The sequence below is a fragment of the Pinus tabuliformis genome, chromosome 4_2 (genome assembly GCF_031772625.1).
Source record: "Pinus tabuliformis cultivar Carrire ecotype Pingquan chromosome 4_2, CPIR1, whole genome shotgun sequence".
Lineage (NCBI taxonomy): Eukaryota > Viridiplantae > Streptophyta > Pinopsida > Pinales > Pinaceae > Pinus > Pinus tabuliformis.
In genome coordinates, this window is record NC_142304.1 from 912,473,480 (window position 1) to 912,545,568 (window position 72,089).

Below are 72,089 nucleotides of genomic sequence, written 5' to 3' on the forward strand. Positions count from 1 at the left end.
AGATTATACAAAGCAGAGATCCAACCATACAAGCTTGCTTCTTCTGTGCCCATGAGAATATTTGATTTGGAATGTATTAGACAAACCTTGAATGTAGGTCAAATACACTTTGTCCCAACTAGGAAAGAATTTTTGTTTAAATAATGCAAGAATGTTGCCCCTTTATTCTAAATAAAAAACATGCTACATATAAGACTCAGAAAAGGCTGCAAGCAGTAAACTTTTAGTTGGGGGAGAAGTCACACTAGGTCATTTCAAAGAGGATATTGGAAATATCTTGAGCCCCTTATATCCAAGAACCAAAGCCAAAACTTAAGAAATTGGGAAATTGTGACTTGATGGAGACACGAGAGAGTATAGAGGTAGAAACGCCTCTTCCCACTCAAAAGGGGCTGAAATTAAGTTTTTTATGTCAGGGACCTTGATGGATAAAGTTCTTAGGGTAGTAAGAAAGAAAGAATGATAGTTGGTGAGACATAATTTTAACAATTCACTGAAATACCTTCAAGTGAGTTTGGTTTTTAGTCGCAACTGGGAGGGATGAAGTGTCCACCATCATCTCCAATTTCAAATGAATAAGAATTTAGTTCCTTGAATGTTTTAAAATATACCTGTTATAAAATTCAGGAGAGGAGCATGAATATATAGTATAATTTTATGGCTCAACTAGAAGCTCAATCCATTTCTAGTTATCAAACTAGAATTGTTTCAATTATGGATTTGGAAAGAAACCAGTTGACATTTTGTTTCACTCACCTTGTGGCCCAGTTAATTTCCATTTCTGTAGAATTTAGAAAAAATAATTTATTTGTGAAAACTAAATACATTCCATTTCCATATAAAATAAGCCTACAGAGGCAAACATGTGAGTTAATATATAATGATCTCAACAAAACATCATCAACAACAAGAAAGACAAAGGATTTATTGTGAAGGGTGATAGATCAATTAAAGCTAGAAAGGGCTAATTCTCGAGCTCTTCATACTGAAAATGAAGAGTATTAAGAAGTTGATAATCAAGCTTTGGGTAAATATATAAGATAAAGTAGCAGTTAATTCCTTGATCCAAAGTACAGAGTCTGAAATATAGTATTTAATGAGGAAACTGAAGCTACCTGCAACGGAGCATGTTCAAGCTCTGGAAGTGGCCCAGGTTGGAAAAGAAAAAGAAATCTTGACTCATGAGTTACTTGAAAGAAATAAGTAAATAATAATTCTTAAGGAGCTCAATGTGGATCTACAGCAAAAGATAGACAAGGATGTCTGCATAATTGTAGTATAGCCTAATTTTAAAGACCCAACTAAAAAGCTTACTGGTGTTATGACATAGCTAATGATCTCAGAAGATGAATTGAAGAAACTTCAAAAAATATGGGTGATGTAAAAGAAGAATTGAAGCATACGGAGAGACAGTTGAATATGTCTAGAGAGAATGCAACTAAGCATCACAATAATACAAGTCAACATGTGATGAAATCAAAGAACTAAAATAAAATCTAAAGCGTAACATCTCTTATTCAAGCGAGGGAGATCATTTGGAATGGTATCATTCAAAAAATCAAATTAGTCTGGGATCATATAGTGGTCATAGTTGAAGAAAAGGAAATGCTCAGGGCCTCTGAAGAAATTGTTCACACCAATAAAACTCAATCACAGGAAAGTGCATAGTTGGCTAAAAGAATCATTGGTTATCTAAATGCTAAGTCTTGTTGGGAATTAAGGAAAGTAGACATTGTAGACTAAACAACTGTGGTGTTAGAAATAAGCAAGATGTTGCAGAAGAACATGTACATGAAACAAGAAGAAACTATATTGTTAGAAGTTAGGGAATCTGTGGCAACTTTTAATTCCAATTTTGACAAGAGAGTCAAAGTGGAGTTACCTTCATGTTGGGATCAACAAGGTAGCCTCATTTCTTGGGAACGATATGAAATATTTATGGTGGTAGTAAAAGTAAGATCAATTCATCTCATAATATTAAAACAAAATTTTTGAAAGGATCTACGATCATGAACTATTGCAGAGGAACTTTGAGCTGTTAGGGTTAGTTAAAAATGTATTCACTGAGAAGCCCACATACACTAAGGTAACCAACTTAAAATGGCATTGAACATAATGTTATAGTGTCAAGTTCCCAACTTACCCTATGGAGTAAGTGTCAGAGCTCGATTTCACCATTGAATGTTTGAGCTGTGTAACTTGAAGCTTCATCAAGTGAGCTTGATGTTGCACAAGAGTCACAAGTTATCAAATGCTTATTTTTAAATATTTACAATTTTTGGAAAATATCTCATTTTGGTTATTCTAAGAGTTATAAATTTCAAATATTTTAGTCTTTAAATTTTCATGAGGACCAAATCGTTAAGAAGTAATTGTGATAGTTGACAGATTTGATAATTGTTTTCAATGCAAAAGTTCCTTTAAAAAAAAATCAAGGAAATATATTTTGGGTTTCGACTTTGGCCTAGAGACAAAAGAATTATGCAATGTACAAGATTTTATTGGAGAAGTATTGAAATTTAAAAGATGATTCGAAATGTCTATTGATTATGCCATGTTTCTTGTTTTATGTAAGTCAATTGTGTATTGTTCTTCATTTGTGTACTTATTTTAATTATTTAATTCCACTTAGTTTACTAAATACATATATAAGATTTATGTTTAATTGTTCTTGTTCCACTTTCAAAGTTTCACACTTAGTTTAATTAAATTTTTATTTATCATTTAGTATGTGACATGTCATGCCAACCATGCTTATTAAATTCAAAACCTTCCATCAATCAGATGAAATTGAAAACATTTATGATAATGCGCAATTTCCATCCACTTTGGCAATGCTTCAAGTTCTATAGTTAGTCTAGTTCTATATTTGGGAAAGTGGCAACATTATTTTCAGATACATTGTCATGTATATCTATAAATCAAGATTAGTTGGGGGAGGTTCTTTTATTCAAGTTAATCATAAAAGGTAACTTTTTAGCTCTAACACTTTAGTATATGCCAACATAGGCATTGGGCTATATTCTTCATTCCATATGCTACATTAAGGATTCATCGAGGGTATCCCATCCTTGAACCCACTGATAGTTAGATGGCAAATGGCTATTTGGTAGTTGACTCCTTTTTTTCCATTCTAGAAGAATAATAGTAACATAATGGGCTATATTGAAAATTTTAATGATGTCTCAAGCTCCACGTTGCAAATGATACCTCCAAATTCTTGTTTCGCATATATATTTATTAAGAAAATAAACTTGAGAGAGGGCGAGTACCAACAGTTGATATTGGGTTGTCAAATAAAAAATAGAGTTGTCTAGGAGGTTTTGGAACCACCAATGGTAGATACGTGTTTTAGTTAGCAACTTGTTACTTCACCAGATTGTCCACTACTCTATGAGAAGAATAGTGACCTAGTCAGAAAAAACACATGACGAAAGACTAATTTTTAATGACAAATAATGTCTTCCTTTTGATATTAAAACAACAAATTAGAATTTTTATATTGATATAATTAACATATATAGATAATAATAGTCAAGCCTACAACTACTATAAAAAATACATCATATAAAGACAAGAAATGCATATGTTGATCACTTCCATGTTAAAGTATGATAATGTGGAGGAATTTCCATCCACTTTGAATGAAAGTTTATGCTTAAGGAATTCATCTTTTGATGCTCTTTATCATGCATTCAAATATCACCAATTCTAACTAAAGTTAAGCAAAAAATTCATCTAACTTATGCTATGTCTTAATTGGTAGTTGAATGTTTGTCCCCTTTCTACTATCATCTCACAACAATTGAAATTAGAAGAGTATTATATATCTTTCCTATGAAATTTGTCTGTAGAATTTTGTTGGTGATAAGAAGTGGTAACAAAAGACTTATATCAATAGGTAAAAAGTAGGTTCGAGGTATGAGTTGGACTGACTTATGTTATATAATCACTTAATGGTCTTAAGGACATGTGGGGACCCTAACAACTTAGTACCCGAAATACTTGAAAGCATGATCGACAGATGAGTAATCGGTGACAAGACTCTATACAAAGGAATGTCAGTCTCATCCCAATAGGTCTGCTATGATGAATGTGTAGGAACTTAGTACATAGACCATTTTTCAAGCAACTTAACTACACATGGCTCATTTCCCTTTCCAAATATCAATAACTATTTTCCAAGAAAATATAAAATAAAAATAGTAGTCTACTACATTCTAAAAGTGAAGATACTAAAGTCATGCCACAAAGTGAAAGGAAATACAAAAAACTTTCTTGAAACCAAAAAATATATAAAGAAAACAATAATAATGATAAAAATAGATGGATATCTATGAATATTAGCATTAAATAAGAAATAAAAGCATTCAAGTGACTAACATAATCTTTGAACAAAAAAAATCCAAAACCCAAAACTCAACAAAATTCCCCAAATACAAGCAACATATAAACCATTAGAATTTTCCAAGATATCGGAGCTAGACATCAAGGTAGTTTCATGTACTTGAATGATCCCATTGTTGATTTTCATTAGTATTTTTAAATTAGTTATTTATCATTTAATGCAAGCTAGACACTATCTATGTGAAAGGAAATAGGTTGTAGCTTCATCAAATCTAGCTTCATTTCCTATGACAGATAATAAACATACAATGTAATGAATAAATATGAAACATCAATATTAAAATAACATGGACCAAAAAAATGTAGCTACAAAGTTACAATGAAAAATACAAAATATAGAACTTACTTTTACTTGAAATTGAACATGTATAACAAAATAAGAGTCCCCTCCTATATATCGAATTAGTTTACGTCTTAGGGTATATCAATGTCCCAGTTCTCATATTGGTCCTCATTTTATGCATTGTGAGCATGATCTTCTCCAGATGAACTATCATTATAAGCCTCCAAAACATTATGTTCTGTATCAAGCTCATTAGATAAATTTGTTATATTATTTTCTCCCCTTCTATCACAATCTGACTGCTAAAGAGCTAATGCTCTTTCATATGAAAAATTGTTAATGTCATCCTTTGTTACATATAATACTAAACATGTATCCACATGTTTATAAAGGTTGTTCCTCAAATTTAACTTCAAGAATGATAATGCACTAAACATTCACTCATCCTCCTCTAATCCCAAAATCATGGTTTCACACAAATTTGCTAATTTGAAATATTCTGAAATGTTTTCTTGTAGGTATTGGATAACAATTAAAGTAGTCCGTAATCTTGTTATAGCACAATTTTCATTACGATTCTCCAAAAAAGGATACTTCTTCCAAATTTTTTCAGCAAAGCATCCACCTTGTTGATACAATTTTGATGAACATAAAATACCTTCAATATGTTCTCCATGTATTGATGCTTTCTTGCAAAGTGGTCTACTAAACATTTTAATCTCTTTTGAAAATTGGTTTTTAAAGTTCTTGGACTTCGACAATTGTTCCAATATTGACAATATACCACACACATGACCTGCACCAATTCATCTCGAGGAAATCATTCTCTTATCGTTGATCATAGTTATCTTGTAATTTCTATCAAATTTTGTCTTACTAAAATCAAAATAGCAACGAATTGGTCTTTTGAAATGGGGAAATATTTAGTGATTCATCCCATCTTGATAATATAATGATAGAGAACCATATACCCACACACTACGATACATAGCATCCCTTTTTCTATCAAACATGAAAAAAAAATCAATATTTTCTATATTGATGATCTTAGTCCAACTTGGAAACTCTGAACTAGTAAATGTGTCTGCCATCATATACAAATTATCCAATGCAAGGCACGTTGACTTTCTCGCATTTGTGTATTCTGTAATATACACATGCGATTTTGAACATTTTCATGAGGAAATTCATTTTATATAGCATAGGAATAATTTCAACCAATGTCAGTAATCTCTCTATATCAGTTAGTCGAGAGAGAAGATCTTGATCTTTGCCTACATTACAACGATTTTCATACAACAACCCTATCAAATATTTCAGCTCACTAAATAGTCTTTGAGTTGGTCCATTCAATGAGATCCATCTTGTATCAACATCTTTCAATACTTTTTTTTCCATCTATAGCAACATATGCAAAATGTTGAAACTCTAAAAATCCTTTGGGACCATAAGAAAAGCATACATGAGTCTCACGTATAATATCTTCAACTTTTGAAACTGATGGAAATGTGCAAGATTCATCCTATGAGAAAAACAATGAATAGTAAGCATATATTGTGAGGTTGATAGTTGTAGTTTAACACAAAGGCCACTCCTTTTTCCTGGCATTACTGATGCTCCACCTACTGCAACACATACCAACTTTTTTGCAATCATTAAATGATCCATACCACTTTATTTCAAACTATTAAGTACAAGTTCATTAATATTTTTAGTTGTAGAATTCTCTCTCATCTATTTAATCCCAAGTATATAGGAATACCTAATATGGTCATTAACCATACAAATTTTCATGCATATCCATGAAGTATTATCTATAGCCATAACCTCATCCAAAGACAATGCCAAAAGCCTAGCATTTGCAATCTTCTCTTTCAAATCATCCTTTTCTACTTGAGCTAGATATATTGCTCATTACCAACCACTACTTATAGACCAATGAGAAGATGGAAAGTTTGACAGTTGAAGAAAATATAGGTATTTCATGCGATTTGGATAATATGTCATAGGACAACCTCTAGTGAAGATGTGAAATACAATGCTTAATTGTATCGCCTTGGATAGCAAAATTATTTCCATCATATTTCTGAATAGGGACATGATGGTTCCTCCAATTGCCTCAAGTTTCCTCTTACTTATTAAATATTTCTTGTATTCTTCTACATATTGGATATGTTGAAATTCCTCAAAAAATTTCAATCTGAGAATAGATTTCTTTTCACGATTTACAATTTCTTTTCATATGCCTTTCATGTATACTTCTGTATTGTATCTAGCTTCATTTGGAATTTCACTACCTTGTTAGTTTTCCAACTACATGCACTAAATCCAACTTCTTAGGAAACCTCGTCCTCATTTGTAGGAGGTATTACTTAAATAAATGGAAAAATTGAGAGTCAATATTCTTGGAATAATCTCCTTTTGGTCCACTAACCTTTTTTTCTTTTTCATGAATGGTTTGTGTCACCTTCCAAGGAAAAATATTAAACGTTTTTATCTCCAATTTCTGTTGAAACTGAATTTATCTCACCCTAATCACTTGAGGAACCTATTCTTTCATCCGTCATATGGATATCAGATTCATTTTCACAAGAGTTAGCTTCTCTCTTAGTAGAAAATTGATCAAAGGAGCTTGAAGCATAAAGAGAATGTATATTCTTGGATGGAGACTTTTGAAAGTATGATAATACATCTATTGGCCTTAATGGTTTCTTCCCATGATTAGATTTTGACATCTCACTAAGTATTCCACAAGTAAAATTTCAAATTGATCTAGAAACTTGCATCAATAGTTTTCACAAGTTGAGAATTACTATATTTGTGGGTAGTATTCAAAGTATACTATATGGTATAGTTCAAAAGTACATTTGAATAAAAAAGGATTTCATCATACACCATAAAATTAGACATAAATTAAAGAGACAATATAGATTCTATGCCCCATTTTCTTTTTTCGCTTGAACTCAATTAGGGTACAATAATTTTTTATTGTTTCAAAGATTTTAGAGAAAAATATTTACATTTTCCTTTCATCATTATATGAACCCATTTGTGTCCAAATTTATTCAATGAGATATGATTCATATAAATTCACTTGTTCATAGAAAATAAAATTTTACTTTGCAAAAGAATGTCTGAGTAAAGATTGAAAGAACATATATCAAAAATTGAATTTTGAGGCAAAATGTGATTTCACAAAAAAAAAAATGTTTAAATATGGTAATGGGAATATATTGATGCATAAAATATAATAATTCATTTTTAAAACATTGAAACAACATCATCCCTTGGGAAAACATTGAAACAACATATATTGGAACTTTCTTCCACTGGGTAGTCCTGCCATTTACTAGCACAAGGCAAAGAATTGAATAAGATCCACATCAAAGAAATTGAGAGATTCCCAAATTCAGACACACACTCAGGGAAGTCCAAGTGTTTATGTGAACAAGACAAATGGTTTAAAAAATGGAAATAACAGACATATTGCCACTCAAGTAGAAGGAAATGAGAAAATAGATATTAAGGGGATCAATACTTTGAGTGAGATGCAGGAAGTAATTGCAGGGATGTTGGATATGAATGAATCTAGAGGAATAATAAGCAATACAAACTCAGGGGTTTATACAAAAACAGATAACTCAAACATCAATATTGAAATTTAAAAAAATCTAAAGGATAAAGGTTGAAATTTCAAAAAATATAAACTTTATTATAGTGCTTTTGTATTTAATAAATGTTGCTTCATATATTTTGGTGGGTCCATCATCTGATTTTTGGATATTGAGGCTGGCTAGATTAATGGTCCACAACCATTGTGCATTTCCAACTAGTCTAGTCATTAATGCCTCTTCCAAAGCCCACATTCACCAGCAGTCACCACGTGGCTCTGGGAGATTCCAGGTTGGATAATCCTGAGGATTAACAGTCATGCACTTTACGTGGCCCACACTAATACCAAACGTTAGATCGATTCATCCATCAATATTCTCAGAAGGCTGGCATGGAGTTAAATGCCAATTGGGCCCACTAACTCATTGCCACATCATCACTAACAATGATGTCACCTCTAAATCCTGATAGGATCACATTGCTAATAGATATTCTTAAACAACCAAGATTAGAGGCACATGTAACACAACACGAAACAACTAAACCAAAACAATGCATGGAGCTCATGTGATGTGCTCCTCCCTTAACTATGTGTCGGTGAACAAAACAACTGAACAAAAACAATCCATCTTGTATTTTAAAAGAAAAATAAGGGTTGTACCCTTTATTTGATTTGCAAATAAATGACCAAACTGAGACTAAATCATCCAAAATTTTCCAACCATCTAGGACACCAATCGACGAATCATACCAAGACTACAACCCAATGCCCAATGCCCAGTGTGAAGACTCAATTGATCACATAGTTGCTACACTTTGTCTGCTATTGAAGTGTCCTCATGTGAAGTAGTCCTCCCTTAACTATGTGATGGTGATTTGGATGGATCCATTCTGAGTGTAGATATTATACACATTTGTATTGGGGAATTAGAATACAAATTTAAGAAAACCCTTAAAATATGGGATGAATTCAACCATAGCTGATCAAGTGCTCAAAAATCAAAGTATCAGAGTCTTGATAAGTTTAGCTTCAGATCGAAGAGCTCATCGTTTTGAATCCAACGGTGCAAATGACACTCACGTTCAAGTTCGTATGTAGAAGTTATAGCATATCAGAGTTCAAGTTTGACTTGTCTACATGGCAGAATTGGATGACATGGCAAGCCCTTCAGTGAATGAGGAGGCACCAAGTGGCAGCCGACCATTGGCCCTCGCACATTAAAAATAGCAAGTCACATGCCAAAAGGCATTAAGAATTGACGCCAACACAGAAAAGTTGTGATGCAATCTAATAACAATCACATATCGCAGGTGGATAAGAATCGGCCCCTAACGAAGCTTGATTATGATGCGATTTATCGTATATCATAATTTCAGTAAATGGTTGTGTTGCGATATAGGTTTAGTAGTAATCATCGATTTCAAAAAAGCGATAAGTCCCAGATGCGAGATGTTATGAGCAACAATTTAATATATCGTCGAGTCCACAATATCACAATCACAACATTGTCACCATGTTAACAAGACCTTTAGCCTGCCAAATGTTTCTAATGAAATTTGTGATATGAATGACAGGTTATGGGTCACAACACGGCGAAATATTAGCTTAGTTAGGAGATTTCAGAATACTCAAAACTGGCTATCTAGACTCTTTTTTCCTCCAATTTGGATAAGAAATGAAGAAGTATCTGAAATGGAGCAGATTAGTAATGCTGTGTTAATTCCCCATTCAGAATAAAACCCAAGATGCTTATCATTTGCTTATCAAGTGCTTAAGGATTCAATATTTTTTCTTAATTCCCTGATTCCCATGAGAGTTTCTTATGTAGATGTTAGAAACAATTTAACATAAAACATATGCTGAAAAGTAGCAAAATAACAACAATGAACATAAAAATTCAACACAAAACACACACGCCTCTTGGGCTACATCTCCTTGGTCCAACTTCCAATGCTTGGGCCTCTCTATTATGCTCAAATTACAATAAAAGTGTGTTTACAATGCTCATATGCCTCTGAAACTTGTCTCGATGAGTTCAAAATACTCAAAAATGGCTATCTAGCCTCCTTTTGCATCCAATTTGGATACGAAATGAAGATGTTATGACTTCTCCTAGTTTCCCCACTATTCATTCCACAAAATGCTCCCAAACCGGCAGAAACCCTCATTTCCACTCCAAAATCCACTAACCGGGTAAATATTTCACCACGCCATGGGCTATAACCTATTGGCTATATCGAAAATTGTAATTGACAAAATTTGGCAGTCTGAAGGTCTTGTACGACAATGTTGTGATTACAATATCATGGACCCAACGGTATATTAAACTGTTGCTCATAACATCTCACATTCGAGATTACTGCTGAACCCATATTACAACAAAACCATTTCCTTCAATTACAACGTGCGATAAATCACATCACAACTGGGGCTTTTCCAGGGGACAATTCTTATCCACTTGTGATATATGATTATGGTTAGATTGCATCACAACCTGTCTGTGTTGGGGTCAATTCTTAACACTTTTCTACTTGTGAATTGTAATTTGTAATATGTGAGAGCCAATGGGGGGCTTCCACTTGGCACCTCCTCGTTGGCTGAAGGACTTGCCACATCATCCAATTCTAACATGTAGACAGGTCAAACTTGATCTTTGACTTGCTCTAACGTCTGTATACGAACTCAAATTTGAGTGTCATTTGCACTGTTCGATTTAGAAGGACGAGCTCTTCAATTTGAAGCTAAAGTTCTCAAGATTCCGACACTTTGAATTTTGAGCATAATTTTGAGCACTTGATCAATCCCCATTGGAATCCTTTTGGACCCCAAAAGGATCACTTTCAATTATTGAACATATGAGGGTACTGTTCCCTCACCTTCCCCTCTTCAATCCATTTGGACTTTGTTGGATTTGTACCTTTTAGACCCACTCGAAGATAATCAATATTTCCCCTTTTTGTTGTCCTTGTTCTTCTATAAAATATAATGTCTTGTTAAAGCACATCAAGGAATTCTAGAAAAAAATATTCAATTGATGGAATTTGTACACTTTATCCTTGATATTCAATCAAAGGAGGCTCATACAACCTCAAATTTTCAACATTAACAATAGAATAAATTTGCTTATATGAAGGAAAATCAAGCTTGAAAGAATGAATAAAAATCCTTTCCAGAATTTTAAATGGACCATAATGGATTGGTTTCATCTTTTTATCTTCACCTTGAAGCCTTTCCTTGCTAATGTAGAGCCAAAATTCATCACCTACTTGAAATTGATGATCAACACGATGCTTATCATGCCTTGCTTTGTACTTTCCTTTACCCTTTTCTAGTTTTTCTTGTACTGTTTAGTGATTCAACTGAATTTGCTCAATGAATTTCTTTGCTCTGTCTATGTCACTATGTCCATATGTAACTACATCTTTCTCAAAGATTAAATCCAAAGGTGATTTAGGGAAATAACCATGACATGCCTCAAAGTGTGAAGCTAGAGTAGAAGAGTATTGTTCTCAGTTGCATGCATGTTGAATATAATGCAACTTTTCATCCCACAAATTAGGATGTTTACTGCAATATCCACTTAGCAAATGAATATTTTTCTTGTTAACCACTTTAGTTTGACCATCTGTTTGCAGATGGAAGGTTGTACTTTTCTTCAACTTGGTGTCCATAAAGTTCCATAAATTTGACCAAAAATTCCCAAGAAATCGGGAGTCACTATCACTTACAATAGAAGTAGGTAGTCCAAAATGAACCCATACACTTTGAAAGAAAAGTTGAGCTATTTGTTCAGCTGTAATTTTGTTTCTAAAAGGCATTAATATGCACATCTTGCTAAACATATCCATAACTACATATAAATAATCATGACCCTTTCTTGATAAGGGAATACCTCCTACAAAATCCATAGAAACACTCTCCCAGGGATGTGAAGGTATTGGAAGTGGTGTGTACAATACTATTTTCCTATTAATAGGCTTATTGACTGCACACAATGAACAACCTCTGATAAAATGTGACACACTTTCAAGAATATGAGGCCAGTAAAAATACCTCTAAATATTTGCCACTGTCTTACTTAAACCGAAATGTCCAACAATAAGAGAAGTGTGTGCTTCCCTTGTGACATTTACTCTCTCTCCCCGTGGAACACAAAGTTTTCCTAAATGATACAACAAATTATCATGTACATGGTAGTCTAATTCCTCAACTTGGTGACCTTGACTCAAGTTTAAATATACCTCTTGAAAGTCAACATCATGTGCATATTTCTCAACATAACTTTCAGGCAAAAAAGAATGATTCTTGATTAAAATGATTTCATTAACAATCCATCGAGAAAGCATATCAAAAACTCTCTTATAAATACCTTTCTTGTACCTGATTACTGAGTGGAATTGATGTAAAAGTCACATCCAATGAAAGTGCCTTGATTGCTGCAATTTTGTTTGAGATTGCAGATATTGCAATGGTTGATGATTATTGTGAATAATCGTTTCTTTTCCCATCAAATAATGCTTCCATTTCTTCACACTTTGCACCAATGTGTAAAGCTCTTTGTCATATGTAGGATAGTTAATAATAACACCATTAAAAATATAAAAATGAAATGAAATGGGCTTACCATGCTATAAAAGAACTGCACCCATGGTGTATCCACTTGCATTTGTTTGTATTTCAAAGGGTTGTTTCAAGTCAGACAATGCTAAAACTTGGGTTGAACTGATCTTTTGTTTTAAAGCATCAAATTCTTTTGTTGTTTGCCTCCCCACTGAAGACAACCTTCACGCTAGTCAAAGTATCTAGTGGAGCTGCTATGGAAGAGAAATTAGCAATGAACTTCCTCTCGTACTGTTCTACTCCTAGAAAAATCCTTACTTTTGTAACTGATTTGGGTATTGGCCAATTCACAATGACCAAAACTTTAGAGGGGTCAATATTCATCTCACCTCCTCCAACTATGTGGCCCAAATACACAAAGGAAGTTTTCTCGAATTCACATTTAGACATATTCAGAAATAGTTGTTCTTTTCTCAAGAAATCCAACACTTTCCTCACATGCTTGACATGCTCTTCTCATGATTTGCTGAATATAAAAATATCATCTAAATAGACAATTACAAACTCATCAAGAAAATATATTAAAACATTATTCATAATTCTCATGAATGTAGCTGGAGCATTGCAAAGACCGAAAGGCATAACTAGCCACTTAAACAATCCTTGTTTGGTCTTAAAAAATATCTTCCAAATATCCTCCTTGGCTATTCTAATTTGATGATATCGACTTCTCAAGTCTAATTTAGTGAAATATTTTTCATTCTTCAAATAATCTAGCAAATCATTTATTCTAGGCAGTGGGCATCTATTCATTATGGTAATTTTATTCAAAGCTTGATAATCTACACAGATGTGCTAGGTTCCATATTTCTTGGGTACCAAAAAAATTGGTGAACCACATGGCGAAGTAGAGGGACAAAATACTCCTTTATCTAACAATTCTTGGACTTGTTTCTTAATTTCTAAACTTTCCATAATTGACATGGATACGTACCAATGTTCAGGAGTGCAAAGTCTTGTCGTAGCTATATTTCATCCCGAATTACCCTTTTTGGTGGCAATCCATTTGGTTCTTGGAACATGTCTCCATATTGATTGACCACGTCAACTAGTTCGGCTTTTAGCTTTATATCACAACCTGTAAAGGATTCCTACTCCATGTCATTCTTCTGCTTGATCATAAGGAGCACAAGGTTGTTGCTGGAATTGCCCAGTCGCTTCACTTTCCTTGTGCTTGCCAAAGGAAAACTCATCTTTTTTCGATGGGCTCTCACAATATACTCCATTCTGTGTTTGAATAGACAATACTTGTTCTCAAATCTATGGAAAACAACCTCTGTTTCTAAAAAATATGGGCTTCCCAATATAATTCCAGAAATTTCCAGTGGCACAACATCTAATTCAATTTCATCAACAAACTTGGTAGTGATTGCAAACTTGAAAATGCATTTCCGTTTACCTGCAAATTGGCATCCTTGGTTATCCATCCCAATAGATATGGTTTATGATGAGGCACAGTTTCGAGATTTAAGTTCTTGACCAATTATGCATAGATTAAATTTTCTTGAGATCCACTCTCGAACAACGTATCAATTTTTGTGTGTTTCAAAATGACTCAGATGTGGAACAACTCTATTCAAATTTCCTCATTTGAAATGTTGTTGTATTTATGCGTTGCACTGTTTCTTTCCACGACTTCCTCTTTGCTTGTTTTTGGCACATATTTTCCCTTGTTCACTGTGGCTGCAATCTTTGATTCATCACCTAATTCAAAACCCAAGTCTTATTGTACAAAAACATTTGTCTTCTGTTTCCCTCTATTGTTAGATTTATTCGGTCGTAATTCTGGATGAAGCTTCAAGAAACGCACTTCATCATGACCCTCCTTGGAATAATTCTTGCACACGAGTTTCTCCCCTTCTTTCTTAACAAAGGACATTTTCTTCTACTTTCCTTTAAATTTATTTCCTTTTTCACCACTTTGGAATGGCTTCTTCTTACCTTCTTCTTGAATATTTTTCCCTCTTGCTTTGAGATGTGTAGTCTGAACACAGACCTCATCAAGATTCATGGGATTAAACATAAGAATGGTATGTTGAATATAGCTATGCAAACCTCCTATATATTTCATCATATCTTGTGACTATAAGTATACTCCTAGCATAAGAGCTCTTTTCCTAAACTCGTGACTATACACTTGCGCATTTTGACTTCTCATCTCTTTGGAATTTTTCCAATTCATGATAGCTTTTTGCATATGGGCTAAAGGGTAGAATTACCTTTTTATAGCAGAAATGACATTAGATCAAGTAGTAGAGATCTTTGCATGTTTTTTTATCTCATCTTGAGTCCTTTCTTCCCACCAAATGAGTGTTGCATCCTCCATTCTCAAGGAAGCCAACTAAATATTTATATCATCCTCTTGAAGGTTCTAAATTCTACAATACACCTCCAAATGACAAATCCAACTATCCACCTTCTCTGCATTCACTTCACCATTGTACATAGGCAACTCGAATTTGACACCAGTCTTTAGAAAAGGTGATTTACCAATTCCTTTTGCAGAATGATGATAAGTATGAGTATGGGTTGTCGTAGTGGAAGAGGGTGAAGATGCTTGTGAAGTAGAAGATGAAGAACCCATACTCATCTTCACCCTCTTCCACTACGATAACCCATACTCATACTCATCATCATTATGCAAAAGGAAATTTTAAATCACCTTTTCTAAAGCTTGATGTTAAATTTGAGTTGCCTATGTACAATGATGAAGTGAATATAGAGAAGCTGGATAACTCTATTTGTCAGTTGGAGGTGTATTGTAGAATTCAAAACCTTCAAGAGGATGATATCAAGATTCAGTTGGCTTCATTGAGAATAGAGGGTGAAACACTCATTTGGTGGGAAGAAAGGACTCAAGACGAGATTAAAAAACATGGTAAGATCTCTACTACTTGGTCTAATTTCATTGTTGCTATAAAAAGACAATTCTACCCTTTAGTCCATATGCAAAAAGCTACCATGAATTGGAAAAATTTCAAATACTTAAAAGGTCGAAATGTGAAAGAGTATACTTGAGAGTTTAGGAGAATAGCTTTCATTAGGGGAATTTTCAGGTCTTAAATGGGCCTCCTAAGGAAATTATAAAATAATAGTGGAAATAATAAAATAAGATTAGATTACATCATCAAATTTTAGAGGGAAAAAAGAAAAAACTATTTTTTTTCAACTCATATTTTTAACTTATCCCCCTATTGGTTTACTCAAATTTCAAGTGACAATAGTCGTTGGATGCCTAATTTGATTCCTCATCCAAGGAGTACCCATGTTACATACTTTCGATGGACCCTGCTACATGAAAAATGATAAATAATGAAAAACATGATTGTAATCACATTTTTTCATGTATTTCTCATTTTTTGTGTAGCAGGGTCCATCGAAAGTATGAAACATGGCTACTCCTTATACGAGGAATTAAATTTTGCATCCAAAAAGTAATCCTTGAAATTTGAGTAAAACCTTAGGGAGATAAGTTCAAAATATGAGTTGAAAAAATAGTTTTATTATTTTTTTAATACTTTTACCTTTTTACTCCAAAAATGGTGAATCATCCCCAATGGTTGACATCATCATCTTGAATCATATTGGTTCTTATAAAGTTTATTTTGGTTGTACATTTTTCTTAGGAGGCCCATTTTATACCTCAAAATTCCCCTAATGTATGCTAGGAGTAGACTTACAATCACAAGATACTTTGCTGAAATATATAGGAGGTTTGCATAACTATCTTCGACATACCATTCTTATGTTTAATCCCACGAATTTTGATGACATCTATGTTTAAGCTACACATCTCGAAGCAAGAAATAAAAATGCTCAAGAACAAGGTAAGAAGAAGCCATTCCAGAGTGGTGAAAAAGGAAAGAAATTTAAAGGAAAGCATAAGAGAAATGCCTATCTTAAGAAAGAAGGGGAGAAACCCGTGTGTAGGAATTGTTCCAAGGAGGGTCATGATGAAGCACATTGCTGGAAGCTTCATCCAAAATTACGATCGAAGAAATCTAACAATAGAGGGAAACAAAAGACAAACGATGTTGTACAAAAAGACTTGGGTTTTGATTCAAGCGATGAAGCAAAGATTGCAACCATAGTCACCAAGGGAAAATCTGTGGAAAAAAAAAGAAAAGAGGAAGCCGTTGAAAGCACCAACGTAGCACAAAACTCCAACAATGTTTCAAATGAGGAAAATCGAATAGAGTTGCTCCACATCCGAGTTATTTCCAAACACAAAAAAATCTATACGTTGTTTAATAGTGGATCTGAGGCAAATTTAGTCTCTGTAGAATTGGTCAAGAACTTAAATCTAGAAACCGTGCCTCATCATAAACCATATCTGTTGGGATGGATAAACAAGGATGCCAATTTATAGGTAAAAGGAAATGTGTTTTCAGGTTTGCAATCACTACCAAGTTTTTTGATGAAGTCGAATTAGATGTTGTGCCAATGGACACTTCTGGAATTGTTTTGGGAAGTCTGTATTTGTATGATAGGAAGGTCATTTTCAATTGATTTGAGAACAAGTATATTATGTTCAAACATGGAGTGGAGTATATTGTGAGTGCCGATCACAAAAATCTTAACCTGTCTTTGGCAAGTGTAGGGCAAATTAAGTGACTGGTCAATTTCAACAAGTGTCTTGTGCTCCTTATGATCAATTAGAAGAATGACATGGAGTAGGAATCCTTTGCATGCTGTGATGTAAAGCTGAAATTTGAACTGGTTGATGTGGTCAATCAATATGGAGACATGTTCCAAGAGCCAAAAGGATTTCCACCAAAAAGTTGAATTAAGCATGAAATACAACTACAACAAGATTGTCCACTCCCGAACATTAGTATGTATCGAATGTCAATTCTGGAAAGTTTAGAAATTAAAAACCAAGTCCAGGAATTGTTATATAAAAGAATAATTCATCCTTCTACTTCACCACATGGTTCATCAATTGTTTTGGTACCTAAGAAAGATAGAACCTGGTGCATGCGTGTAGATTATCGAGCTTTGAATAAAATTACCATAAATAATTGATACCCACTACCCAGAATAAATGATTTGCTAGATCTATTGAAGAATGAAAAATATTTCACTAAATTAGAATTGAGAAGTGGATATCATCAAATTAGAATAGATGAGGAGGATACTTGGAAGACTACTTTTAAGACCAAATAGGGATTATTTGAGTAGTTGGTTATGGCTTTCAGTCTTTGCAACGCTCCAGCTACACTCAGTAGAGTTATCAATGATGTTTTAAGATAATTTCTTGATAAGTTTTAATTGCCTATTTAGATGATATTTTGATATTCAGCAAGTCACAAGAAGAGCATGTCAAGCATGTGAGGAAAGTGTTGGATGTCTTGAGAAAAGAACAACTATTTCTGAATATGTCTAAATGTGAATTTGGGAAAACTTCCATAGTGTATTTGGGCCACATAGTTAGAGGAGGTGAGCTGAAGATTGACCCCTATAAATTTTTGGTCATTTTGAATTGGCCAATACCCAAATCCGTTACAAAAGTAAGGAGTTTTATGGTAGCAAAACAATACTGGAGGAAGTTCATTGCCAATTTCTCTTCCATAACAACTCCACTACATGATTTGATTAGTGTGAAGGTTGTCTTCTAGTGGGTAGGCAAACAAGAAGAAACATTTGATTATTTAAAACAAAAGATCAGTTCAGCCCCAGTTTTAGCATTGTCGAACTTGAAACAACCCTTTCAAATACAAACAGATGCAAGTGACTATGCCATGGCTGTAGTTCGTTTACATCATGGTAAGTCCATTTCATTTCATTCTGAGATTTTTAAGGGTGTTGTTATTAACTATCCTACACTGATAAATAACTTTACGCATTGGTGCAAAGTGTGAAGAAATGGAAGAATTATTTGATGGGAAAAGAAACCATTATTCACACCAATCATCAACCTTTGTAATGTATTCAATCTCAAACAAATTTTTCAGCAATCAAGGCACTTTCATTGGATGGTCTTTTTACAACAATTCCACTTGGTAATCAGGTATAAGAAAGGTATTTATAACAAAGTTGCTGATCTGCTTTCTAAATTGATTGTTAATGCAACCATTTTAATCAAGAATCATTTTGTTTTTCTTGAAAGTTATGTTGAGAAATATGCACATGATGCTGACATTCAAGAGGTATATTTAAACTTGAGTCAAGGCCACCAAGTTGAGGAATTAGACTACCATGTACATGATAATTTGTTGTATCATTTGGGAAACCTTTGTGTTACACAAGGAGAGAGAGAGTAAATGTCACAAGGGAAGTGCACACTTCTATTATTGTTGGATATTTCGGTGTAAGTAAAACAATGGAAAATATTCATAGGTATTTTTACTAGCCTCATATGCTTGAAAGTGTGTCACATTTTATCAAAGGTTGTTGATTGTGGGTAGTCAGTAAGCCTAGTAATAGTAAACTAAGATTGTACACATCACTTCCAGTACCTTCACGTCCATGGGAGAGTGTTTCTATGGATTTTGTAGGAGGTATTCCTTTATCAAGAAAATGTCATGATTATTTGTATTTAGTTATGGATAGGTTTAGCAAGATGTGCATATTAATGCCTTGTAAAAAGAAAATTACAGCTGAATAAACAACTCAATGTTTCTTTCAAAATGTACAGGTTCATTTTGGATTACCTACTTCTATTGTAAGTGATCGTGATTCCCGATTTGTTGGGAATTTTTGGTCAAGTTTATGGAACATTATGGACACTAACTTGAAGAAAAGTACAGCCTTCCATCCGCAAACAGATGGTCAAACTGAAGTGGTTCACAGGACAGTTACTCATTTTCTAAGAGGATATTGTAGCAAACATCCTAAGTTGTGGGATTAATAGTTGCATTATATTATGCATGCTTACAATCGAGAAAAACACTCTTCTACTCTAACTTTGTCCTTTGAGGCATGACTTGGTTATTTTCCTAAATTGACTTTGGATTTCATCTTTGAGAAAGATGTAGCTATAGATGGACATAGTGACATAGACAAAGCAAGGAAATTCATTGAGAAAATTCATTAGATTCACCAAACAATTCAAGAACAACTAGAAAAGAGTCAGGGCAAGTATAAAGTAAGGCATGATAAGCATCACATGGATCATGAATTTCGAGTAGGTGATGAAGTTTGGCTCTACATTAGCAAGGAAAGGCTTCAAGGTAAAGGTAAAAAGTTGAAGCCAATTCATTATGGTCCATTTAAAATTTTGGAAAGGATTGGTAACAATGCTTTCAAGCTTGATTTTCCTTCATATATACAAATTTATTCTATTCTTAATGTTGAAAAATTGAGATTGTATGAGCCTCCTTTGATTGAAGATCAAGGAGAAAGTGTATAGAATCCATCAATTGAATATTTTTCTCGAGAATTCCTTGATGTACTTTAGCAAGACACTATAAAGACAGAAGAACAAGGACAACAAAAAGGGGAAATATTGATTATCTTTGAGTGGGACTCAAAGGTACAAATCAAACAAAGGCAAAATGGTTTAAAGAGGGGAAGGTGAGGGAACAATGCCCTCATCTGTTCAATAACTGAAAGTGATCCTTTTGCAGTCCAAAAGGCTTCTGTGGGGAGGATTGATTAGGTGCTCAAAATTATGCTCAAAATTAATCGTCAGAATCTTGATAAGTTTAACTTCAAATCAAAGAGCTTGTCATTTTGAATCCAACGATGCAAACGAAACTCAAACCTGATTTCATATGCAAAAGTTAGAGCAAGTTGATGTTCAAGTTTGACTTGTCTACATGGCAGAATTGGATGATGTGGCAAGTCCTTCAGCGAATGAAAAGGTGCCAAGTGGCAGCCCTCCATTAGCCCTCACATATCATAAATACCATTTCATAGGCAGAAAGGTGGTAAGAATCAACCCTCATGCAAACAATTTGCAGTGCCATCTAATCACAATCACATATCGTAGATGGATAAGAATTGGCCCTCGACAAAACCTAGTTGCAATGCGATTTATGACATATCGCAATTGCAGGAAATGGTTGTGCTGTGATACAGGTTCGGCAGTAATCACTGATTGTGAAAAAGTGATAAGCCTCAGATGCAAGATGTTATGAGCAACAATTTAATATATTGTCAGGTTCACGTTATCACAATCGCAACATCACTGCCGTGTTAACAAGACATTCAGCCTGCCAAATTTCACCAATTGTGATTTGTGATACGATCGACAGGTTATGGCCCATGGAAAAGTGAAATATTCGCTCAGTTAGGATATTCTGGAGTGGAAATAAGGGTTTCTACCAGTTTTGGAGCATTTTTTAGAATGAATAGTGGGGAAACTAGGAGAAGTGATAACTTCTTCAGTTTGTATCCAAACTGGATGCAAAAAGAGGCTAGATAGCCATTTTTGAGTATTCTTAACTCATTGAGATACATTTTAGAGACATCTAAGCATTGTAAATACAATTTTGTTGTAATTTGAGCATAATAGAGAGCCTCAAGCATTGGAAGCTAGACCAAGGAGACATAGCCCAGGAGGTGTGAACTCCTCATCAAATCTCTGTGTTGTGTGTTGCATTTGTATGTTATTTGATATTATTTTGCTTCTTTTTAGCATATGTTTTATGTTAAATTGTTTCTAACATTTACATAAGAAACTGTCATGTGAATCAATTAATAAGTAAAAATATTGAATCCTTAAGCACTTGACAAGAAAATGATTATCATCTTAGGTTTTATTCTGGAGGGGGAATTAGCACACCATTACTAATCTGCTCCATTTCAGATCAATAGCCGAGGGCTAAATATACCCTAACCAATGCCTTTCCTGGAAACCAGGGGTCGATTGGAAGAAAATGAAAATCCGACCTACATTGTGCTATGTGCAAACATTTTTTTCAAGGAAAATTGGGGCTTGGAACGAATTAAGAGCCATTCCTTGAAATGAGGGGGTGGTATGAGGGGGTGGTTGGGGGGGGGGGGTGTGTGGTGATTGGAAGAAAATCCCACCGACAAATTAATTTTTCAAGGTGAATGGGGGCTTGGAACGAAAATTTGGAAAGGAAAAATCAATTTTATTTCTAATTGTTTCCATAATATTCACAACTGGTTTTTTTTTTTTTTTAATCTCAAATTATTTCCATAATTTCTAGGTGAAGGGTAGAAAAAGGCTGTAATTTAAAAATTCTACATGTCCAAAATAGAAAACCCCTTAAATTTCTCCCATGGGCGAAGATTCGCCCTTAAAATTTTGTATGACGAACATGTCATTTGCAGGATCTTCACTCTTAATTTGATAGGTAAAGTTGAAGTTTGGAGCCAATGATTACCAGTTGCCTGCGTACATAGTTGGGATGAATTAAAAAAAAAAAAATCCTTTATGCTTTTTAGGAATATAACTGATCAATTAGAAGCATTGCGTAGATGGGCAGGTGAGCCTTTAGACGATCTTCTAATTAGATTTAAATTAATTTCTTTGCAATTTTGACCCAAAGGTTTGCCACCTAAGTTTCAGTTAGTAGGATGGTTTAAACATTAAGTGTTTATTCCTTGTAATTCTAATGATTCTAAAGAACCAAAATATATAGCATTTGTAAACATATGTAATATTTTGGAAGACTTAATTGCTGAAAATAGCAATGTAGATCCACCACAAATTGAAAATGCTATGTTGTCAATCGAAAAATAGAGTAAGAAGTAGATGTTTGCTGAATAATTTTTTTGCATTAAATCATGATACCTCTATTTAAAAGGAGGATCAACAGGCTACAAAATCAACTACCAACAACCAACATGAAATAATCTTAGTAGGTAATCAACAAAAAAATGAAAAGTAAAATATGAAAATAAAAAATTCCAGCTATATACAAGCTGCTGCAATTAATGTCAAATCTATTATTGCTAAAATTAGTAATCAATCACAATTGTAGAGCAAAATAACAACAATTTCAGGGCCACCTAAATATAAGTCTCTCCTTTGATTCTTTCAAATAGTTATGAATCTGATTTTTCTATCAAAGAAGATATAAATAAACAATTTGAATTCTGCAATAATGTAGATACAAAGAAATTTGAATTGCACATTCTAAAAAATAAGCAAGAATTTTCATATAAAGAAAATTTTAGGCACATATCTTCAAATTATTTCTTCCTCTACCCCGATCTTTTTTAATTCAATTTTTAATTAGTGAACAATTCCTCTTGACACAAATTCAATTTTAGAAAACAAAGGAGTTTTCACAAATTTAATTAATGAAGAATTATTAGTAAATTATGATTTAGATAAGGAGGATTTAATTACCCATAATTTCAATAGCCCTGAAAATGAACTTAATTATGCATCTAATTAGTTTCCTAGTTCTGATTTATCTTATGGAAGGGAAGATAACATTATTGAAGTCTTTAACAATGATAATTTGGAGGTTGAGATTGTTGGGTTCAATTATTAGAATCTCAATCCTCTGAATCCATTTGAAGATGAGAAAAACACCATTACAAAAATGGTCTCACTTGTTTCTGATTTTGAAACCTTTGAGCATTGTGATCATTTCATTATTGAAGAATCTGCTCCTATTTTTTATTCTTATGATGATGAAGTTCCTTTTTCTGATCATGAACCTAAATTTTTGCATTTCCATGAGTGGGTGCTAATAATAATTTTAATTTGAATTGTATCTTGTGGAAAGAAATTTGTTTTAAACAAACCCCATCTATGTTGCACTATTATGTGTAACATTAATATAAATTTTCATTTGTTTTTTCTTCATTTTCCTCAGTTTCAGTTTATTTTTCTTTCAAATTTTATTTTTGAATTTTTGAATACATTATGCTGAAACTTTTAGCATTTGCGCATTCAAAATTCATCAAAAAATTAATAGCATGGAAAATTTTGGGGGCTAATATTCGTAGGTGGCCTATTTTTCCATGGTTTTTCCAAAAAAAAAAGATGTCAATTTCCATTTTTTCTAAAAATGATTCACCCAAATTTTAGATTATAATTTTTTTTTACCTTAAAGATCGCCAAAAATTTAGAGACACTATATATAAAATCATTATAAATTTGTATATTTTTACTGATATATCTCCAAATATTTTACCATTTGCATATTGGGGACTAGTAAGATTCGCGAAGATTTCTAAAATTTAAGATAATTTTCCATCCTTAAAATTTTCCTTGATTAATACGCATATATGAAAACCAATTTCATGACTTTAAGCATGAGCATCAACAACTCCTTATTCTGCAATTTTATTTGATGTTCATGTTTGGCCAATTCATGTCTTGTTTTCAAAAGAATTCTTCACAACTTCTGACATTTGGGAGTACATTAGAATTTGGCCAACAATCTGATTCATTCAAAAATATTCTGAGTTATTTATTTAACTTCCATTCACACTTAATTGATCCATTTCAAAATTATTTGGAAACATTAGTTGCACAAAATATTTTTTATGTTTTAGCTTTTGTACATAACACTAACAATTTTCAGCAGGCTACAACATTTAAAGATATATCATCCAAGTCTGGCTTGATATTTCCTTTTTCTTTTAACTTCTTCTGATCATTTGATTTTCATGATCCCATAGGCATATGTTTAGAAGAATTTCAAGGTAAGAATTTTATGAATATATTTATTTTGTTAAACTTGTTAGATGTACATAGTAGGCTGAATTTTTCTTTTGATAATCTAGCTGCAATTTTATTTCTATTTTTAATTTATGATATTTTTATATGTGCATAAATAAAACTGTGGGAATGGTTACATTATAAGTACTATTTTGATCTAGGTGGTTCTAAAATCAAAGATATCTCCATAAAGGTTAAAAACTAAAATTCTTTTTATTTTATTGGAATTAGGCCTAGAACATTAAGCCTGTTGTCCTAATTCTAATGGTCTAAACTAAACTCAAATCCGAGTTCATATGCTCAAGATATTCACAGTGAAATATTTGGTCAAACTTAGCAAAAAGTTAAAGGTCAACTGATGACATCAGCAATCTACTGACATCAACATGGTGATATGGAACCACCATATAACCAAGTCAACAGGGACATTTAGTAGGTGATGTAGCATTACTAGAAGAAGACACATGGCACCCAGTCAACATATAAGTGGCACATTCATGACTCGACACATGGTGCCTAGTCAATGGTTGAAGTGGCAATTAAGTGACAAATCCAGGGCTGCCACTTTTTATCGTATGCGAAAATTTCATACGTTGGTGGGTTATATGGTTATAACTAAGACCATTTATGTTTGTTTGTAAACCAAAAGGAGAGTCCATGGGGTTTGAACACAAGACCTCCTTAACCACCAACACCTTAATATACATGAACTAGTTGACATGCTAGTTGCAAGGCTTCATAATGCTTCCCCTCCTTAATATATTTAAAGCAACTCCATTCATATGGGAGGAGGAGGCTGAGACCAAGGAGAGAAAGGCATATTAGTGTTGTGACAAGTGGGGAGCTAAGAGGGTTCCAACATAGGCATAGACCCCAAGGCAGATTCCAAGAATATTATAAAAGAATATTTTCTAGAATATTCCAGCAATAGAATCTTGAGGAATATTGGAGGTTCCCTTGGAGTTAATTTTTGAAGGCGTCAAAATAATGGCAAAATTATACTCAGATTAACTAGAATTTCATCAGGAATTTGGTGGTGTAGTCATTTTCCGATATGAGAAGTATATTTTCTAGAGACAAAATGTTGAAGGCAAAACCATGAAGGTGGAACCATGACATAGGAATCTATATGGAATCTAAAAGATTCCATAGAGGCCCGAAAATGACAGTTTCAGATTCAAGTTGAATTTATACTCATTTTTCTCAGTTTTTCACAAGGAATGTGATGGTGTGGTTAGTTCCTTCATATGGGCAGTCGAATTTTAGTCAAACTGCATAAAAGAATATTTAAGGAATCTTTGAGATTCCTAGGGAGCCCAAATTTGACAAAGGCAGAAGGGGGTTAAGTTTGTATTCATATTTCTTAATTTTTTACTAGGAATTCAATCGTGCGGCCCTTGTCTTCAACATAGGTATGCATTTTTAGGCCATTCCCGAAAGTGGAGGTATAAGATGCATTGATTCCATGTATTCCTTTGATTTTTGCTGAGATGGTGATTTAATGTTGAGATCCTTGTATGCCACTTTGTGAGAGGATCCTTGTATGCCACTTATTGTGAGAATTTGATGTTTTTTCATTCTGAAGGAGAGCTTATATGAGTGAGAGTTCTTGAGAGAAGAGTTCCATGGAGAGACATGCATCTATAGTTAAGGGAGCTCTTCCTTTTATTGGAAAATGACAAATCATATATTCATCACCATCTTACAACAATTAATGAAGTGACCTCCACACTCTTGACACCAGGCCTGAAGATGTAGTCCACATTGGACGAACTTTGTTATCAAGTTGTGTGTGTTCTTTGATTTGATGTTTTCCTTTATGTTTCATCTTCTTTAAAGTATGCACATGTGGTTCTTCATACTCTTTCACATGCAATTCTTCTAGCATCACATAAGTAAAATATCTTGTTTAATTTTCATAGATGAGAGAATCTGGATCACATTTCACCTAGTTTTAGTCTACTCTTTAGACTATTATTACGAATAGATCATTTAAAATTTTGTTTGTTTTTAATTTTTCTTTCCCTTTTAATAATTTATATAGAAGAGTAAATCAAGGAGATAACTCATGCAAGTCGTAAACATGTTCAGGTGACTATTCATTCTCTCATCACAATTATTATTCATGTGCTATGTACAGGTGTTGTGCTCTTTATATTTCCTTTGTTTTCTAGATGTGTGAGATGAGTCATGAACATTTTTGGCTACTTATTGAAGCAGCTGAAATAAAATGATTGGCTACTCGTTTAAATTTATTGATGGCTTGCAACTTCTCACATTTTCATGATAGAAAGGTCCTAAACGCAAAAGTAAATCACACATAATTCCATGAAAGTTACAAAATTATTCTTGTCCATTTCCATGCTCCCTTGTTTTATAAAGTCCCCGTTCGTTAAGGTTTTGTTAAATCTTCTATTCATCTCATGTCTTCTCTTTTAGTTGATGCATCTTTAACAAATATTGGGATGACTAAGTTCCTTAAAGATTATCCATTCTACATGGTTTGTGCACTTGGGTCTTTACTGTTGTGCCTTCATTGGGCATCCATTCTTCATTTTCCATTTGATCCTGGAACCACCTCAAACTGACTATACTTGGAGCATTTCTTCCAAGTTGATATGTATATATGAGCCCTTTACCTTCCTTGTATTCTTGCATGTATTTCTCATTAACTCGGAACTCCAGAAGACTGTAACCTCTTAAACTCTAATTCCAAGAACCTCTACGCACACAAGCTTCGATTTGCATGTCATCACAAGTTTCTATTTGCATGAATAAAATGTTTGGCCCCAACTCTTATTGTTGAAAATGCTGGATTTTTCCAAAATGTAAGGGGATCTCCCTAATGTGATGTCCCAATTAGAGCTCACACTGTTTGGTTTAGGAGTCCCATCCAACTATACAATTTGGCCACCATTGGAAAGGTTTGAAAGAAATGCCTTGGTTACACACACAAAAGAGAGAACAACACCTCTTTGGGGAAGCAAGTATGTGAGCTTTGTGAGACACCCAATGTAAGGTGCATGAAGGAAAGCCCATGGATGGTAAGGAAAAATGAGCTTTCAGTTAGAAAAGTAATAGTACAATTCTAAAGGAGGGCCTATGAAGGAAGAGAAAGAATTGTTGATTACCTAGAAATTACTCCACCTAATAAACAAAAATCATGAAAGCATAAGAACACTTATTATATAATAACCATATCCAAACAATGAATTAGTTCATTAACTTAACATGTAACTAAAGAAACATATACAATAAACATAACAAGAATATTCCTGCTATATCTATGGTACATGTATGAAGAAGTGTAGGCTCATAGAGCTTCTTATTAAGAACGAAAGGTCCCAAGTGCATTGTTACATAGATGAAATACTATATCCATTAGTGGAACATGAAGCCACAACTTGCTTCTCCAAAAAATGACCTATCTCCTATGCACTACAAGGGAAGCCAAGGCAAGACTCCAAGAATCCAAGCCCTTAGCTTGAGTCATGAGGAGCTATTTATAAAAAGTAACAATGACCTTTGAGCTTCCCTTTGACTTTACAACTTCTATGACTATTCATATTCTATACATGACTCTTTACATTACATATATTGCTATTCACATTACATTACATATAAGAGGAACAATTGTCAAATTGATAAACCCTTTTCTTCCTCATGGAGCTCATTTGTGATTTATGTGTGCCATGCCATAAACTCCATTGAGATGACTTTGACCCAAACTGGAAAGTCCCCTGCATATTGCATATTCATCTCTAGTGCCTCCATCAATATATTATTAGAGCTCAACTATACATTATTCCATATCCATGAAAGTTTAATATGAGCTTTGACTCATGTGATGGTATAATGTATAGTATTGTCTTTGGTAACCTCCATGCCTTCCTATTCTATTATATACTTGATCTTTTCAATGTATTGTCTTATCTCTTGGAAGATTATTTCTCTGCCTATGATTTGTTCAAGTGATCCTATTGGGGGCATCCGATGTTTTTTTGTTAGGATCTGAAACCATTTTGTAGTTGATTATAAGTACAAATAGTAGTAATTGAAAATTCCCCAAGATGCATGTAGTTCTGATGGTGGAGTCTCAGCTGAACTATGTCTATCTCTACCATGATCATGTGTTTTCTTTCCAAATGTTGCAGAGCATCCAAATACTTGGAAGCCCACTTCTAAAGTTGGTCAACTACTATATTTGTCAATTTCAAGATTTTCACCACTTCTTGTACTATGTTTTGAATTCCAACGAGAGTAGCCACCACTTATTTTATAAGTATCATCTCATCATATAACCATGCCATGGTGTCCTCCATTGGCCCTAGTTCCTCTTGGATGGTTAACTATCATTTATGGTTTTGAAGCTCTGTGAAGATAACCGTTGATTCTCTACAACAAGATGTTCCACTTATTGCTTCACTGCAACAAGTTCTTTTCTTAATCTAGCATTATCACTCAATACATATTTAGAGTTTCCTGTACTTCTGTAGAAAAAGAAACATTTTTCACTATGGTTTCCATAAGATTTATTCTGGTGTTGGTAGTTATAACCTTCTTTATAGAAACTGATACTACATTCTGAGGATCCTTCAGGAAGTATCTATTCCTCCGTTGCACAATCCTCTTCTTAAGACTATCATACTTGACATTGTAGACATCCATGACTCTATCTGTAATTGGAGGTGTGATCCCCATCTCTCCAAATGGAAGATGACTACCTATGAGAGGAGGTTCTTTTGGAGAAACTAGTTCATCACCATGGGTTGGATGGTATCTTCTTCCTCAAAATATTCTTCTTTTATCTCTTTACTTAACTATTCTTTTTGCAGTATTTATGTTGCTTCTTCCTCCTAGGACTACCTTTTTTGTTCATATTCTATTCTTCTCCTTTCTTCTTCTTCTCATTTATTTTCAAGAATCTCATCTTGCTTCCTCTTCTCCTGTTCTACTTGCATATCTCCTATGTTCAAGCGACCAACTTTTCATTTCCTTCTACTCTCGCCTATCAATTCATACCTAATCCTCTTCTTGGGAGCTAATTTTCTTGCTTGAGGGGTTATCTCTTCTTGCTCCTGCACCTTCATGTCTTGAGTTGGTGGATATTGGGATGAATTGGTCTCCATCACTAATGTAACTTTCCAACTATTTTATACTAGTTATTCAACTTCAAATCTTCTAATGTGGATACTGATGAATACCCTGTATTGAAATCGATCCTTTCACAATGTTTCCTGTACACTCTCCTAGGATCATATACATGGAAGTTCTTAGTTGTGAAGTGTAGGTGATCGAATCCTTGTATTTATTTTGCTTCCACCTTATGTCTCTTCAAATCATATAGTTTGGTCCTCAAAGGGAATGTGGACCAAGGGGTTTTCTTCCTCCTGTGAAGTAATATGTATAATTCCTTATCTAATCAATTTTCTACTTCTGGCATGACCACCTTATTGGTCATATGTCACAACATGAGATGAGGGGATATCCGACAACTAAAACATCTTATGTATGTACCCTTAGGTGTTGCAAAATGATCCAGAATATCCTGTACTAGATCCTTCAATGGATATGTCATGCAAGGAGGAACGATCTTGAATATCATATGAAAAACAACTACACAGAAGTTCTCGTCCAATCTATTATATGCACCTCAAAAGCTTGATTATGACAAAACTTTGCAGTTAAAGTAAACTGGGAACTTCTCTTGTGGGGACCAATTCCAATACATTCCTAGGAATGTGTAATATGCACAGATTCCATCCAGTAGAAATGTAGACAAATGGAATTTTAGGGCCCTATTCACCCTCAAATATGCTTTTTCCTATCCCACATGACACTACAACTCAAATGACAATATATATGCCCAATTGAAAGCTTTACCATGGGATACCACCATATTGAGCATATATATCGAGTTTTCCACAAACACCTTAGTGTTCTTGTGCCCATGTAACCATCAACACATGATATTGAGATATTTTATACATCGTTCAGAATATTGGTCGGATAAAATGTTTGGTCAATTTAGTGTGTTCTAAATTGCTATTTAAAATGTCAATCCGTGATTCGTAAACTGACGAAGTGAAGTGTACTATATGTACAAGATAACCATTTCCTTAGTCTTTTGTCATTTTTGAGTTTTTTTTTTAGTTTGTTCTTGGATTTATCTTTCCCTAATGTGTGATGGCGAAAATGAAAGTTAAGTATGGATGGTAATGGTGATTTCTACAGTGATTTTCCAAAACTTAAAAGTGTTCAAAAAGAAAGCTTTAAAACAATTGTAATGAAATCAATTCTTAAGAGGAAATAAATGTATCAAACAGTGAACTAATGACAATGGCCCAGTATCCTTGCTGCTGTGTGAAAAAGATAGTAAAAACTAAACTTAAAGCAACTAATTCACACTACTTCAACTCTTCTGATCCTTTACCCTTCAGCTCAACCTACCTTGTGGGAAGCAATCATGAACAAGTTAAGCAATATGATATCTAAATGGCAAGAAATTAAATTGCATAAAGGAAACTAATCACACTACTTCAACTTTTCTGATCCTTTACCCTTCAGCTCAATCTACCTTATGGGAAGCAATCATGAATAAGTTAAGCAATATGATAACTAAATCACACTACAATAAGTAATATTATGATTCCTTACTAATAGAGTCACTTGACTATAGAAAGAAACCATAAACAAATGAGTAGTATGATGTCTAAGTAGCAGAAAAATAAATAAGCAAAACACAATCTGAAAAAGGACAGTGCTGGAATTAAACTTCAGAAAATGAAAATTAGCAGGAAGGACAAGATGATCTCATATGTCAGTAGTTATTAAAAAGATGAAAATTTTCCCGGGCTGCCTAAGAAAACCTGTAAAAAAGCATTGATCAGCTGACAGCTATAAGAAAACATGAATGAAAATGTAAACAACAGTGAAATAAAAACATCAAAACAACATGTTATATACAAGCTAATGATTATGAAAACAGAAACATAATAAAATCAAATGAAAACTATACAGGGATTTAGTGCGCAGATGCCCTTTACCACCTCAGCCAGTCAATGAACATTCACAAAAACGAGCTCAGGAAAGTAGCCTTCTCATGTATTAAAGCAGCAACAAAATATATAAAACAAAGTACAGTGGGGTGATAATAACAATAGTTCAGAAATTACATCTCCAAAAGCTTTTTTACACAGCGTTTATCAACGCGTTATTTATAATGAAAAAGTGTTGAAACTAACTAACTGAATCCTATGTTGTTAAATGCGTTGCCAGAGACACGTAGATCTCCTCAGCCGAGATCTAGCGTAATGGTCATCATGTCTATTAAATCTTTGGAGTGGTAGCTGTTGGATTCAAGTTACGGGGATGATCTCCAGGTGTGCTGATGTCTCCGTGAGCTGAGGACTGTGCCACATAAACTTTCACGTGCTCAAAACAGAGACGTGCCACCGCTAAATTCCTTAGTTGGCTTTCCCTTTGAACCTTGTTGACCGTGACCTTTTATGGATGATTTGGCTGATCTGAAGGGACAAGTTCCATGTACCCGTCCCCTGTAGCTTGCCCATGTGGCTCATTTCTTCATAGGACACCTGTAGCATAGCCTTTAACAAAATGGCTGCGGAAACCTGTGCTGGCTGCGGAAAGCTGTGCTGGCTACGGAAACTGACAAGTTTCCACAGCTGCCTGAACAAAAATCTAAACCAAACAACAGTCATAAGCATAGTTAGAAAACCATGTCAGAAGCTCTTTTTAGACTATAATGCAATGATTTAACAGCTTGATGGATGAAGTAAGTGGGAAAAGAAGGCTGAGAGGGTGTATAGGAAGGTGCAGGTTTGAGGCTCAACATAAACTACAAATGGGTGATGAAGAAACTTAGGAAGATCTCGACACCAATATTTGTTAATGTCACTTGTGTTGAGTTCAGCCGATCTAATGTAGAAGTAATCATTTTCATATTTTATGGGCCTAAGCATATTGTAGTATGTTTACATGTATTCTTCATAATAGGTTTCGATATGACAACCACTTTCACTCTGAAGCACAATATGAGAGTAATCCATATGTGTAATGATCCACTCAATCACTTTTACACATGGGATGAGTGGGAATATACATGCAATGCTATAAATCCTGGACGACTTGATATTAATTTAAAATTCCAAGTCCTCCAAGTTCTTAGGAAAAGTTTTATGCATGAGCATGTCCTTTCACCTACTGCATGTGAGCTTTATGGACTTATCAATTAAGAACTATGTATTTTCATATATATGAATGGTTTGATTGGTCACTCCAGCAAGGTCCTCAATGCTTTCTTCTAAGACTTCTTTGGAGGACACTTTACAGGGAGGCATGGCTCTAACAGATGATGAAAGGGTGGCAATACTCTGTAGCGCAAACACCTATTTGTGGAAACACACTCATGGTGAAAATATTAGCTCTATGCAACTAACTATGTAGAAGTATCTTCACAAAAACACATTCATAGAGACATTAGATGTATTGAGAACGTAAATTGTTGAACGAAAACACAAAAGCTATTGCATGCTTAAGAAAATAGACATGCAAACAAGGAGGGTGACCTTTCAAAACATGAAGGGGGGTCAAGGGTCATTCATGGCTTCGTAGTGCACACATGCACTCAAACAAGGGAATGAAAACATCAGGGGTGCACTGGCACACTCCGAATAGGTTAAGGATGAGTCTTTGGGCCTTGAGGGTGTGCCCATGCACTCAAGGCAATAGAGAGGGCACATTGGCACACTATGAAGGGATGAAGGAACAAGTGTTCATGCCTTTAGGGTGTGCTCATGTGCAAAAGGGAAAGGATATTGCATTAGCACATGGCGATGGGATGAAGGAAACTTACTAAATCCTTCATGGTGTTCCCTTGCACTCAAGGAGGGTGCAGTTATTCGTGGTGATGGAATGTGCTCAAAACGAAAAATGGATTGTTTTGGGCACAATTTTTTGAGCTAATCAAGCTTCAGGTTCCAGACATGTGCTATGGCTAAGTATGGCCCAAGAACAAGTCTAGACAGATGAATTTGTAAAAAAAATGAGAAGACAAAGGGTCTACAAGCTTTTATGGATGTTGTCACAATCATGGTGAGAATGTGAAAAGATAAGGAACATGTAGAGCTTCAACATGCAATAGAAAAAAAACGCTTGTAGAAGCAAGATTGAATAGAAAATCCATCATATAAACTGAAAATAAAAATAAAAATGATAACAATAAAAACAATATCGATTGTGAAATTGTGAAAGGAAATGAATAGATTCAACATGAAAAACTTGTAGTGTAGATCAATGAAGAGTTTATTTATTCACAAATGTGTGCCCAACCTAGATGAGAATGTTTATGAAAATGAATGATTACTAGGGTTAATTTCAAATAAATTACATGCAAATAAATTTCATGCATTATCGCTACTTGTCGACTAGTGAATGAGTTTGTTAATGGAAGTTATGTGGGCTCCTATTTTCTAGGAGTATGCCAACATGCAACAAGAATCTCATGGATGTGTTCAAGAAGGGTGAATTTCTTCGACATGAATGAATACACTCAAGGAGGGCACACTTGTTCAACATAAATGAGTGTGCTCAAGGAGGGCACGCTTCTTCAACCTGAAGGAGTGCGCTCAACACAGGAGAATGTCTTCATCATCAAAAAGTTCGATTTTCCTTGTGTTCATTTTCTTTTGTGTTCTTTTGAGTGCTTTTCAAGTGTGTGGATGGTGAAAAGGATAGCTTCTAATTCAATAAAAGTCATAATTCCACCTAAACATGGGTTAGATAACACAAGCACTTCTAAGAGTTAGGTGGCGAAACTTGGAAACATTGACTTAGGAGGTTGTAACACTAGGAGAAAATATAAGAATGAAAATACAAACAATGCAATGACACTAAGGGGCTCGAAATGATAGTTCATGTAGGCTCCAAAATTGACTTAGGTAAAACTTTTGTAGGCTCATTTCCATAGCGACAAGACTTGGAGACACCTACTACTCGATGCAACTCAACATAAAGCAGGCTATATCATTATCTTGTTAATGTAAGTAAGGGTAATATAGTACGAAGAGTTAAAAGAATTAGAGTATGAGTTTTACATCTCTAGCATTGCTTTGCTACTAGTAAGCCTGGATAGTATCCCGACAGAGTCACTTTAGGAACACAAACATTGCTTCATTTGAAACAAACCTAGACAATACCCTAGTGAATTTACTTGCTTCACCTCCCTATGCAAGAAGACTTTCTCTTCTTTCACCCTTTATATTTCTTTCCTTTTATAGAAATTTTCATAGGCACTTATTATTTTCAACAAGAAGAAGAGGGATCCCAATTTATTGAGAGAAGTATTGCTCCTTCAAAGATAGGTTTAAGACCTTTGATGTTTTGTTTGCTAAAAAATTTCCCCTTACGTTACTCTACTCAGATAGATAAGAAAGAAGACATTATTCATAAAAAGATTGAGTACAGGAATGAGAATCCTAAAAGGATATGAGTATCATGGTTTTCTTACAACTGCCCAGCTAAAGGATCATGTTTTCCATCTAAAGACCATCGACTTGAAAGGTGTAACCAAATCAAGGAAGAGGGTAACATATAAGCCAAGGGTTGCATGTTACCACAACTTACCTTTCACAAAATATTAGCCACATCACCTTGAAGCTCAAAACCAGGTTTATTCAAGGACAAATAAAATGAAAAGAGCAAAAGGGAAAATGAAAACCTAGAACAAGAATGTAATGCATCTAATTAAATGCAGCCCATCCTATCCTAAACTAAATAGAACAAGTGCATGTCATGTGAAATGGAACTTCCAATGCAGCCATAAAAGTTTCTCCCAACCTTTGGGTGGAAGGATGTGATTGTGTGAGACCATAATAAAATTCATTGTAGAGACAAGGATGGATAATACACACCTACACATAGAAACAATAAGTGCAATCACAATGGTACACCACACTCAATTGTTCTATTGAATGAGAGACTCCAAAGTAGTAGTAATCACCATGTCTATGACCATATAAGGTTCAAAGAATCACATGCAAGTACATGCGATGAGAAATGAGCCCTAACTAATAATATTTGTCAAGGGAATCCATGATTGGATCATGGTAAAAACCTTTAGAAAAAATCTCACATTAAAGAGTAGTCTAAGACAAATCCACATCATAAGCAACATCAATAGGTTGACCACAATCCATGTTGTCATGTGAGTGAGATTCTTTGATGGGTGGTGCAAAATTTAAATTAAATTAATTGAGATCACGCTCTATTTCCACATTGGAGATTAAATATTTGCTTGAGGTGGGATGTAGGGATGGAATTTCAACAATCAAACTAAACTTGTCTTCTTAAGAGTTAAAAAATTTTATGTGAAAAGAATGAGAATCCCCCAAGAGAGAGTCGACATACCACAAGATGACATTACAACAAAATGTTGTGAGTGAATATTAAACTAACTGAAATCATAGATGTTATCAAGGTGACAACAACTTGACATAACCATCAATGTATGATGAAGTGCCCTAATCTTCTGACTTAACTTTGAATTTTGATAAATCATTCTCAGTTGCTTATCTAAACAAGAGTCATTATTCAAATAGCTATATTCAAAATGAAATTTAGGATGATCAAATAGATTTTTGATATTAGCACAAAAATCCTTAATGATAAGAATGTCATCTATATGATCAAAAGGAGATATACCTGAAATAAATTCTTCGATGATTGTATCAGACTCCATTTGAAATTATTGCAAATAAAAATATTCTTGTAGGAACAAATATTCATCCATGCCACTTGGACAATAAATAACATAAAATTGGGAGACAAGGAAATCATCAGGGTGATGGTTGTCCAAGGGTTCAACTTGAATAACTATTTAATAGTTTTCAAAACGAGTATCTAGATTTAAGGATGATTGGTTGATAATATCAGATGAATCATCATCAAAATAAAGATGTGAAAGAAAAAAATATTTTTCATCAACAAATGGATCTTCCAATTTAGGGATCGGTTCCAGTTGAAAACAAAAAATATTGAAAGGAGGGGTAAATTGAACAAAAGGAAGAACAAGTTCTTGCTCAAGATGGTGAAATTATATTTGGTTAGAAGAACAAATTGAATTAGATTCAAAATATTTCCGTGACATCCTAACCTACAAATAAAACTTTTCATCTAGGAACTTCCAATCCACATCCTCATCTGAAAACAAATAACAAATATGGAGGAATCAGTCAGCGAAATGTTTAATAGATTCATTCAATTGCATATTAAGCTGATCAATTTCATTAAGAACATCTTGATGTTCATATTTGTCAAAACATGATGAATCTCATTAAACAAATTCTTAAAAGATGAGATAGTATTAGTGGGTAAAGAATACAACCATTGCTTCACACGACCATCCAATGTACGGGTAAACAACCGTGCAAGGATTTCTTTAGAATAAACAACATTGAAGAAAAAAAATTGAACAAATTCAATATTGTAATCAATGATAGTTTACGTACCATTTCCATCAAATTTTGAATGTGAAAAGTAATATAAAAATTTCACGGGGATTGAAAGATCAAAATCTAGAGAAAAACACTTGGGATTATGATATGGGATGAAGCCATTAAAGGAAAAAGTTTCAAACAGACTTCACAATGTCAACTTGTCATCTCACCCTCCTTCTAGCACAAAAACATTTTTAAGGTGTTAGATGTCACCAACAGGTAAGGGGATATCCTCGATGTGAAGTCCCACTTAGAGCTCACACCATTTGGTGTAGGAGTCCCATCTGGCTATATGGTCCAACCACCATTGCAAAGATTTCAAAGAAATTCTTTGGTTACACACACAAACAAGAGCAACAAGTATGTGAGTTTTGTGAGACACCCAATGGAAGGTGTATGAAGGAACATCCACAACTGGTAAAGAAAAACGAACTTCCAGTTAAAAAAGTAATAGTACTATCTTAAAGGGGGACCCAGGAAGAAGAGGAGTTGTTAATTACCTGTATATTAGTCCACATAATAAACAAAAATCATGAAAGCATAACCATACGTATTCAATAATAACCATATCTAAACAATGAATTAGTTCATTAACTTAGCATGTAACTAAAGAAAAATATACCATAAACATAACAAGAATATTCCTACTATATCTATGATACATGTATGAAGAAGTGTTGGCTCATAGAGCCTCCCATTAAGAATGAGAGGTCCCAAGTATATCGTTACATAGATGAAACACTATATCTAGTAGTGGACATGAAGTCACAACTCTCTTCTCTGAAGAATGATATGTCTCTTATGAACTACAAGGGAAGCCAAGGCAAGACTCCAAGAATCCATGCCCTTAGCTTGAGTTATGAGGAGTTATTTATAACAAATAAAATGAACTTTTACCTTCCGAGCATGAATTTCAAACTTATATGGCTATTAATATTCTATGCATTGATCTTTAAATTCCATATGTGGCTATTCACATTCCAGATGTGTCTCTTGGACTTTATTACATTACATTTATTACAAAAGACAAATTACGAATGAGATGGTAGCTATATAAGACAAAACTTATAATAGGAAAAAGTTTCAAATGGACAAATCATTTGCTTCCTCATGGAGCTCAATTGTGATGTATGTGTGACATGCCATGAACTTTGTTGAGATGACTTTGACACAAATTGGGAAGTCCCCTACATACCACATATTCACCTCCAATGCCTCTGTTAATATAGTCTTGGAGCTGAACTGTACATTATTCTATATCCATGAAAGTTTCATATGAGCTTTGGATGGTGCAATGGCGTATTTTAGAATAATGTATTGGGTAAAATCCAAGCCTTCCTATTCTATTTCTTTCTTAATATGTTAAATGTATTGCCTGATCTCTTGGAAGATGATTTATTTGCCTCTGATTCTTCATGTGACCATATTGCAGGCTTCCCATGTTTTTATGTTAGAGACTCAAAACCGTTTTGTAGTCGACTATAAGTAGCAATAATACTACTCAATTTTTCCCCAAGACACATGTATTTATGATGGTAGAGTCTTAGTTGAACTTTGTCTATCTTTGTGACAATCCTTTCTTTTCTTTCCAAATGTTGTAGAACATCTAGATACTTGGAAGCCCACTCCTGAAGTTTCTCAACTGCTCTTTTTGTCACTTTCAGGATTTTCACCACTTCTTGTTATTTTTTCTTAATGCTGGTGAGGGGGGACACCAATTGGTGCAAAATTATCATCTCAACATATAACTATGCTACAATGTCCTCCATTGGCTCTAGTTCCTCCTTCAAGGATGACTATCATTCAACAAAGTTGAAGCTCTGTGAAGATAACTGTTGATTCTCTACCACAAGATGTTATGCTTATTTCTTCATTGCAACAAGTTCTTTCCTCAATATAGCATTCTGACTAAATAGATATTTAGATTTGTCCTATGTTTTTGTAGCAAAAGAAACATTTTCCACCATGATTTCCCTATGATTTCTTCTAGTGTTGGTAGTTATCATCTTCTCTATAGAACTGTGTCTAGATTATGAGGATTCTTCAGGAATCATCTATGCCTTTTCTACACAATCCTCTTCTTAAGCAAATCAAACATGAAACTTCATACATCCATGAATTCATCTACCAATTGAGGTGTGTTTCCAATATCTCCAAATGGAAGATAACCACATGTGAGAGGAGGTTCTTCTTGAGAACCTGGTTCATCATCCATGGGTTGGATGGTATCTTCTTCCTCCAACTCTTCCCCTTCTATCTCCCACATTAAATTTTCTTTCATCTAGTCTTTGTGCTGCTTCTTCCTCCTTTGACTTCCTTTATTATTCATCTTATATTCTTCTCCTTTCTTATTCTTCTCATCGCTTTTCGAGAAAATCATATTTCTTCCTCTAATCCTCTTCCCTTTCTTCCCTCTTCTCCTTTTTTGTTCCAACATATTTGATGTTCAAGGGATTAAATTTCGATTTTCTACTACTCTCACTTGTCAAATCAAACCTAATCCTTTTCTTTGGAGCTACTTTTCTTTCCTGAGGGATTATTTGTTCTTCCTCTTGTACCTACATGTCTTGATCTAGTGGATCTTGGGATGAACTAGTCTCCACCCCTAGATGTACCTTTCTAACTACATTGTACTAGTTCTTTACCTTCTCATTTTTTGTCATGGATGTTAATTAATATTCGTATTGAAATCGATGCTTTCATAATGTTTCCTACACACTCTCCTAGGATCATATCCATGGAGTTTCTTAGTTGTGAAGTGCAAGTTCTCTAGCTATTCTATTTCTATCATGTTTGATTTGTGGCTCTTCAACTCATATAATACAATCCTCAAAGGGAAGGTTGGCCAAGGAACTTTCTTTGTGTTGTGATGAACTCTTGACAATCCCTTGTCCAAATGATTTTATACTTCCTCCATTACCACCTTATTGGTCACATATTGTGGCATGAGATGAGGGGATATATGAAAATTAAAACATTTGATGTATGTAACCTTCAGTGCTACCAACCAATTTGTGATATCTCATAGTGAATCCTTCACCTAATTGGTCATGCAAGGAGGATCGGTCTTGAATATCAAATGGAAAACAACTACAAATAAATGATCAACCAATCTATCATATGTACCTTTGAAGCTAGATTCTAACAAAACTCTGTAGTGAAAGTAAATTGGGAACTTTTCCTAAGGGGTTTAATTCCATTACATTTATGGGAAGACATATTGTGCAGAGATTCCATTTAGTATAAATTTAGATATATAGAATTTTGGGACCTGATTCACCTTCAAAGATGCTTTTTATTGCCCCACATGATGTTGCAACTCAAATGAAAATCTATCTATCCAATTGGAATCATTACAATGGGTTACCACCATATTGAGCATATATATCTAGTTTTCGTCGAACATCTCAGTGTTCTTACACACATGCAACCAATGACACATGGCAATGAGTAACTGATATACATGTCCAAGAATCTTGGTCAGATAAACTGTAGATGGGTAGTGACAAACTTAGAAGGCTCTCGACACCAATATTTGATAATTTCAGTTATGTGAAGGTCATCCCATCTAATGTAGAAGTCATCATTTTCATATTTTGTGGGCCCAAGAATCTTCTAGTATTTTTTCATTACATATCAATAATAGGTAGTGATCTGACCACCACTTTTTCTATGAAGCACAAGATTAGAATCATTAATATGTGTAAATATCCACTCAATCACTTTTGCATAGGGGATGAGTGGGAATCTACATCCGATCCTATGCATATTGGACTACTTGATATTAATATAAACTTCCAAGTCCTCCAAGTTTTCAAGAAACTTTTTCTTCATGAACATGTATTTTATACCCCTCCATGTGACCTTTGTAGACTTATAAAAAACACACTGTGTGTCTACATATAAAGGAACAATTGGCTTGGTCACTTCAACATGGTCCTCAGTGCTTGCTTCTGATACTTATTTTGAGGCCAATTTAAAGGGAGGCATGGCTCCAACAAATTATGATAGGGTGACAATACTTTGTTGCATGAACACCTGTTTGTGGCAACACACTCATGATGACAATATTATCTTTATGCCACAAATTATGCAGCAAAACACATTCAAAGAGACATTATATATATTGATAACATAAATCTATGAACAACAACACAAAATATTTTGCATGCATAAGAAAATAGACATGGAAACAAGGATGGTGCACTTTCAAAGCACTAAGGTGGGTCAAGGGTCATTCAGGGCTTCGTATGTTGCTCATGTGCTCAAACAAGGGAAGGGAAACCATCAAGGGAACACTGGAACACTCCGAAGAGGTAAGGGATGGGTCTTAAGGACTTTAGGCCTTTAGGGTGTGCTCATGCACTCAAGGAGATAGAGAGGGCATAGTGATGCACTCCAATGGGACAAATGGATAAGTGTTCAAGCCTTCAAGGTGCACTCATGCGCTCAAGGGAAAGGAAGGCACACCGACACATGTCGAAGGGACGAAGGAAACTCACTCAAGCCTTCATCGTGAACCCATGTGCTCAAAGAGGACACAATTCTTCATGGTGAAGGAATGCACTCAAGAGGGAAATTGGATTGTTCTAGACACAATCTTTAGAGTTCATTAGGCTTCGGGTTCTAGAAGTGCGCTCTGCTTGAGGATGGCTCAAGAACAAGTCCAAAAAAAATATTTTGTGATAAAAATGAGAAGAAGAACGATATACAAGCTGTTAGAAAATTATATATTATAGAGAAATGGTACAAAAAATATGGCAGAAACCCAAATATATAAAACACATAAAACAAGAGAGACATAGATATACATGGTTGACCGAATTTGGGCTACGTCCACATAGAAAAAACTAGTCCTTCCTTTATATTATCCACGAAAATGAAGAGATACAACCTACAATAGATCCACTATAATTTCCTCTTTTCTCTCACACAATATCCTCTCTCTTTCTCGCTCAGAATACACATATACACAGCCGCAATATAATTCCATCATATATAGCAAGGGTTTTCCTTCTATGCAAGAGAAACATAAATTAAATATAACTTCTACTACCAGATAATTCATTTAATGAATGACTTAGATGACTATGAAATTACAATATTTTACAAGGCAATTTTACATCTATTTTTAGCTTTAGGGGCGCTACACCTGAACCCTTGCCGGGGGTTTGCTAGCACCTGGAAACCCCATCTAGAAGGATACCGGCTTGGACCTTGTAGCATGGAGTGGTGTATAGTATTCCTAGGGTATACATCCAACTAAAACAAAGACCTCTGAATTAGGAATATAATCAGGCTCCACACCCAACAATCTCCCACTTGGAGACTGATTATAGCAACTCAACCTTTACTTCCTTTGCTAAATAGTGACTCCACTTTAGACCTGGCTAATTCTCATCTTCATCATCATACCTGAAGACTAATTTAAACTAAGAATAATCTCAGTTTCTCCCTGGTTACAACTTTTGTTAACATATCTACAAGATTCTGGCTAGTGTGTATTTTTTCCAGCTTCAAATGTCCACCTTCCAACACTGACTGTATGAAATGGTACTTGAGCTATATATGTTTAGTCTTGAAATGAAATGTTTAGTTCTTTTCAAGATGAATGGAACTCTGGCTATCACTATATAACCTTCCCATATCTTTCTTCTTACCCAATTCATCCATAAACCTTTGTAACTAAATCATTTATTTACTAGCCTCTATAGCGGCAACATACTTCACTTCCATTGTTGAAAGTACAACAACACTGTGCATTTTTGAAACCCAGCTGACAATTGTTACACCTATAGTAAACACATAGACTTTGGTGCTCCTCTTGTTATCTCTATCACCTACCAGATCTATGTCAACATATCCATGTAGAGGAATGTTTGAACCACCAAAGTAGAATGATTGATTTTTGGTACCCCTTAAATACTTGAGAATCCATTTCACTGCCATCGAATGTTATTTTCTTGGATTTCTCATGTACCTTCTTACAACTCCCACTGCATGTGCAATATCAGGCCTTGTGCAGACCATTGCATACTTTAAGCTTGCAACTGATGATGGATATGGAACTTCAGACATATAATCCATCTCTTCCTAAGTCTTGGGACACATCTCCTTACTTAGTTTGAAATGGCTAGCGAATGTTGTAGTAACTAGTTTTACAGTCTGTGTATTAAATCTTTCCAACAGCTTTTGTATGTACTCACTCTGAGACAATGCTAATTTGTGATTTTTCCTGTCTCTTGTTATTCTCATACCAAGGATTTGTTTTGCGGTACCCAAATCCTTCATTACTAATGAATTTTCCAAATTTTTATCTGAGAAAATTTAATTCCTACATGTTAGACCCTCTAACAATCATGTCATCTACATGTTATCAGTCCTTTGGATCCCCAAGGCTAAGGAAGAGTCCAGTTGAGGTAACCACAAACCAAAATTTTGACTCGGTATCTAGCCCTACCAAGCTGGAGAGGGATCTCTCCACAAAATCATAGCCAAGAGGGTTGGATGAATTAGGGTTTTAGACTAGTTATGATGTGCAGAAGGGTTTGATTGTTTGGAATTGGCTTGCCAGATGAGGATTAGGTCAAAGAGACAAGGCCAGGGCAAATAAGGGTATGATTGCAAACATCTCATGGAGCAAGGTAGGTAGACACTCAAACACTTTAAGGTTCTTGAGTGAGATGGATCAGACTATTGAGGTGCTAGAAAGAGCAAGATAAGCATGTATTCTTTCTAAATTGAAGAAAGTGGACAAATTATGAATATTTCCCCAAAACCTAGCATGTAAGATGTATTATGCTTATCAACTTGAAAATCAACATATCATAGAAGTGAAATAAAACATGAGAGTAAAAAACATTAAAAAATATGCAACATAAGAATAAACTATGTCAAAATGCCATACCACAGGTATCAGGTATTCCATCAAAATAGTTGCAACTCATTCATTAAATTTCTTCCAAACACTGATTACACTAGTGTCTCTGATCAATAAAACAACATCCAACTTGTGAAATGAGTTAAGAAATGATAGATATAGCCATCAAACAACTTCTCCCATCCTTAGGGGTCGAATCCATGAGCTAAGGGATTTTCACCAAAATATTAACTGAAACCTAGAGTGTACAGAGGTCAAACTGACTCATCCCTCACTTTTTGGAAACTGATTCATTACATGACAAAAAGAGTTTTGACCTAATTTATTTACCCTAGGTAACTTTAAAAGACATAATTAATTTTTTTTTGACCAATTACATCAGTAAAAATTCATAAAATTCCTTGAGGAACTGAGAAACTGTAAAAAAGTAGAAAAATATCAGTTTCTGGTCCTATATGTAGCACTAGTGGTCTATGCACAATGCCTTTGGTATGTGCGCAAGGCCATCTTCCAGCTGAGTTTTGAAGGGGTTCCCTATGTCCAAATTGAGATCAGGATAGCTCATTGGAAAGCTTGTCCTATATAGTTTCAAGAAATGTACCTGGTGCGAAAAAGCGATAAGATTTTACTCTCCAAAAATTCAATCTCCCAAGACTTATCCTGTGTGTAGCACCTAGCTGAAAAAGAGGGCAGAAATGTGATTTTTGAGGTGTTTTTGGCCATTTCTCCCTCTCAAATTACCCAAGTTTGGTGTGCCAATAATCAAAATTGCACGTTTAATGCCTTTTGAATCCAATTGTGGTATTTTTTTTCATTTAGAGGCTTCGAGAAGGTGCGCAGCGCTTATGGTGATGGGCATAGGATAGTCAAACTGTGCAAAAACTGTCAAAGTTTGCACAAAAACCCTAAAATTTCAAAAAAAGCCAAGAAAATTGTTAAATTCGATACATGAACTGCTGATGAAGTATGTCAAGCATGGAAAGAGGACTCATTAAGGATATCAATTTTTCTGTTCTCCTCTTCATATTTAGGGTTTCAAGCTTTGACTTCACTTTCTTGAGTTTTGATCTTGCTATTTGGTTTCTTCTACAATAATACTTTTCCATCCTCCTCTGCATGTCATTATACTTGTTGGAATTTTCCAGGAGCTTCTCCAAATTCTGGTTAATAATTCCTTGCTTATGTGGCCTTCTCTCCTCCCTCTCTTCTTCCTCCATAAAATCTATGTTTCTTTTCTTCCATAGTGTCTTGGCTAGAAACCCTAGGGAGATGAATTGGGAGTCAAATGTAGGTTTAGGGAGTGGGGAATGGGATGGAAAAAATTATGGATATGGGGGAAGGGATTATCAAACTGAGGGAGGTGACAGGGAGTAGAAATATTGTGGGAATTGGGAGCCTAGGGAATTGAGATACCTAGGTCTTAGGGTTTAGAGGATAAAGGGCTCTAGTGAAAGGGAATGGTAGTGTAAGGGTAGGTATGGGGTTTTTAGATATGTAGGAAAGGTAGTGAAAGACTTAGGAAGTATATTTGGAAATGGGAATGAAACTAGGGTTTTTAGCAAGGAAGACACCAAAGTTTTATAGAAGATTCAAACACCACTAAATTTTTCCTTTAGAAATTCTAAGAGGTGGCATTAGATGTTAATTACTTGCTAGGATGTCGAGAAACCCTTTTCTGAGGGTTTGGAGGACATACACAAAGTTTGGAAGCTTGCAAGTGAAATTTGGCAGCTGCGCAATGCCTATTACAGGTGCACCCTCAAGATGTCTAGGTGCATAGAGTCGACTTCAAATCAACTTTTGAGTGCCTTCCCGAAGTCCAAATTGAGCTCATGATAGCTCATTGGAAATATATCTATCTTATCGATACAATGGACCTATCAAGAACTTAAAATGATAAAGTATATCCCTTAAACAATAAATTATCCCAAGACTGGTAAAAAAGTGCAAAATGGGGGTGCAAAAATGCAATGTGCTATTGGAAGCAACTTTTGGAGGCCTTTCTCAACTCCAAATTGAGCTTATGATAGCTCATTGGAAATATCTTCTAATCTAGTTGTCATTTGAATTTGACATTTTGATGCTTTCCATGTGGAATTATGAGTTGGTAGCTTGGGATTCATGAACTCATTACAAATTGAATAACATAAAATTACATAGTGAAAATATAAAAATTTACATTTGAACTAAAAATTACATGACGAAATAAGAATTTCTCTCTACAAATAATCTTCACATGGTGAAGAGATGTTATTTGATCACCCTTTACTTGTTGGTCTTATGCAATGGAATGGAGTTTTATTGGAACCTTGGAAACCCTAATGACCTGAGGAAACCTTGAAAAACCCTAAAAGACCTAATGAGACCTTGAAGGACTGAATTTCAAGATGACATGATGACCTCATAATTGATACAAATGACATGATAAAATTAACTTTATGAATGATGTATAGTCAACAAGATATGTAACCAGGGAAAATTTTAAGAACCTCCCCTAAATTTACATGTATAATAAATGGGCGAATCTGCATGGTATATAGGAAAAATGGAAGGCAATTTTATCAATAATATGATATGTATATATAATTTTTTGGCAAATCTCTCACCAGGCATGGCGAATATTTTACTCAATTATAAAATCTTGTGTTTATTGAATACACAAATGAAATCATTGCATTTCTTTAAAATATCTTTTGAAATCAAAATTACCGAAATTACATATCGATAACCTAGTGGGTGTAGGATAAATTCACCCGTGCCATTCACAGAAAGCATGAGAAAAAACCTAATACTATATATAAAACCAAGAAAAATTCAAATTCATCACTTCTAGGACCTCGTAACCACCCTGCCAATACACAAGTATGTTCCTATTTGCAATTAGAAAAGTTACCCAAATTGCAATCTGTTTACTCCACTTCTAGGGACCTCGTAACCACCCTACCAATACACAAGTATGTTCCTGTTTGCAATTAGAAAAATTACCCAAATTACAATCTGTTTACTCCAACATATGTTGGAAAGTTATAGAAGGATGACTAGTGCAATCAATCCATTCCTTTTAGCCCTGGATTTGTTTCGGTTTTAAAATAGGAGTATACAAATATACTTGTCTAATGTCTATGCTTTAACCATTCACCTTAAGATGTTTTTACAATATAATTTCCTAAGTCTATTTAATATCTTCATTATCATAAAAACCAACCTATATCCATCTTAACTCCACATCTACCACTCTTAGGGGGATGAAATCTATTTATCCCTCTGAGCACTTGGTAGACCCAAAATTAAGATGGATCTAAGATAGAATTTCCCCTTTAAATAGTCTATGCTCACATGAATACCATGGGTCAATACCATGGGTTATCATAAACCTGGAGCTTAAAAATTACTATTAGTAATTTATAAAAATTAATAAAATTAATAATGGATTTTTATTTTATTTTTTTATTTTAACCAAGCTAAAATGTTTAACATACATTAAATTACAACATCTATTTTTACTCTTGATCGGATCAAATATTTTTTCACTCTATGCTAGTTTTCATATCACGATATTTGATACCTCTCGGGGGTTAGTAGATCCAGAGTAAAGATGGATCTATGCTGGTTTAATTCCCCCATTTAAATAGGCTACATTCCAAGTGAATACCATGGGTCAATACCATGTGCCATTTTTATTTTTATTAATACTAATATTAATATTAGCGTTAATAATGTTTTTTTGCATGGTATTAATAACAATCTAGTCCATGGTATTTGTCCCATAAGGTGACTTATGGAGTAAATATAAAAAAATGTTTTATTTGTTTACCATACCTCTCGTTTATTTATATTTTTATTAATTTACCATACCATTCATAAATACAAGGTGACTTATGGAGTAAATATAAAAAAATGTTTTATTTGTTTACCATACCTCTTGCTTATTTATATTTCTATTAATTTACCATACCTCTTTTACAAATATGGTATTTGGCCCATAGGATTCACTTAAATAAAACCTCTTTCTTGAGCCTTCATAAAATAGAATGAGGGTTATGGACTAAATATAAAAAGAGGTTTTATTTATTTACGATGCGTCTAGTTTATTTATATTTTTATTTATTTACCATACCTTTTGAGTAAGTATAAAAAGACGTTTTATTTATTTACCATACCTCTACTTTACTTATATTTTTATTTGTTTACACCCTTGCATGTATATAAGGTGACTTATGGAGTAAATATAAAAAATGCTTTATTTATTTACCATACCTCTCATTTATTTATATTTTTATTAATTTACCATACCTCTATAAATATGGTATTTGGGCCTTTGGCCCATAGGATTCACTTAAATAAAACCTATTCTTGAAAATGGGCGAATGGAAGGTTGTAACTCCTAATTTCAAGGGCTAAATTTACCTTTTTTACCCTCTCCCTTAAAATAAGGTGGGCTATTTGAGGTGATTTGTAAAAATGTACTATGATACAAAATATTCACCCACTAAAAATTTAAAACCCCTTAATTTCGCCAAAGGGCAAACATTCGCCCCTAAAATCACCCCTATATGTAACTATGCCAGCAAGTAATCACATTTAGGGAAGAGTGATATTTTTGGACTAGGACTACCATCAATGACTAATTTTTTGCATGACCTGGTGGAATGATAAAACAATTTCTAAGTGGGACCCTTAAACTGATATTAAAAGAGGATTTTTGATCACTGATGGCTGGATGCAAATAATGACACTAACATTGTCTCCAGCTGGGGATGGTAGCTCATTGGAGGTGCCAAGAACACCGTAGACCAAAGGCGTATCCATTAGGCATGGAGTCAAAATCTAAAGACTAACTAAATGCTGCAAACTTGACTCAATAAACTGACTCGAGACTGACTGAAAACGAACTAAAAAAAGATTCTTAGAATTGAGCATATTCAACAAAACCTACTCTAATTGATCCATTCATCACCCAATCAAGTGAAATGGAACAACCAATGAAACCATGTAAGAACTTTGGCTGCTATTTGAATTCTCTGCAAGTGCTTGCGTATGAGCAAGAAGAGAGAACTTCTAAAAGGAAACTCCCATGAAAACTTGAAATCAGATTGAATCTTCATGAAATTTCAAAGCATGAGCCCTCCAGCTGACATAAAAAATGTGCTACAAAAGGATCTTCATAACAATACATATTGATTTCGATCCCACATAATGCATTATTGTTCTGCTCTAGGTAGTCTTTGTAACTTGATTTTAAAATTTTCCCAACATTCGTGCTTTCTTCCCTCGATGACTGCAACAAGTTGACAAAAGGATCATCAAACTCGTGCATGCATAATTTTTCTTTATGATCAACAACAAAACAAGAACCTTCTTCATTAGTATCCTGACATGACTGCAAATTTTTAGATGAGCTTTGTAATGACACTCCTATTGAAAACGACAAAGAAACCAACTGTCGAATCAAGTTTATATCAACACTCTTTTTAGGCTCACAGTCAGCCAATGGAGAAGGAATTTTAATATAAATATTATCCAACACACCAGCTGTTGGGTCATGAAAAGCTTGAAAATACTGTTGTAACATATTTTCCATTGGCTCTAATGAGACTGCATGACTTTCTAGAGGCTGCTCATCCTTTGCTTTAAAGATATTATGGAAAATTTCCTTTAAAAATGGAAATGCTTCAAAACATAATGGTACAAAATCATCTTGCATCATTTGATTATATGTTTCATCTTCCAAGCCTTCATCTGTAATTTGAAATTCAACGGAATTTGGTGGCTGCAAATCTAGAGCTAAGGAGGATTCTATGTCGCAAATGATTTCCTCAAAAAATCAATTCAAATGAAGGTTTATCATTTATAGTGTTGACAACTTTCTTATTTGCTTGCTTACAATTTTCTCTTATTTTTGCAAATGAGGAGAAACACAAGGGTAAGGAGCTCTGATCAAGAATTTCATGATCCTTTTGATTGCCAAGACCAAAACTTAATGACTGTTGATTTCTCATTGCATCAAAGTTGTCTATGATGAACTAAAATGAAGTAAAACAAAAAGGCAAAGATCCTTCACTTACTTCCAAATTTTCTGCACTTTTCTCCTCACTGCCATAGCTGATATGCATTGGCTGATCACTGTATTCGAGCGTCTGAAACTGAACTTCTTCCTCCCACAAACTAGCTACTAATTGGTCTGCAAGATTAGCTTCTATTTGGATAACATAATCATCATCATACTTATCAAACTTTGGAAAATCATCAAAAGTAATGTCATCAAACATACACATTAGATCAACAGATTGTTTCTCCTCAGATTGATCTATAAATCCATTTTTTGAGCTATGGTAGATGGCATTAGCAGGAAAGTGTTTAGGGCCAACAACCTCTTCTTTTTTTGGGATAAGTGGGTCATGGTGATCTTCAACTGAAAATTTATCTCTCACGATGATATTTTGCATCATTTCCTCCACTGCACTGACCAAAATGTTGAGATTTACCTCTGAAGATGTCAGGTGCTCTACATCTATGTTCTCCCTCTTTTCTTCCTTCAACTTTGCCCTTATTATCAACATATTAGCCTCTACATCTATTTCACTATTCTGCATCTCTTCAGGTGTTGCAATGTTCCTTTCTCCCAACTAAAACTCTATTTTCGGATAAAAGGCATCTGGGTAATGTAAGAGAGTTGAGTCAAGAGGAGGTCTTATATTGGAAGGTATTGAACTAAAGACTTGATTGAATCTGGCAGAAAACTATTGTACTATCTCCCTTGGCCATCGTTTCAGCTACTCATACTCTTCTAGAATCAGGAAAGGGCTTTCTTTGACCACCCACTTGTCAAGGAAAACTTTGATAAACCACGAGAAATCTGAGATGCTTGCAACCGATAGGTTTTTGAACCAACTCTTGAATTTTCCTTGCAAAGAAAGAGAGAACAACCTAATACTGGCATCCTCTTCATAAACTTCAAGAAGGTCAAGGAAAGTCTCAAAATTATGCATATGTCTCTTAGCAGTGTTGTTGTCACCTTCATCATCCAACCCTGGTAGATATAGGTAATGACTTTTAGGGAAACCAAGGAGTATAGGAGGTAATATGAGTGGTTTGTATCTATTTGGAATTTTACAAGGTGTAGGAGTATGTATAGAAGTTGTAAGATCAGCCTTGATCTCTTGAGGTTCATCGATTTGAAGATGGTCATCATAAGATTTGGAAAAAGGGTCTGGACTAAGATCAAAGGCATACAGGGAATTTGTATTTACAAACTTCAAAGGAATGTAATCCAATGGAGTTTCATGATCTTTTCTCAAAAATAATATACCTTGGAAAACTTTTTGGAAATTCTCAAGAAAAGAGAAGAGATATTTCATGATAAAGAACATGATGTCTTGAATAAAAGTCCAAGTTGAATACCTGATCTTCCCATGTTTCCCTTTCATATTTCTTGGCAAGGTTCATTCTCTATTGGAGTATTTGGATTTGATTTCGAAACTAATTTGGAGTCGTAGGTGAATGATTTCAGACTTCATGTGCCTGATCATTGTCCACCATCAGTAATCATATCTAAACTCTATCATACACCCAGGGAAAATGAATCTTTCATTTGCCCACAATGGCGCCAGTATGTTATCACTCCTCCGGATCCCCAAGACTGAGGAAGAGTCCAGCTGAGGTAACCAAAAACCAACCTTTTGACTTGGTATCTAGACCAACCAAGCCAGAGAGGGCTCTCTCCACAAAATCACAGAAAATAGGGCTGGATGAATTAGGGTTTTCAGATAGTTATGATGTGCAGAAGGGTTTGATTGTTTGAAATTGGGTTGCTTGATAAGGATTAGGTCAAAGAGAATAGGTCAGGGAAAATAAGGGTATGATTGCAGAAATCTAATGGAGCAATGTAGATAGACACTCAAACACTTTAAGGTTCTTGAGTGAGATGTATTATACTGGTGAGGTGCTAGAAAGAGAAATACGAGCATGTATTCTTTCTGAACTGAAGAAAATGAACAAACTATGAAGATTTCCCCAAAACAGAGCATTAAGATATATTCTGCTTAACAACATGAAAATCAACATATCATAGAAGTGAAATGAAACATGAGAGTACAAAACATTCAAATATATCCAACATAATAAGAAACTATGTCAAAATTCCATACCATAGGTATTCCATCAAAATAGTTGCAACTCATTCATTAATTTCTGTCAAATATTGATTACACTAGTGCCTTTGATCAATACAACAACATCCGACCTGTGAAATGAGTCAATAAATGATAGATATAGCAATCAAACAACTTCTTCCATCCTCAGGGGTCAAATCCATGAGCTAAGGAGTTGTTCCTCCAAAATCTGAATTGAAACCTAGAGTGTAGGGAGGTCAAATTGACTCATCCCTCACTTTTTGGGAAACTGATTCATTACATGACAAAAAGAGTTTTCACCTAATTTATTTACCCTAGGTAACTTTAAAAGACATAATTACATTTGTTTTGGACAATTACATCATTAAAACTTCATAAAATTCCTTCAGTAACTGAGAAAGTGTGAAGAATTAGCAAAATATCAATTTCTTGTCCTATACGTAGTGCTAGTGGTCTATGCACAATGCCTTTGGTCTATGCACAATGCCATCTTCCAGTTGAGCTTTGAAGGGGTTCTCGATGTCCAACGTGAGCTCAAGATAGCTCATTTGAAATCTTGTCCTATCTAGTTTACATAAATGTACTTGGTTATAAAAAATGATAATATTTATCCCTCCAAAAATTCAATCTCCCAAGGCTGCTCCTATGCACAGTGCCTAGTTGAAAAGGAGGGTAGAAATGTGAATTTTGAGGTGTTTTGGGCATTTCTCCCTCTCAGATTGCCCAATTTGGGTGTGACAATAGTCAAAATTACATGTTTACTACCTTTTGAATCCAATGGTGATCTTGTTTTTTCATTTGGAAGCTTCTAGAAGGTGTGTAGTGCCTAGGGTGCTACACATAGGGCAATCAAACTATGCAAAAACTGTCAAAGTTTGCACAAAAACCAAAAAATTTCAAAAAATTCCTCGAAACTTGTAAAAATTGATACATGAACTACTGATGAAGTATCTAAAGCATGGAAAGAGGCCTCAGCAAGGATATAAAGTTTTCTCTTCTCCTCTTTCATATTTACAATTTCAAGCTTTGACTTCACTTTCTTGAGTTTTGACCTTGCTATTTGGTTTCTCTGGAAATAATACTTTTCCATCCTCTTATGTATGCCATTTTATTTATTGGCCTTGTCCAGGAGCTTCTCCAAATTTTGGTTAATCATTCATCCCTTATGTGGCCTTATCTCTTCCCTGTCTTCTTCCTCCATGAAATCTATGTTTTCCTTCTTCCATAGTGTCTTGGCTAGAAACCGTGGGGAGATGAATTGGGAGTGAAATGTAGGTTTAGGGAGTGGGAAATGGGATGGAAAAAATTAGGGAGATGGGGGAAGGTATTATCAAATTGATGGAAGTGACAGGGAGTAGAAATGTTTTGGGATTTGGGAGCCTAGGGAATTGAGATACCTAGGTCTTAGGGTTTAGAGAATAAAGGGCCTTGCGGAAAGGGAAAGGAAGTGTAAGGGTAGGGATAGTGTTTTTATATATGTAGGAAGGGTTTTGAAAGTCTTAGGAAGTATATCTGGAAATTGGGAATGAAACTAGCGTTTTTAGCAAGGAAGACACCAAATTTTTATAGAAGATTCAAACATCACTAAAATTTGCCTTTAGGAATGCTAAGAGGTGGAATTAGATGTTAATTACTTGCTAGGAGGTGGAGAAACCCTTTTATGAGGATTTTTAGGACCTACACAAAGTTTGGAAGCTTGCAATTGAAATAGGACAGGGGTGTAGTGCCTATTACCGGTGCGCCCTCAAGATGTCCAGGTGCGCAATGTTGACTTCAAATCAACTTTTGAGTGCCTTCCCAAAGTCCAAATTGAGCTCATGATAGCGTGTTGGAAATATATATCTCTTCGATACACAATGGACCTATCAAGCACCTAAAATGATCAATTATAGCCCCTAAAAAATGAATTATTCCAAGACTAGTAAAAAAGTACAGAATGGATTGAAAAAGTGCAGTGTGATCTTGCAAGCAACTTTTGGAGGCCTTACTCAACTCCAAATTGAGCTCATGATATCTCATTGGAAATATCTTATAATATGGTTGTCCTTTGAATTTGAAATTTTGATGCTTGGCATGTGGAATTTTGAGTTGGTAGCTTGGGAGTCATGAACTCATTACAAATTCAATAACATAAAATTACATAGTGAAAATATAAAAATTTACATTTAAACTCAAAATTACATGATGAAATAAGAATTTCTACTTACAAATCATCTTCACATGGTGAAGAGATGTTATTCGATCACCCTTTACTTGTTGGTCTTATGCAATGGAATGGAGTTTTATTGGAACCTTGGAAACCCTAATGACCTAATGAAACCTTGAAAAACCATAAAAGACCTAATGAGACCTTGAAGGACTAAATTTCAAGATGAAATGATGACCCCATAACTGATAGAAATGGCACAATAAAATAAACTTTATGGATGATGTACAATCAACAAGATATGAAACTATGCCAACAAGTAATCACAATTAGGGAAGAGTGATGTTTTTGGACTAAGAGTGACTAATATTTTGCATGACCTAGTGGAATAATAAAAACATTTCTGAGTGGGACCCTTAAAATGATATGAAAAGATGATTTTTTATCACTGATGCTAGGATGCAAATACTAACACTAACACTACATACAATAACAATATAATATAACTACCATCATTTTTCCTTTTGAGATAAATAAAATGATCAGAGTGATATCTAGTATAACCTTGTTTAGAGATAAACCTCTCAAATTTTAGATACTACTTCCTTGGACCCTGATTTAGGCCATATAAGCTCTTCTCCAACCTACACAATGGTTTCTCCTTCCCTTTGACCTGATACCCTTATGGTTGTTGCATATAGATCTATTCCTCCAAATCCTCATGGAGAAAGGTCATATTTACATCTAACTACTCAAGATGAAAATCTTTTGTTTCTACTAGACTAAAAATAGTTATGATTGAAGTCATTTTAATAGTAGGAGAAAATATTTCATCAAATTCTATACCTTTCTTTTATGCAAACCCGTTCACCACAAGTCTATCTTTATACCTTTTTCTACCTCCATCTGCTTCCTTCAACATGTAAACCCATTTATTCTACAATGATTTTTTACCTACAGGCAACCTAACTAAGTCCCAATTCTGGTCATGTACCAAGGATTCCATCTCTTCTGTCATGGATAACTCCCACTTCTTCCTAGTTTCTATGTGCACTACCTGTTCATAACATTCTGGTTCTCTAGAATTAGTCAACTATATATAATATAATGGAGAGTATCGTTCATGGGATCTACTTACCCTGGTAGATATTATAACACCAATTTCAGATTTGAGGTGCCTATCACTATTGTGGCTATTGATCATTATGATTTTAAGACACCTTTACTTTTTCTGTGATCTCATCAAGCATTATGTATTCTTTGTTTTCTTTTTCTTATTTCTTTTCCTAGATCTAATCCTTATATAAGACCCTTTCATGTAATATGACATCTCCACTCCTAATGATTTTATGATTTTCATAATCATATAAGCGATAACCAACATCATTAACACCATATCCAATAAAGGTACATTTATTTCATTTTGTCTCAAGCATTTTTCTATTTTCTTTATTAATGTGGACAAAGGCTTCACAACTAAAAGTCTTTTAAAATGAGTAGTTTACCTTTTTATCTGTCCATGTCTCCTATGGAATACCACCATCCAAGGAAATTGAAGGCCCTATGTTTATTAGATAAACAACAATATCTGTAACATCTTGTGAAAATTATAAAGGCAATCCTACATGCAATCTCATGCACCTTGCATGGTCCATGATTGTTTTGTTCATCCTTTCTAACACAACATTTTCCTGTGGTGTTCCTAGAGTTATCTTCTCTTTGAAAATTCCATGCGCTGAACAATACTTATCAAGCTCTTTGATACAATAATCTCCTTCATTGTCTGATCTGAGACACTTTAGCTTCTTTCCTGTCTCATTATCAACCAAATCTTTCCATTTCTTGAAAGTATCAAATACGTCAGATTCATTTCAGATACAATAAGTCCAAGTTTTTCTGGTTGCATCATCAATAAAAGTAACATAATAATGAGAGTGATCGACAGATGACACCTAAGAAGGTCCCCAAACATATTTATGTAAAAGCTCTAATTTTTTTCTCTTCTTTTCTTTCCCAACATTGAGAAATTTGTCTCTCCTCTGTTTTCCATCAACACAATTCTCAAAAAAATCCAAATCATCATGCTTGAAACCTGGCAACAAATTTCTTGAGTGAAGAATTTTCATCCCCTTCTCACTCATGTGCCCGAGTCTATGATGCCACAATGTTGTATCTTCTCTTGTGGAGGTTGACGAATTATCAAAATTAAAAATACCATTGCATAAATACAATTTACCAACCTTTTCTCCTTTTGATATTACTAGGGCTCCTTTGGTGACCTTCCAGGTTTTATTTGTAAAATTAGTTACACAAGACTTCACCTACCAACTGCCCTATTCAAATTATATTTTTCTTCAAATCTAGAATATACCTTACCTCCTTCAATGTACATTGGTTTCCATTTTTCCATTTGATGAAAACTTTACCCATTCCAACAATTTTACAGGGTTTATCATCGCCCAAACAAACCTATCCAAAATCTCTTCGAACATAATCATGAAAACGGTCCCTATCAGGTGTGGCATGTAATGAGGCCCTTGAATCTATTACCCAGGCATCAATAATATTTTCTAATGAAATAATCAAAGCATCTTGCAACACATCACCTATTACATTCGCTTCATGATTGTTCTTTTGTTGTGTGTCTCCTTATTCTCCCTTCCGAGACTTACAATCTTTCTTCATGTGTCCTTTCTTCCTGCATTTCTATCACACTATCCCTGATTTGGACTTGGATCTTCCTTTCCTTGACTTACTATGATATCCTGGGCTCTTTCCCCTTTCCATTTTTCTTCCCCTAGTCTCTGCAGTCAAAGCATTACCTAATGTCTCACCAGAGCTTTTTCGTCACATTTCCTCGCTAGGAATGGCACTAACATCATCATCAAAATTTAAAGTACTAGATCCAGAGACAAAGTGAATAATGACCATAACTAAACCATTCCAAATTTTAGGGACTGAGTACGGAAATAACAGAACCCTAACTTCATCGGCAAAATTTACCCACACAGAACTTAACTGACTGGTAACCATTTTAAATCCATTTAAATGATCATAACAGATCCACCTTCTGACATATTCATATTAAATAAACGCTTCATAAGAAATATATTGTTTGAGGTAGAGGGATTTTCATATATTTGGGCTAATGCCATCATTAAACCCTTCATTGTCATTTCCTTTGAAATATTAAAGGCTACCAATACCGCCATGCACAATTGTATTGTTCCAAATGCTTTTCTATCAAGAATCTCCCATTCTGTGTCTGTCATACTCATTAAATTTTTTGTTTTTCTGCTCAATGGTAGGTATAAATATTTTTTATACAAATAATCTTCCATCTGCATCTTCCACAACTAATAGTTTTGGCCGTTAAACTTTTCAACCCTAAACCTACCATCATCTTTCATTGCGGCCACTCGAACCAAAAACCCTTATCTCCTATGAGTTTATCATCCAAATAGATATTTGACACTGATACCACTTGTTAGAAAATTATATATTATAGAGAAAATGGTACATAACATAATGTGGAAGCACAAACACAAAAAATGCATGAATATGAGAGACACAGATATATGTGGTTCACCCAATTTGGGCTACGTCCATGGAGAAACAACTAGTCCTTCCTTTATATTATCTAGCAAAATGAAGAGATACAACCTACAATAGATCCACTGTAATTTCCCTTTCACTCTCAAATAGTCTCCTTTCTCTTTCCTACTCGGAATAAAAATATACACAACTGCAATAAAATTCCCTCATGTATAGTGAGGGGTTTCCGTCTAGGGAAATAAATCCTAAATTAAATGTAACTTCTACAACCAGATCATCCACCTAATGAATGACTTAGATTGACAATGAAATTATAATATTTTACAAGTACTTTTTACATCTATTTTTAGCTTCGAGAGCACTGCCCTTGAACCCCTTAGCTGGGCGGATGGCCCCCCACTGACCCCAAAAAGGGGACAAGTTCCCCCTGTACCATCCCACGTGGAGGGGTGTACATTCTTCCTGGGGTATACATCCAGCTGAAGCAAAGACCTTTGAATCAGGAAGATAATCAAGCTCCACACCCAACACAATATTTTATGGATGTTGTTGAAATCATGTTGAAAATGTAAAAACACAAGTTACATGCAAAGTTTTAACATGCAACAAAAAAATAACACTTGTAGAAACAATATTGAACATAAATTCCAGTAAATAAATTGAAAAAAAAATAAACTCGATCAAGGAAAACAATATTGACAGTGAAATAATTAAAGGCAATTAATATATTAAACTTGTAAAACTTACTTGTAGCGCAGAGCAACGAAGAGTTTCTTGGTCCATATTTTTTCACCCAATCCAAATGAGAATGATTATGAAAATGAATGAGTAATTGGGCTGATTTAAAATAAATTACGGGCAAATCATTTTCATTCAAGATCACCACTTGTCGACCAATGAATGAGTTATTTAAGGGAAGTTATGTGGGCTCCTATTTTCTAGGAGTGCACCCACATGAAATAAGAAGCTCCTGAATTCATTCAAGAAGGGCACATGTTACACTAAAAAATGTCACCATGACTATTTACAGTTAGTATGGCTCAATCAACAGTCATGCTACCCTCTTAGGCAAGTCTTATGCCTCTGCTCTCCATGTCAAACTCCAAAAAAGAGAGAAAGTCTTGTATAAATGTATTTATCTCTGGGGACGCAGGTTCTCTCAACCTTACCTGCGGGGACGCTCCCAATGTTCACAAAAGCTGCGTCCAAAGACGCTCTGTATGTAAAGGGACAGGTGCGTCCCCCTGTAAAGGTTAGAATGCGCAAGTTTCATCTTTAAAAAGTTACTTGTGGTCATTTCTAGAGCTTTCTAGAAGGTTTTTCGACGTGTATTGGGCGCCTCCGGATGGTTCATGCACTCCTATCAAAGAGGAACTTATCTCATCAATAAGGGAGCTATCCCACCCAAAGAGGGGATTATCCCATTGATGGTGGACCTGATTAACCTCCTCTTGAGCACTATAAATACAGGCATTGGGCCAGAAGGAGGAGAGGTTGAAGCTATACATTTTCTAAGGGTAAATGCTACAGGAATTAGGACTCCCATTTAGAAGCTTGTGAGGAGAGATTGCCATCTTTGCTTGTTCTATTTGGAAGTGGGTGTGCTTTGTCAAAGTAAAGGAGAATTCTTGATGGACCCTGGGAAGGACTTGCACAACACCAAGGCTCAGGTTGTATTTGTTCTTTTTGTTACCTATTAATGCAAATGAGTCCATTCTTCTCAATAACTTGTTGTTTATGAGTTATTTCATGTACTCCTTGGTCTACATGTTGAATATGTTTTGTTTTATGTTATAATCAGGTGCTATTTAATGGTTTGACTGTTGGTGATTGCAGGTTTTGGAGAAAAGGAGGAGCTCATCCAGATCAACAAAGCTTGGACTTCTACAACAGCGTTTGGACAAAGGTAAGAACAAAACACTTGATATCTCATATCATAATGCATGTTTAGAGAAGGATAGATCTTGTTTGTCTTGTTTGTCACTAGAGAGTCTTAGGCTCCTAGGGAGGTTGGTTGTGTCCGCGCAATCGACTCTTTCCGCCTGACAAATTGGTGACTCCGCTGGGGATTCCATTAATGTGAAAAGTCTTTTCCTTTGTATGAACTTTGCTCTGAGAAAATTAGTTTATTTTTCTGGTTTTTGGTTCTGTGACTTTGTCTTTGGGTGGGTTAGCTTAGAGTTAGAATCCTTTTATTTTTTCTTAAGTTTTTCAGTAGGACGCACCCTCTGAGTATTGCACAGTGCGTCCCTGGACGCACTGTTGCTGTGTGCACAGAGCGGGCCCGCACCTGTTCTAACGGGTCGCCTGCGTCCCCTGCTAAAATTTGAGAAAACTCCATTTTTTGCTTTTTTACTCTTAGATTTTGTTTTTTCTTAGTTTTTACTGCCCAGATTCATTAGTCCCTTGTCAAAGATCTTCACCTGAACTTGTTTCTATAGCATTGAGTGTTTTAGTGGATTTCATAGAAGTTTAAGCCCTAGGGTTTGATTTTTGAGTAGGTCTTGTAGTGACTTTGGCGGTAGAAGTTGTCAAGCCTTAGATCTCTCTGGTTTTGTCAACATTCTTAGAAGTCAGACCTGTCGTAAAGTCTACCTGTGTGAGCAACTTACCATTGAGTTGTCTCTTTGGCAAATTTCGAAGTGCTTGTTGATTAAGTCTTGAATTCCATTTTACAAAAGAACAAAAAGATTTGAGTTTTGTTTTGACTAGTCTTTTGATTCTGCATTAGCTGGTCCTTGATTTGATTTTGGTCAAGTAAAACAACCTAGAATCATCTTTGTGAGCTTTTGCCTTGTTAGGTTTGCTTAGAGTAATTTCCTTTTTGATTTGCTTGTGAGTCAAGTTTTCATAGTTTTTATAGCTTTTAAGATTGATTTTCGTTACAATAGATTTATATGCTTTATTAAAAAGAGAAAATACAAAAACATCTCCTTTGAAAAGTTTTGTTTCAAGTAGCTTTGAAAAGTTTTGAAAGAAAAAGAGTTTTTCGTGCACGTAAGGAGTGGTCATGTTTGTATGCTTGAAAAGATAAAGAGAATTGTTTCTTTGATTGTCTTTATTAAGAAAGTTGTTTTCTTTAAAATTTGCATTCTCTCAACTCTCTTAGTTAAGAATTTCATTGAAAAAGGAAAGTAGCGTAAATCATCTTAGGTGCATCTTTGTAGTGGTTTGAGTCGAGTCTACACACCATTGGTTTCACTTCCGCTACCTTTTGTCTTTAAAGAAAAACCATAAAATTAACGCTTAAAGTAAAATCGACGTAGTAATTTTTATTTACTAGGGCTCTGAAACACCAATTTAGATCAGGCTAGTGTCTTGGAGTAGGTGAGTAATTAACTCTCCAAGACAACAAAACCAAACAAGTAGCTTATCTTGTGATAGATTAAATCCAATTGTCTCATTTGTACTCTGGGAAAGCTCCTCTTAAAGGAGAAGCACGAGCTCGTGTCCGAACCAGTGAGGGGATCAATCCCCCCTCGTTGGGAACGACGCCAGACACGCACGTATTACAAACGGTAAACCTCGGATTAACCATTGTCGAGGAGCCAGGGGTCACTTGTCGGTAAACCTTGGATTATTGTCAAGGAGCCGGCAAGGGGATTGAGCTTGATACTCTGCCCTTGCGTGCTGTCGGAGTTTAGACTGTTCCCCCAGGTGCATTTGTTGCGGTTGGTAACCTTAGTGACCATTATCTTTAGGATTCTACCGAGGTGACGGTGGAGGGAAGATCCCACTGTACCTGGAGCAGACGTCGGTTATACTCACTTGGATTTTCTGGGGGGTTCACTTCACTCGAGACGGTTAAAGTGGAGGAACTTGGTCCAGTCTATTCATTAAGCAGGTTGCCGGGGTAACTGTTCCACCCGCCACTTCTGTACTGAATCCAGCGATGTTGGGTTTCATCACCAACTAGCGCTTTCGGTCTGGAAGGCTACTGTTTGTGCTTGGTTTGACGCCCTAGATTCTTTAGGCGTGTGATTCAAATTTGTTTGGTTCTTTAGAGACTTTAGGTGGTTTGATTTGAAATTTTACTTTGTTTTCGTGTGTAGTAGTTAAAAGTTTTTAGCTGTGGCGGAATTACCGAGACAGTCCCGTAGACTTCGGGGCAAGTCTCCTGAGATTGTTACCGGAATAGATTTGTTAAGAAAACTCCGTAAATCGCGGGGTGAATCTCCTGAAGACATTCCGGGTCAGTACGAAGGGTTAAAGGTCCTTGTAACTCCTCCTAGTGGCAGTAGAGTAGGTTCACCTGAAGAAGGAGAATCTTCCTTGGTAGTCCATCCAGATTACCAAAGTTTAGAGACAGGTTATAATCCCGAAGCTGTTACAGTTTCTGAGCTTGTTGGTAGTTTTTCGTCTGCTAGTGATACAGGCGAAGAACCTGAAATATCTGAACCTGTTACTCCGACTTCTAGTGTTCCAGATTCACCGAGAATAGAAAGAATTATCACCGAAAATCTTCCTACTGGTTTGATTGCTATAGAAGAACTTGCTCCAGAGGAAGAAATAGGCGTCTCTAACCTTGAAGGTCAACTTACTATTGATCTAAGGGAGCGTGAATCCATCTTTTACAGTCCTCCTAGAAGTACTTCTTGGTACCTTGCGTTAACCAATTTTTTAGACAACTCAGGGGTAGGTTTTTCTACACCTCGTACTCCTTTTCCACCTGGAGGTATTTATACTCCTGTAAATATGTCTGGTCAGTCGTCCGTGTTTACTCAAAGTCCTGAATCTTTCTTACACGGCGGTCCTTCTGTTCCCACTGGGTATCAATCACTTTCTGGTACCTTTGCGGGGGCATCTCCTCAACCCGTTGATCATGGGTTATTAGCTGGAAACAGTGGTAATATACCATTGGGTGTAGGAGACATTTACATGATGTCAGGTTCAGTTCCCGTTTCCCAACCTCAAGGTGGCCAATTACCGCCTGGGGGGCAACCTCAGTTAACGCCTGGGGGGCAACCTCAAGGTACACAAATCGTGTCTGGGGGGCAACCTCAAAGTCAGTATGTACCTATGGTGCAATACATGCCTCAAGGTCAACCCCAGCCTCAATATGTACCCCAGGGTCAACCTCAGTATCAATATCAACCTCAAGGATGGCAACCTCAAGGATGGCAACCTCAAGGGTATCAACCCCAAGGTTATCAACCTCAAGGGTACCAACCTCAAGGTCAAGGTCAACCCCAGTATCAGTATTTACCTCAAGGTTATCAACCTCAAGGTCAATACTCGAGTCAAGGTTATCAACCACCTCAAGGTCAGTCATATGTTCCAGTATGGGAACTGCACCTTACAATTATCAATCCTATCCTCAATCCGGTTATGGATCTCAGTATCCTCAACCTGTTACGGGTCAATACCCTGGAATGTTAGTGTGGGATCCATCACAGGGTCAACAGGTGTTGCAGCCAAGTATACAGATGGTACCTCAAGCTGGACAACCCGTAGTTTCTGGTCCAACCCAGCAACCGCAACCTGTCCAGTCAAATGTTCAAACTTCTGTAACTTCGGTAGTTACTCAGCCGCCAATTGCACCTAGTACTCCATCTCAAACGGCTGCTGCAACTACCGCTACATCTACCATACTTACTTCTGGAGTATCGACGGCTCCAGTTTCTACTGTCCCTGTAACCACTCCTCAGACATCTTTACCGTTGTCTGGATCTACGATTCAAACCACGGTCCAGATGCCTGTAGGTCAGCCTGGTATAAGTACGGTTGTCACTACTCAACCTCAATTTGTTCAACCTCCGTACCAGGGACAGTACCAACATGGGCAAGCTGTCCAACAACCGGTTTACCAGTATCAACCGTATCCTGGGTACACTTATCAACAACCTCAACAACCCCAGTACGGTCCGGTTAATCCTGGTTTTCCAGGAGGATATAATATCCCAAATGCGACTCCTGTTCCTAGTTATCCTGGATATCCTCCTCCTGGGGCTGGTATTGTGACCCAGAGTTTTAGAGATCCTAACCGGCAGTTACCGTTTATCGCAACTTTGGATTTACCAGACTTGACGCGCCTAACGAACGATCCAATTCAATATCTTCAGTTCTGGCCGCCAATGCCAAATAAGTTGCCCAGTGATATACCCAAGTTCGAAGGTAAGTCTGGAGAGGATCCGTCCAATCACGTGATGACTTACCACCTCTGGTGTGCTTCAAATTCTATCTCGGATGATTCGATCCGCTTACGTCTTTTCCAGCGTACACTCATTGGTCTCGCGGCCAAGTGGTACATTGAGTTACCACGGGCCTCTTTTTACAATTTTAGCCAGTTAGCTACCTCGTTCTTAACTCACTTTCAGTTGCCGGTCAGATACGATAACGGCACGGAGTTATTAACTTCACTAAAACAATCGACGTCCACGTATATTTCTGATCACATTCATGAGTGGAGACGTCGAAGAAGATTAGTGAAAGTTTTTATCCCGGACCAAATCTTAGCTGAATGGTTTGTTAAATCATTATTACCGAAGATTACTGAAGATGTAGCTAAGGCCGGAGTAGTTACTGAGGAGCAAGTCATTGCTCAGGCACAATACCTTGACTTAGTTTACACTCAGTCGGGTACGTTACACGAGAAGATTCCGGATCTTCCAAAGTCGAATCAAATCGCTGCTGCTCCTTCGGGATCTCATGCCGCTGATGGTATGATTGGTATCGTGAATACAAAGAGCAAGAAGAAGTCTTCCAAGGCTTCAACTACTCCAATTATCACTTTGCCTGATTCTCCGACAGGAGAGTCTTCTCCTGAACTTACCGCCGATATTCACGCTGTAGAGTCATCTACGGCCAAATCAAAAAACGGTGGAAAGAAGAAAGGAAAGAAGAAGGCTAAAGCAGACAAGGCTCCGAAGGAGAAAACTGAAAAGTCGGAAACCAATGACGAAAAGCGCAAACCTCGATATCCTTGTCTTATTTGTGAAGAGGATCATTTTACGAGAGATTGCCCTCATCGGGCCGAGGTTGTGAAAATAGTCAAAGGTTCTCCCACTCCTGCTGTGTTAAAAAATCCATTTCCGGAGCAGGAGAATAAGATGATAGGTTCTTCTTCGAATGCCAGTGAAGAACCCATTTTGATGATGTCTCATGTGAGGATTGCGACTCGATCGCAAGATTATGGTAGTAAGAATCCTGTTGATGGTAAGGAAGCAGAATCTTCTCACTCTAACCCATCAACCTCAGCTCCTGGTTCCGATCCACTACAGATCGAAAAACCTAACCCGGACTTAGTAATTAAACCGCCCGCCAAGGGTGTACTTCGAAGGTCTGCTTTCAATCCACATGCGAGAGCAGCCCAGAATTACAACATTGTTGAGGACTTAGCTGTTTCACCCTCAGCAATGTCGGCGTTAGAAGTGCTGCAATCATGCCCAGCACAACGAAAATTACTTTTGTCGGCTATCGGAGCTGTTGATGTTCAGGACCCGAACCTAATAATCTTCGATCTAGAAAATAGTACACCGCGTCTCCCCCATCAAATGGCTTTCCAAATTCCAGTGATAGTCAAAAACAGGCCTATTCATCGGACTGTGATTGATGAGGGAGCTTCTACGTGTATTATGTCGATTCAATGTTGGAGATCGCTTGGTTCTCCTTCGTTGAACCAATCCCCCACCATCCTTAAGGCCTTTGATGGCCGTGGGTTCCGTCCGTTTGGTATTCTACAAGAATTGCCTATAGGGGTAGAAGGTAAAACCGTTAGTCTGGATGTGGAAGTGGTTGATGCCCCTCTAGACTACAACCTTCTTTTGGGTCGAAGTTGGTCATATGCTATGACAGCGGTCGTTTCATCGGTCTTCAGAGTAATTAAGTTTCCACATAACGGTAAGATCGTGACTATTGATCAGCTGACATACTTTTCATCCGACCCAGCCTCTTCAGAGAGTATCCAGCATGTCGGTAAGACGACAATCCCTTATAGGGACGTTGGTGTAGGTTTAGTTAAGGATTCCGGTTTACTGGGAACTTTTCCTCTCCCTCCACTCAGCGTAGAACCTTCATTTGCAACAATTCATATGATTACATCAGAAAACATTATTTATGATGATCCTTGGATTGTCCCATCTGACTCTGAGATAGACTCATTCGGTGATGCTATGCCTTTGAGTCCATATGAAATTGCTTATGAAGCTGTCATGTCTTTTACCGACTCGCGTTCAACCGAAATCGACCAAATGAATGTGGTCAGTGAAGAATCACTTTTCACCTCAACCTTAGAACGGATAGCGTTTCCCGAAGTCGTGTCATCTGACGAACAACTTCGCGAAATCCTAAGTGTAGACGATCTACCATGGGAAGATCTCCATCACAGATCTTCGTTTTTACCTAAGGATGATGCATTTGAAAATGATTTTTCATCTATCTTTACCGCTGAATATGTCAAAGACGCTCAGGATCCAACGAAACATTCTGATTCAGAGTTGAATTTAGGGAATATTTCTCGTACTATTCCCATTGATATTTCAGTGAAGCCCGGAATTGAGGAAAACATTCATATAGGTGCCGCATGTACAGAAGATGAAATCCAAACTTACAAGGCCCTATTCCAAGAATTCCGCGATGTGTTTGCCTGGTCTTACGAGGAAATGCCGGGAATCGATCCTGCCATTGTTGTTCATGAAATAAAGACCTACCCGGATGCTAAACCCGTCCGGCAACGGTTGCGTCAGATTCACCCTCGAAAAGCGGCTGCGATTAAAGCAGAAGTCGAAAAGCTGTTGAAAGCAGGTTTCATTTATCCGATCCCGTTAACGGATTGGGTATCGAATATTGTTCCGGTCAACAAGAAACAAGGAACAATAAGAATCTGTATCGACTATAGGGATATAAATCGAGCTTGTCCAAAAGACAACTATCCTACGCCTTATATCGATCAAATTATTGATGATTGTGCCGGAAGTGAAATGTTTTCCTTTATGGATGGTTTTTCGGGCTATAATCAAATCAATATTCTACCTGCCGACCAACCAAAAACGGCATTCATTTGTCCATGGGGGACATTTGCTTATTGCAAATTACCTTTTGGGCTTAAGAATGCCGGGGCCACTTTTCAACGGGCGATGTCTTATGCATTTCATGACATCAAGCACATTGTGCAACCGTATCTCGATGATTTGCCTGCTCATTCTTTACATCGAGCTGATCACCTTGTCCACCTACGAGCAATCTTTATGAGGTGTAGGCATTATCGAATTCGGTTGAATCCCCACAAGTGTGTTTTCTGTATAGAAACAGGTCGATTGCTGGGATTTGTTGTTTCAAAAGCCGGCATTCGCGTCGATCCCTCGAAGGTCGAAGCTATCATCAAATTGCCTCCTCCTTCGAGTTTGCGCCAACTCCAAAGTTTGCAAGGGAAAGCGAACTTTTTACGCCGATTCATCCCAAACTACGCCGAGGTCACTAAAGGTTTTACACGGTTGTTGAAACAGAACGCACAATTCTTTTGGGACGAGATTGCCCAACAATCTTTTGATGCACTTAAACACGCGTTGACCCATGCACCGTTGTTGCATCCTCCCAACTACAACCAGGACTACTTCTTATACCTCGCAGCTTCGCATTCCACCATTGGAATGGTGTTAGTTCAAGAAGATGAATTCGGAGCGGAACATGTGATATATTATCTTAGTAGGACCTTAAATCCCACTGAGCTAAAATATTCGCATGTGGAGAAATTGGCCCTGGCAGCCGTTCAAGCTGTCCAGCGTTTTCGTCACTACATTCTTCTCCGTAAAACTACAGTTATTTCGGATTGCAACCCTATGATTTATATTTTGACAAAACAACTGCTAGGGGGCAAGTACTCTAAATGGATCGTTATCCTGCAAGAGTTCGACTTGGAGTTCGAGAAGTCCAAGTCTAAGAAATCCTTAGTTTTTGCGGAATTGATGTGTGATTTCCCGCGTGCTGACACAGAGACTGTGGCAGAGGAGTCCATTGCGGACGAATCTTTGTTTCTTATCAGTACTTTAGATCCGTGGTACGGGGATATAATCATCTATCTCCAAACCCAAACCTTTCGGCCTGAAGCTTCCAAGGCGGAACGTCGAAAAATTCGGTTTCAATCCCAGCAATACAAAATTATTGGAGATACACTTTATCGCCGGGGGCAGACTTAGTTTTTCGACGTTGTTTAACTCACGAAGAGGCTGAGAGGGTTTTGAATGATTGTCACTCTGGAGCATGTGGCGGTCATATGTCTGGGTATGCCACAGCTCAGAAGGTGTTGCGCGCTGGCTATTTCTGGCCGTCTATGTTTAAAGATTGTATCATTGCAGTCAGGAAGTGCCACAACTGTCAAGTGTTTGATCGCAAGATGCGCGCACCACCTGCTCCTCTCCACCCTATAATTGCCGTTGGTCCATTCGCCAAATGGGGTATCGACTTTATTACTTGTAACCCTCACTCGGCCGGGGGGCATGCGTATATCATCCTCGCGGTTGATTATTTTACTAAATGGGCCGAGGCGATGCCTACATTCGACGCAAGCGGCAAAACAGCTGCAGTTTTCGTATTCAATCATATCATAACTAGGTTTGGTGTCCCACAAGCAATCATTACTGACCATGGGAGCCATTTTCGAAACATCATGATGACTGAGCTTACAAGCCAGCTTGGTTTGCGCCACGATAGCTCTACTCCTTATTATCCGCAAGCCAACGGTTTGGTTGAGTCTATCAACAAAGTTCTGGTTATCATGATCCGACGAACCATTGGTATTCATCGGTCGAATTGGCACAACATGTTATTTTCAGCGCTATGGGCATACCGAACCTCAGTGAAAAATTCAACAGGGTTCACTCCTTTCCAGCTAGTTTATGGCTTGGAAGCTGTGTTACCCATTGAATGCGAAATCCCATCACTTCAAATGGCTGTCGAATTACTTCCAGCTACTTCCGAAGAGGAGAAACGTTTATTGTACTTAGCTAAATTAGATGAGACTCGACGTGACGCTACATTGGCAATCGAGACTCACGCGAAGCGAATGAAAGCTCAGTATGATAGAAATGTGACCCCTCGAAGTTTTTCGGAGGGAGACCTAGTGCTATTATATGATCAAGCTAACGATAAGCTAGGTGCTGGAAAATTCGTTCCTATGTGGCATGGACCCTACATTGTAAAGCGAAAGCTAGCAAAAGGGGCTTATGAGCTGGTTGATTTTGATGGGGACTCTTTGGGTAAACCCAGAAATGGACTTTACCTAAAGAGGTATTATGCTTAAATGGTGGGTATGGAGAATTTTTAGTTAGGTTAGATTTTCTTTCTAGCTAGTATGTTTGTTAGTTTAGTCAGTGTGCTTAGCTTAGAGAGTGTGTTTTTCGTCGTTATTCTGGCTTATCTTGGTTTTACTCTTGATATTGCAGATGTCGACGCCTCTCCAAACATACATTGGATTTGCTGATGGTGCTTGTCGTAGTACACGGAATATCTCTTCCGCAGCTTGGGTTATCTATTCGCCCTCTGACGAGTTAGTTTCTATGCATGGGGTAAGCCTCGGTCAAACAACGAACAACATTGCAGAATACAGTGCAGTGGTTGAATTATTATCCGAATCTATTTCATTTGGAATTCGACGTTTGATAGTGAGGTTAGATTCTGAACTTGTTGTATTACAGCTTAATAGAGTTTATGCCATTAGAAATCCTGTGTTATTAAGGTTGTTTTTGAGAGTGCGTCTCTTGGAACGTGAATTTGATTACATTGAATATCAGCATATTCCAAGGTCTTTAAATACATTAGCAGATGCAATTGCTTCTCGAATGTTGGACAGACATTTACGATAATCATGCAAGTAAATTTAAAAACATTTCATCACATATGTTAAACAAGATAAGCCGGTAATAGTGATATATATATAGATAGGAGTGTGTCAAAAAATATACATCGTCTTCGATCATAGGTTGAAAAACACCTTATGATCGGCAAAAATGATAAGTACAAAAAGTCAAAAATGTCACATGTGTCTACAAAAGTGACTAGCCAATCACTGGTGGTGCTCCCTATACGACACCACTGCACGGGCTACCTTACGCAAAAATCTCCTAAACGGTCCAGGGACTGCGACTACAAAGCGCTGAAGTCTGATAGGAATGTCATCCATAGTAGTCTCAGGTATATCTGCCGTCAGACGCTCTAGATCATGCTCCAACTCAGCTAGTACTTCTGCAGCCGCGTCCTGTGGGGCCGGTACCGGTGCAACTGGATGTCTCCTCTCAAAAGGCCGGAGGTTGGCTGGGCGCTGTGGACCAACATCTGCATTTTGAAAATTTTACTGTCAGTTTTGAGACGATATATATAAAAAAAAAAAAAAATACATAATTTGAAAACTTGTGAAAAATAAAGTACCTCTGTCATCCCATTGTTCTCCCTGTGGAAGAACCATGTCCGGATCACCTCGAAAATCTACTCCGGCATACGGAAAGTCCTGGATCGAAAAAACCTGGTCCTCTAACCAGTGAAAATAACTATCAGAGAATCGAACAATCGCCGCGCCCTCGTCAGGATGCCGGGCCATCACCGCAACCCATCGTACCAGCTTTGGCTCCCGAGGACCCAAGATATCAACAGTGAGTTGCTGAGGGATCAGCATCGGAACTCTCTCTAAGGCAAAGCTCACGACTAAAGGCCCATATCCAAAAGTTTTCAGTCGTCCGTTCTTTGCCTTAGTCAGTTGGCTCTTCATATTAGCCGACACAGCATCACACCAGTTGAAAATGGTGCCTTGGTAACAGTCAATTGCCATCCGCATTTGGGACCCAGAAGCAATGTGTAAAGCGGCTGCGCCGCAAATTCTGGTAACCGTGAAAGCTATAACTTTGAGTTCACGCAGAGAGATGTGTTTGATTTCCACGCCTTTCGCATGGTGTGCATTGGGTGTGCACCAATCTTCCCGGAGACTAACAAGGGATTGGCCACCCGGCCTAGTCCCGGCTAGATTGAGTTGCTCGCCTCTATTTGGCAAGCCAGTGAGAAAGTATACATCAGAGGGCTCTATCTCGAGCTGGTGCCCTCCTATGTAAAAGCATTGCTCTTGAACGTTCCATCTCTCAACCAGCCATTCTAAGAATCTTACCTGAGCCCTCATGCCCGGTATGGCCCAGTATTTGTATAACCCGCATGCTTTTAGGGCATCAAGGGAAGGTTGATGTTCTATTGCAGCTTCATCAACTCTTCGTGCTCTCTTTCTCTCCAATCCAACATGGTGAGTGCCCTACACACCAAGAAATAATGATTAGAATTAATTTGGGGAAATTTGAATGGTTATTTGTTGGGGTTTCAAATTCCGCGTTCCACGGAGGACGCACCCCGCGTTTGGAACACAGGGCGTCGGGACGCAGCTGGCCTGAAGGTGGGCTGCGTCCCCCGACCATTTTCCTGTATAGGAAAAAGTCGGGGGACGCAGGTCACCCGAAGGGCACCTGCGTCCACCGAGGAGCGCATTTTGAAACCTAAACCCCCCAAAAAACAAAACTAAAACCTAAAAAACAATTTTAATCGGATGAAATGAAGAGTAGGATGTTGTAAAATACCTGGAAGAGACGGCGTTCGATTCTGACGGTCGGATTTTCCGCAGCGACCACGGGAAGTTTCTTGCCAAAAGCCCTTTTTTCAACCTCAACAGTAAAATGGTAAAAATGACATGGTAAAAAGTCTTTTTATAGGTTTTTTGGATGAATTTGTTCATTTTTCACCATGAAAAGATGTTTTTCGATGTATTTTTGCCTATCTTAAACAGGTATGAGTAATGTGTTGCTTTTGTGCAGGACAAAGGGATTTAGAGGGAAAATTGTCATTTTTCACGAACCAAAATATCAGAGTCATCTTTTAAGCCCTTTTCTGACTCCTAAAATATGAAAAGATTGCCGAGCGTTTCTTTTACACTCGTTAAAACGGAATTAAAAGACGGTCCCCTTATAGCTCTTTTCTGACCGTAAAATCAGGAAAAGATTGCCGGGTTTTTGTCGTTTCAAACTCGATACGGAAATAAAACGACGTGTCCTTGATCGCTTTTTACTTTTCAGGTCAGTGGCACTAATTATGAAAGTACTCCTTGGTCGCAAGATCAAGCGGTTCCCCCAGGTATTATTTTATACTTTTTCGGGCTTGAGGGACACAAATCTACGAAAAAGTTCAACTTGGAGTCTTCTTAAGTTTTTCAGACTCTCTAAAATTGAAAAACACCGAGTTTCTCCTATACTGGGCTCGTTAAACATTTCACAGTAAAGGACCTGTTCAATTACAAACAGGAACGAACCACTCCTTCCTAGGGTTCGAATCAAAACTAGGTTGGACTCATCCGAAGGATGAGCTTATAATCAAGCATATGTTAT